The 72,089-nt window shown below is 33.6% G+C and overlaps 5 protein-coding genes and 1 long non-coding RNA gene across 10 annotated transcripts in view; 3 read left to right on the forward strand and 3 right to left on the reverse strand.

The window, feature by feature from the left end:
* LOC134277671 (E3 ubiquitin-protein ligase TRAF7-like) overlaps window positions 1-10,658 on the forward strand; it is a 15,778-nt gene extending 5,120 nt beyond the window's left edge. For both annotated transcript variants that reach the window (XM_062759997.1, XM_062759998.1), the window contains 8 exons: window positions 306-447; window positions 607-711; window positions 946-1,023; window positions 3,426-3,512; window positions 3,810-3,945; window positions 9,196-9,344; window positions 9,515-9,634; window positions 10,064-10,658. In XM_062759997.1, the coding sequence (XP_062615981.1) occupies window positions 306-447; window positions 607-711; window positions 946-1,023; window positions 3,426-3,512; window positions 3,810-3,945; window positions 9,196-9,344; window positions 9,515-9,634; window positions 10,064-10,111 (865 nt within the window). In that variant the 3' untranslated portion in view covers window positions 10,112-10,658. The remainder of the gene's footprint in view (window positions 1-305; window positions 448-606; window positions 712-945; window positions 1,024-3,425; window positions 3,513-3,809; window positions 3,946-9,195; window positions 9,345-9,514; window positions 9,635-10,063) is intronic.
* A 1,945-nt stretch (window positions 10,659-12,603) lies between these two features.
* LOC134277673 (chromodomain Y-like protein) lies at window positions 12,604-21,667 on the reverse strand. The gene is made up of 8 exons (XM_062759999.1): window positions 21,581-21,667; window positions 18,509-19,928; window positions 17,952-18,276; window positions 17,393-17,483; window positions 16,803-16,966; window positions 16,313-16,523; window positions 15,569-15,712; window positions 12,604-15,240 (listed from the first exon to the last, which is right to left on the reverse strand). Exons 1-8 carry the CDS (start codon window positions 21,602-21,604, stop codon window positions 15,079-15,081), a joined length of 2,541 nt encoding a protein of 846 aa, XP_062615983.1. The 5' UTR covers window positions 21,605-21,667; the 3' UTR covers window positions 12,604-15,078.
* LOC134277674 (enoyl-CoA delta isomerase 2-like) lies at window positions 21,564-29,418 on the forward strand. Its single transcript, XM_062760000.1, has 10 exons — window positions 21,564-21,701; window positions 22,130-22,283; window positions 22,474-22,572; window positions 23,033-23,218; window positions 23,817-23,889; window positions 24,612-24,714; window positions 25,117-25,237; window positions 25,419-25,508; window positions 25,869-26,012; window positions 28,795-29,418. Exons 1-10 carry the CDS (start codon window positions 21,652-21,654, stop codon window positions 28,951-28,953), a joined length of 1,179 nt encoding a protein of 392 aa, XP_062615984.1. The 5' UTR covers window positions 21,564-21,651; the 3' UTR covers window positions 28,954-29,418.
* A 3,446-nt stretch (window positions 29,419-32,864) lies between these two features.
* Window positions 32,865-60,055, forward strand: LOC134277676 (small conductance calcium-activated potassium channel protein-like). Of its 3 annotated transcripts, none has more exons than XM_062760003.1 (4): window positions 32,865-33,052; window positions 43,994-44,167; window positions 57,833-57,919; window positions 58,387-60,055. In XM_062760003.1, exons 3-4 carry the CDS (start codon window positions 57,899-57,901, stop codon window positions 59,830-59,832), a joined length of 1,467 nt encoding a protein of 488 aa, XP_062615987.1. In that variant the 5' UTR covers window positions 32,865-33,052; window positions 43,994-44,167; window positions 57,833-57,898; the 3' UTR covers window positions 59,833-60,055. The 3 variants fall into 3 exon arrangements, with proteins under 3 accessions (XP_062615987.1, XP_062615986.1, XP_062615988.1); XM_062760002.1 differs by lacking the exon at window positions 32,865-33,052 and adding an exon at window positions 37,578-37,946; XM_062760004.1 differs by lacking the exons at window positions 32,865-33,052; window positions 43,994-44,167 and adding an exon at window positions 54,667-54,924.
* On the reverse strand, window positions 47,152-49,430 carry LOC134277654 (uncharacterized). The gene is made up of 3 exons (XR_009994306.1): window positions 49,324-49,430; window positions 47,815-47,936; window positions 47,152-47,237 (listed from the first exon to the last, which is right to left on the reverse strand). It is a non-coding gene; the product is annotated as an uncharacterized LOC134277654 (long non-coding RNA).
* An 8,964-nt stretch (window positions 60,056-69,019) lies between the features above and the next one.
* Window positions 69,020-72,089, reverse strand: part of LOC134277655 (small conductance calcium-activated potassium channel protein 2-like) — an 8,207-nt gene continuing 5,137 nt past the window's right edge. The window contains exons 1-2 of one of the 2 annotated variants that reach the window (XM_062759978.1): window positions 70,748-70,825; window positions 69,020-70,642 (exon numbers count right to left, since the gene is read on the reverse strand). In XM_062759978.1, coding sequence (XP_062615962.1) covers window positions 69,253-70,632 — 1,380 coding nt within the window. In that variant the 5' untranslated portion in view covers window positions 70,633-70,642; window positions 70,748-70,825 and the 3' untranslated portion in view covers window positions 69,020-69,252. Of the gene's footprint in view, window positions 70,643-70,747; window positions 70,826-72,089 lie in introns of those variants that run through there. The other variant, XM_062759977.1, reaches the window with a different exon arrangement.

A 72,089-nucleotide genomic window follows, 5' to 3' on the forward strand; every position in this document is an offset into this window, starting at 1 on the left:
TATCTGAATCCACTTGGACTAAGAAATAGATATCTAATGATTCAAGATATTGTGGTTAGTTAAGTACTTAAAGGAAAGGATTGCACAGTTCCTCCCTAATTGACCCTAAATAACTTTTTGAAATAGAAAAGAAGTGTGTTTTTGGTGATTGTTTTGGACTTACTTATAAACTAGACATAAAAGTACATTGTACAATGTACAATGTACTTTTAAAAATTGAAGAAATAATGATTTTGATATATGTCCAAAGATAAAAGATTGAAATTTGCTTAAATTCATGCAGACTGTGAATGCTTTATTTTTAGAGGCCACAAAAAGGAAGTTTGGTGCCTGGCTCTGTATAAACAGAGACTGTACAGTTCTGGAGGGGATAGTTTGATTAAAGTCTGGGACCTAGATGTTGTCACCAATGGCTGTATCAAAACTATGGAGGGTCATTCTGGAGTGGTGAGTAGTAGGCAGAGAGATGTTTAGGTCAAGGATTTGAATTTCTATCAATTACATGATTTATGGAAAATGTTTGGAAAATGTTTGGTAGGAGAGTTTATTTCTTCCCCATCATACATGTATATTATGACTTTGACTTACAGTACTGTACTTTGACAGGTTCACACTATGGCCATCTATGAGAACACACTGGTATCAGGGGGAGACGACCTATCTATCAGAGTGTGGAATCTGGATTCTAACACACAGGAAAACTGTGTCTTTGTAAGTCAAACTTTCTCAACTAGATATCATATTGCTTTCCATATATGATCCTGGAACAAATGGAATGTTGACTGAAGTCTCTTCATTGTGTGCAATGGAGTTCTAAGATTTCACTTTCTGCTGGGGGAACTTGCATACATGCATGCTGTAACATAATTGCTTCTTGGGTGGTAAATATGTCTAATTGATTTTCTTATAACCTGACTTTAAGTTTATCACTATATTATATTTCAGAATGCTCATGATAATCTGATCAGTTCCATGGTAGTTGTTGGAGACAACCTTTTTACTGCTTCTTACTCACTAATAAAGGTAAGGGAAAAAAGTCAAATCTTTGATAAAAATTGAAAAATTTATCAATTTAAATTTCTATATTCTGCAGATATATTAACATGAAGCTATACATAACTTTTTAGCTCACCTGAGCCGAAGGCTCAAGTGAGCTTTTCTGATCACATTTTGTCCGTCGTCCGTCCGTCTGTAAACTTTTTACATTTTCGACTTCTTCTCAAGAACCAATGGGCCAATTTTAACCAAACTTGGTACAAAGCATCCTTGGGTGAAGGGGAGTTTAAATTGTTAAAATGAAGGGCCAAGTCCCCTTACAAGGGGAGATAATCAAGAAAAGACAAAAATAGGGTGGGGTCACTAAAAAATCTTCTTCTCAAGAACCACTGGGCCAGGAAAGCTGAAACTTATGTGGAAGCATCCTTGGGTAGTGTAGATATTAAATTATTAAAATCATGACCCCCGGGGGTAGGGCGGGGCCATAATAGGGAATCCAAGTTTTGCATAGAAATATATAGAACAAATCTTTAAAAATCTTCTTCTCAAGAACCACTGGGCCAGGGAAGCTGAAACTTATGTGGAAGCATCCTTGGGTAGTGTAGATATTAAATTGTTAAAATCATGACCCCAGGGGGTAGGGCGGGGCCACAATAGGGAATCCAAGTTTTGCATAGAAATATATAGAACAAATCTTTAAAAATCTTCTTCTTGGAAACCACTGGGCCAGGGAAGCTGAAACTTATATGGAAGCATCCTTGGGTAGTGTAGATATTAAATTATTAAAATCATGACCCCCGGGGGTAGGGTGGGGCCACAATAGGGAATCCAAGTTTTGCATAGAAATATATAGAACAAATCTTTAAAAATCTTCTTCTCAAGAACCACTGGGCCAGGGAAGCTGAAACTTATGTGGAAGCATCCTTGGGTAGTGTAGATATGAAATTGTTAAAATCATGACCCCCTGGGGTAGGGCGGGGCCACAATAGGGAATCCAAGTTTTGCATAGAAATATATAGAACAAATCTTTAAAAATCTTCTTCTTAGAAACCACTGGGCCAGGGAAGCTGAAACTTATATGGAAGCATCCTTGGGTAGTGTAGATATTAAATTGTTAAAGTCATGACCCCCGGGGGTAGGGTGGGGCCACAATAGGGATTCCAAGTTTTACATAGAAATATATAGAACAAATCTTTAAAAATCTTCTTCTCAAGAACCACTGGGCCAGGGAAGCTGAAACTTATGTGGAAGCATCCTTGGGTAGTGTAGATATTAAATTCTTAAAATAGTGACCCCCGGGGGGTAGGTTGGGGCCACAATAGGGAATCCAAGTTTTGCATAGAAATATATAGAACAAATCTTTAAAAATCTTCTTCTTGGAAACCACTGGGCCAGGAAAGCTGAAACTTATATGGGAGCATCCTTGGGTAGTGTAGATATTAAATTGTTAAAATCATGACCCCCGGGGGTGGGGCGGGGCCACAATAGGAAATCCAAGTTTTACATAGAAATATATAGAACAAATCTTTAAAAATCTTCTTTTCAAGAACCACTGGGCCAGGAAAGCTGAAACTTATGTGGGAGCATCCTTGGGTAGTGTAGATTATAAATTGTTAAAATCATGACCCCCAGGGGTAGGGTGGGGCCACAATAGGGAATCCAATTTTTGCATAGAAATATATAGAACAAATCTTTAAAAATCTTCTTCTCAAGAACCACTGGGCCAGGGAAGCTGAAACTTATGTGGGAGCATCCTTGGGTAGTGTAGATATTAAATTGAAAAAATCATGACCCCAGGGGGTAGGATGGGGCCACAATAGGGAATCCAAGTTTTACATAGAAATATATAGAACAAATCTTTAAAAATCTTCTTCTCAAGAACCACTGGGCCAGGAAAGCTGAAACTTATATGGAAGCATCCTCTGGTAGTGTAGATATTAAATTGTTAAAATCATGACCCCCGGGGGTAGGGCGGGGACACAATAGGGAATCCAAGTTTTACATAAGAATATATATAAAAAATCTTTAAAAATCTTCTTCTCAAGAACCACTGGGCCAGGAAAGCTGAAACTTATATGGAAGCATCCCTGGGTAGTGTAGATATTAAATTGTTAAAATCATGACCCCCGGGGGTAGGGCGGGGCCACAATAGGGAATTCCAAGTTTTACATAGAAAAATATAAAACAAATCTTTAAAAATCTTCTTCTTGGAAACCACTGGGCCAGGAAAGCTGAAACTTATGTGGAAGCATCCTTGGGTAGTGTAGATTCTAAAGTTTTCAAATAAAAAAAGGGAACGGGGTTGTTGGGCATGATAGGTATAGCAAGAGGGGGAATCTGGTAAAAATCTGCATCACCCAAGTTACTCAGGTGAGCGATGTGGCCCATGGGCCTCTTGTTTTTTATCCTTTTTGACGTGCATTTTGTAGGTTTGGGATATGAAGACCCTGTCTTTAATTCACACAATATCTGGATTACACCACTGGGTCAGAGCTTTAGTAGTTAGTCAAGACAAGGTAAGTTATACACTAAGTGTAACAGTTTGATTTTATTTCAGACAATTTTGAGTTAATAATTAAGACAAAGGCATTTTTTAGTTAATACATGTATTTATACTTACTACTTAACCCTCGTAAAATTGTACACTAAAAGATTATTCAGTTTAAAATACATGTCATTGTGTTGTCACAAAAAACTGTTTCAATTCAATTTTTTGATGTAAAATGTTGGCATACAGTCAAGAAAACAAGTCAAATGACATGTAGCAGAAAACTTAATTTACATTTACATAATCAAAACAGCATATTTTTTAGGAATGTTTATACAGTGGATGTCACAATACCATTGACATTTGGAACACTTCAGGGTCTTTCCAGCATAAAGGGAACATTTCTCACAACTATGGGTCAATTTACTCTCTTGCAATCACGCATGAATTTGTCATTGCAGGTACATATAAAAATTTAAATTTCAAAACAGCAAATCATCAAGTGAAGTACATTTATGTCAATAATGAGGCAAGAATTTGTAATTGGTAAATATTTACAGCCATATTAAGAGTCATTCTCTGTAAGCATCAAAATGGGCTGGAAATTGAAAATCACGGATTTTGCTGAAACTTGGTGAAATAATTACATTATAAGCCCTATTTACAAAAATATTAATAAAAGTGATCAATTGGTCTTGTTTCCATGGCAACCAGGTTACCTGTTTTTGTACATAGGTGGTAAATACCTAAAATGATATTTCTTCCCATTAATGTACATTTAATTAAATAAAGGTGATTATTATTATTTTTTCCTTTGAAATAATTTGTAATTTGTATTTTCTATACAAAAAAACTTGAAAAAAATTTTTGGACCTGCCGTTAAATGCCAAATAACATAAAAAATTGCCTTAAAAAGGGGGGGTTGAACATAACAATGTACACGAAAAATGCAGGCACTGGTGGAATATTCTGATGCTCTAAATTTCACTTTATACAATTATGAAGAACATATGAAAAAACTGGAGAGGTAATATTTACTTTAAGAAAATAAATTGATTGTAAAGTTTGTAAAAATCTCTAAATTTACACACATTTTTGTCAAGAGTTATTTCCCTTTTCGGAAATCTTTTGCTTTAATCGATGAAAATGAAAGTAAAAGTACACAGCAGAAAGCAACTTTGAGGAGTAAATACTGTGTGTTTTGGATATTTTCAGGGGTTTTAATCCAACTTGTGAAGTATTTAACATTACCCATAGTTAATTGATTGTTCAGGCTTTACTGTGTCTGAGAGATATACATGTTTGTGTATACATAGGCGTAGTCACAGGGGGGGGGCAGCGGGGGCACTAGCCCCCCCACTTTCAGATGTGGGGGGGCAAGAGTATGTCTGTGCCCCCCCACTTTTTAAAAGAAGAACAAAATCACAGCTATTTTCCCCAACATTACCTTTACTATAGGAAATATTCATTGAATGGATTTCAAAGTAACTTGCCTTTGAAAAAGTTGGCCTGTAAGTACTAATGAAATATTGACTACGAACATTGAAAGTTGCACATATTTTGTATGAGTTTATTAATAATAGGGCATGACTATTTATTATTAAAATAACTTTAAAGTACCCAAAGCATAAATAATGACATGATTCTAATTATATCATTAACAGTTTAGGCATATTTAATTATCAATCTTATTAAAATCAGATGTGAATGAAAATTATATAAACCATCTGTCAGGCCATCCTTTAAAAATTGTTTGTTTTGAATTGCCGCCTGATGGGTTTCAGACACAGGAGGGAGGGAAAATATTTTTTTTATTGAAGGTAAATTGTAAATTTTTGATAATAATCTCAGTAAACAGTCAATACATTTTCTGATTTTTAAAAAAAAGTATCTACAATCAACTAAAATAACCTAATTTTACATACATGTAGATCTGAAACAATCTTTCAGTGTTTTGTATGGTGTATGTGATACATGTAATGCCCCCCCCCAAATAAATGATTTAATAAAAAAAAAACTTCCTACTTTTGGTCAATAAAATTATATACACTTTACTGAAACCGTGTATAATGAAGCAATATGTAATGAAGACACGTACATGCAGAAATTGGGGATTTGTAAAAGTGGTCATTGTTGAAATCATAGATTTATGTGCCCAAATTACAGCTGAGGAAAAAAAATATTATACTTGATTTTGTCATATTTTAGAAGACATCTCAGTATTCCATTTATCACAGACTTTATGTTCTGGAAAATATTTTTAGAAGCTTTCCAAAAAACTGAGTAGTGTTAGATAAAAAAAAAGTTATTTAACTTGAAAAAAATATTAATGCAAATAAATCAAGCCCCCCTTTTTTAAAATATTGGAGGAGGATCTGGTAACATTTTATTGCCCCCCCCCCTCACTTAACTCCTCCTCCCCCCTCCAGAAATCTATTTCAGATAATTATATTTTTCTCAATTTGAGTCAAAATGAGGTTCTCTGTTTAATGTTGATTGAATTTCAAAAGCTTATAGGGAGTTCACTCCCAGGGGCATAGCCCCTACGGACAGTGTTTTGGACCTAATAAGAGCAGTGGTGGTTTGTAATTATATGCTCTCCATCTGCATAATTGCACATTCCCTAATACTTATTTTAACCCTTTGCCTTTATGAGGAAGAACAAAATCATAAATTTTTAAAATACATTCTGAGTTTTGAGTGTCATTCCTAATGTGTATGAAAGACACTTATCTCTGCTGGGAAAACTTCAACGAATTGTTTTAGTCCCCTACCGGTGAAATCGGAGGGGACTATAGGTTTCCTCTGCATCTGTCCGTCCGTCTGTATACCTGTCCGTTCGTCTGTCTGTCCCCGTCTGTCTGCCAGTCTGTCCCACTTGGTTTTCCGCACTTTTTTTTCTAAACGCTTGCATCTATTGAGCTGAATTTTGGTATGTGGTTGCAGGCGCGGATCCAAAAATTTTTTCCAAGGGGGGGGGGGGGTCCACCCAGTCAAATTAAAATTCCAATCCCAGAAATTTCTTGACAAGCAAAAAAAAAGCAAAAAAAAACAAACTTAACTGGACAAACGTGAAAAACCTATTTCGTGGGGGGTTGGAGGGGGTTGGGGGGGGGGGTGGTCGGTGGGCTTCTGTTGGGTCCAATCTTTCACTCTTCATACCCATTTTACACATATTCATGTTCACCAGGGGGGTCCAAGGTGACTTTTTTTCTTGCTTTAGTATATACATTTTTTAACCATGTAAATTCCAGGGGGGGGGGGGTCCTGACCCCCCCCTCTAGATCCGCGCATGGGTTGTATCTTGATGAGTTACACATCAAGTTTCAATTTTGAATTTTGCATCGCTTCATTGGTTTTTGACAGAATAATGGTATTTTGAATTTTTCACATTCGTTTAATTGAGATCATGCTGCGCTAACTTCCGATGGTCGACATAAATAAGAAGCAAGAAAAAGACGTTGGAAAAATGAGTTGAATTTTCGTCTAAATATGGATTATTTTATCCACAACCTCAAACTCAAGCAGTTTTACCTTGGACATAACTTTTGCATATTATTAAATGACATCCTGAAGAAAAACTCAGTTTCGAAAAAGGGAACCCGGTAGGGGACATGTATTGCTTATGCAATACTCTCAGAATGCTTGTTTATGTATGGTACGGACAGACAGTGTCTGACACGCGGATAAACAGGAAGTTGACATCAGATTTAACCTCAAGTGTTACCCACCATGCATATGGCATGCCTTAGCAAACACTGTGCTAAAATTTCAAGCATCTTCAATTAATAGCTGATCGAGTTCCTGAGAAAACTGCAACCAAACACTTGCTACAAAAACACACACAGGCAGACAGACAGACAAACGGTCTGACACACAAAGGTAAATCAGTATACCGCCCTCTCCTTCGTAGCGGTGGTATAATAATTCCTTACGAAAGGAACAGCAAAATATCATCTGAACAACATAAAAAACAATTTGAATCGAGGAGGGGGGGGGGGCACTCTTGACTATGTGCTTGTCCTACTTAAACTAAGAAGTGCATGTACAGGTTAAAACGTGTATATAAACTATATATGTTTCAATTAATAAAACAAGTTGCTTCCAAAAGATCGGTCATGATTTTATGTAGGTATTTATTGTTTGAATGGAAACAAATCCTGCTGCAGTAATTCAGATATATGTGATCAGTTTAAGTTTGAGTTCATCTTTTTTTTTTGTCCCGGTAAATAAATTAGACTGAAGTATAATCAAACACTGGTGGCAGTTTTATGAGTTTTGTATACTGGTACATCAATAATTATTTGGATTATTCCTGAATTATTTGGTTACCATAACAACTGTTTTTTTTTAATAAAATTATGAATGTCTATTTTCATGTTAGTGAAATGACATTCTAAGGTTTACATTGTTTTGTGGAATTTATTTCATTGAGGAAGAAATATAATATGGCAAATAAAGCAGTAGATTTTGTATATTAAACATATCAACGATAAGGATTTTCCTGAACTATTGGCTGCCATAGCAACCATTTTTAAAATAAATTATGAATTACTATTTTTATATTTAGTAAAATACAATTAAATTCAATTTATTTTATTGAAAAAGAGAAAAAAATCACGAAGGAAGCTTTTATAATATCGTTGTATACTTGTCAGTATCACAATATTTGTGAGAGCAACCATTATAAGGAAGTGTTCAAAAACTATTTGGTTACCATAGCAACGTGATTTGGGACGCCTAAATTTTTATTTATTACTTTTATTTTTTAATGTACACAAGTGAAATAACAAATATGGTAAGTGTTATCTATTGTTTGAAGAAATTATTAAATAATGCACTGAGGACACAGATTCTGCATAATGAAAACGGCAATAGCTACAGTGATTTTTCCTGACGTTTTGGTTGCTATAGTAACACATTATTTTTGTTTAATTTATGAACTTGCATTTTTATCATTTTATTTTGAAGTTATGAGGTTTAGTAGTGTGATTTGTTTTACTCTTGATTTTTTTTTAAAGCTATAATGTACAAAAAGGAGCCGAATGTTGAATCTACAAATTAATCCAAAATCTCCATAGCAACCATTTTCATTTTCGTTTTATTTTATTTTAAGAAATATTACCACTCTAGAAATTTTATATTTTCATGAGTAAGGAATGAACTTTCCAGTGATGGTAGTTGTTTTTTATGGATTGCCCGCATTTTCTTGCTACTACGCTTAGAAAATGCCAAAAATTGACATTTTTTCAAATTTGTTAAAATTTGAAAAATTCACACTTTTCACTGAAAGACAACTCTTTTATGACCAATTATTGAATAATTTCATCAGTTGTGGTAGTTACTACAACACATATTCTATCAGAGTAGGCAACAATTAAATCTGTAAATAAAACGCAGAAAATAGAATTTTATGATGAAGATTGCATACTTTCAGTAGGTTGCTCTGTATTTTTGGCCTCAAAATGGTGGTTTTGGTTACCATGGCAACCGGGACTCAAAATAAAAAATTAACCCCAAAAATGTTCTATACATGGTGTTTCTACATTGCATGCAAAAAATCAGCAAAATCTGTGATGTACCATTTCCAACTTTTTTCTAAATTCTTTGATTCTTACAGAGAATGACTCTTAAACAGTATAACAATTCTTAAAAAAATTAAAAGCACCATTTGTTGATATTTTCAGTTAGTAATTTTTTCTTTTTTATAGGTACATACAACAGAAATATACAGGTGTTTAGTTTGTCAAATAATCATCATGTCTCCTCTCTCAGGGGTCATATTGGGGTCGTGAACTCTTTGACTGTGACCCCATCAGGTCGTTTTCTATTTTCGTCTTCCAGTGACCAAACAATAATGGTAAAATTTTAGGTTTTTTAAAAATTTTTAATTTTGGAGTGTATATACATGTACATATATACTTTGTACAGTGTAATTATTCAGTAAATATGAACATTATTTTTAACACTTTCAAATGTTTGACGGGTATCCTGGTCTTGACAAAATTATTAATCTTTGATTATAAACAGATCTGGAACTTGGAGAACATGCTGCCTATCCAGACCCTCCACAGACATGAGGGAGGGGTCAATGCTGTAGCTCTGTATGGGGACACACTCCTGTCTGGTTCTGAGGATCATGAAATCAAGGTAAATTTTATGGACATTAATATTCTGAAATTACTGTAACAGTACCTTGCTAGATAATAACTTTTCTTGATCTCTAGATATAACTTGTAAAGGAATCGCAAAGTTTTTTGTTAAATTTTTCAGTTAGTACACATAAGCATGATTATAAAAGTATCTTTTTTTTTTTAAAAGTTAAAAAAACCAAATATTAAAAAAGAATTTCCAAAGAAATGATTTATAACGAAGAACCTATTAAAGGTTGTCAATAATTTTACGTTTGTTTCATTCTACTCTTTACCTGTAAAAATGAATGTCTAGATTTAGACAAATTGTAACAGTTTATCTTAATAATACCATGAGTGCATGTACTATATATACTGTATAGTTACTCTAAAAAAGTTATGAAACTGTAGTGTATAGTTTTAAGGAATAATTTATCTTTCTTTACAGTTGTTCCAGTATTTCCAAATGCAGATGGGATTTGCCTTACAAACATGAAAATCAACCACATGCAATATCAGTTTTCACAGAGTAAACCTGCTGTTCTCCACATCCAAGAAAAACTTCCATGATGTCTTTCATATTGACAGTTACATTTAATTGAATACTAGTAAAGTGCTTGCATGTTTTTTTTTTTAAACATGTTATCTCCGTTCATGCCAAGGTTTATAACTCAAAGTAACAAATGTACAATGAAATCAAAAGTTGGAAATTATTTTCTAGCTTAGACTTCCAGTGGAAGAGATGTTTTAATTGTAAATCATTCCATTTACATTTTCAGAAAATTCATTTAGTGGGTGTGTTTGCTTGTCTCATTTAAAAAAGCAACTTTCACTATTGATATACATGTACACATGTAGCATTTGCATATTTTTCTGTTTTGTGAATATACACATTTATTTCTTTTTTGCTTGTGTACATATATTCATGAAGTAAGATATCAGGGAATCATCAATTCGTTTACAAGACCATTTTGTAAATTATCAACTTTCTTTTGTACCTGTTATTAATATTTTACTGGTTAATAAAATACTGTTATGATAAGCTATAAACTGTGTTAATTACCGGGTAGTGTATTTAAATACATGTAAATGAATATTTATTAAACAGACTTTTAGTAAACAATATAACAGTTCAGTAAGTAGGTATGGTTAGGTAGGGCTCATTCTAGTAGTAACATGGAAATGGACATGCTAAAAACTTATATCTACGGTAATCTGGAAAATATACCAGTTAGTCAGATCAATTGAAGCATGCCTGGAAGTGTGTATCCCTAGATGCATCATCCAAGCAATTTTGGCACAAAAAGGGCTTCAAGTTACTTGAAAAGGAACTTCTCAAACCAGAAGTCTCTGTCGAGACTGTAGCTCTACTGGTTTGTATTTATAACAAAGGATGAGAAAAAAAGTCATTGACATCAGACCAAAACTGCAGGATGAGTAGCTTTTTAAAGGAATTTCACAGAAAATTCTATTTTTAGTAACCATGGCAACACCGTTCATCGAAAACAAAAACCAATGCTCAGTTTATGTATCGTAGTGTAGTCTACTCGTGTACCAAGTAATATTGAAATCAGACCAAAACTGTAGGAGGAGTAGCGTTTTAAAGGAATTTCACAGAAAATTCTATTTTTAGTAACCATGGCAACACCGTTCATTGAAAACAAAAACCGATGCTCAGTTTATGTATCGTAGTGTAGTCTACTCGTGTACCAAGTAATATTGAAATCAGACCAAAACTGTAGGAGGAGTAGCGTTTTAAAGAAATTTCACAAAAAAATTCTATTTTTAGTAACCATGACAACACCGTTCATCGAAATCAAAAACCGATGCACTATTTTATGTATTTTAGTGTAGTCTACTTGTGTGCCAAGTTATCTTGAAATCAGACCAAAACTGTAGGAGGAGTAGCGTTTTTAAAAAATTTCACAGAAAATTCTGTTTTTAGTAACCATGGCAACACCGTTCATCGAAATCAAAAACCGATGCACTATTTTATGTATCGTAGTGTAGTCTACTTGTGTGCCAAGTTATATTGAAATCAGACCAAAACTGTACGAGGAGTAGCGTTTTGAAAAATTGTTTACAGACAGACGGACAGCTAGACAGACAGATGGACGGACGACGGACACCTTACTATCACATAAGCTCTTCTGGTCTCTGACCATTAGAGCTAAAATGAACCCCATCACTGATCAATTAATGCATCCAGTAATTTTGAAAGGGTGTTCATGAATTGTAAATGTTTTATCGATGTTAAATTGGTCATGACAGGATTTCTCTATGCATGGGAAACAGACCTGGCCCAAAAACCGATATGGCCACTCTTCCAGAAAATGTAGGTCAGATGCAGCACCTCTAGCAATTATGTAATTGTATTCCCCGTTGCATTATTCATGGTTTGGTTAGGGCAGGGATGATAGTTATTCACCCCTCCCTTGGCAGAATACATTTACTTGTACTCATGAACATGCATATACTAAACAGTGGTGAAATTAAGTAGGAGCATGCACCCATTCAACAAGTCATATTCCACTATCAAGATAAATCATGGTTCCCTCATTGGTAAGAAATAACGAGGTATAAATGGACATAAATAAAAAGAATATTACTGTATTCCAACAAAGCAGGAGCTTTTCTGAGAATGACTACACTTTGTTCTCAAAGATCTTTAAAATATGATGTATTCATATTTTTTTTTAAAATTCTAATTGTTACATGTACATATATATGAATTAATCATGACAGCAAGAAATTGTCAAAATGTCTATGTAGAAAACTTTGCCCCTGGGACCTCCACAAGGGCCTAGCCCTGGACCCATTATTAAAGGGCCCCAGGGTCCCCCTTACCTCCTGTTTTATCTGGTGGTATCCCCTTTAAATTCAAATCCTAAATCTGTGACTGCTCAAAGTGTAAGAAATAATCTCTGTTCACACTATTTTCAGTTTCTGTCAAATTCTCAAAAGTTGGAATGAAAACAAAATCAAATGTCTTTTTTCATACTTTTTAATGTGAAATGGAGTCACATATTAATGTGTATAGAGAAATCAATAAATTATGAACAATTTCTACAATTAAATTTGTCAGGCATTAAAACTGACTGAGTTATTTAGCAAATAAATATAATTATTGAGAACTGAACTACATGTACAGTGTATCTGCTCTTGTGAGCAGGTCAAGATGATGTGACAGTTTAACTGCTAATTAACATGAGAATGAAAATAAATTATACTCTAAACTAAAATTAAAACTAAGCAAATGAACAAATTTTAAACAATCTACAAGAAATGTTCAATAATGTACATATACCAGAAATTATTTTTCCGAGACTAAAAGTAATTACAGCTGAGAAACATTAGATCTGTACATACAAATAAATACAATGCACCAAAGAGAACATGCTATAAAACTATTAGTTCTTGCATGCAAAATATATATTGAGAATCATAAAATTAACTGTTTTGTAACAATGGATTTTCCCTTCATAAGTGTACATGTATATAATTTAATATAAATAGGCAAGATGTTATCATCTAGATATCACAAATTATTATAAGTTATGAGGTAAGAGGAATAACTTAAGGATTTGAAGTACCAATTTTTAAAGGAATTTCAGTTAAAAGTACATGTACTAAGAATGAGTGTGCTGCGTAAGTATCATATTGAATTAAAATGAAATCTACTGCCAATACTTTGATATAATTAGTGCAGACAGACCCTAAACTGTTTTACAATGATAAATAAATAATTCTAAATCTGAAATGTTACCTTTGAGTTTAGACTACCGGTATTTTCATATCTTCAAAACAATACTGATTTCATTTTATACAAAACTTTTCTGGTTTATATACTTGGTATATGAAGGATTTGGCCCATCTATGATGAATTTTGGCTGAGCAAAGAAAAAATATGTTAAAGACTTGGCTGCCTAAAGGAAGGGAATAATTTTTCAACTGATATTGCATTTATTTCTTTTCTCTCTCAAAAACGTGAAGCGTAGACACTGATCTTCCATTCCATGTTATGAATTGCTGTTTAAAGTTCATGAGTGCATGTGTACTTTATTTACAATCAAGTGATGCCTAACATACTTCTGGTACATGTATCTTAAACAAAAGACACTGCATTGTATTCTAGGGCATAAAGTTGGTTTGATACGTTTTTGTTTGAACAAATTAAACCATGAACACATTCATGAAGATAAAAAGTCAATTTGATGAATTTTGCTTAAAAAATTTCCATTCAAATCAGTTAAAATGTACATAATACATCAAACTCATGAAAGGACAATTGAGTCATAGTAAATGACAGCAAAAAAGGGAAAATACTTAGAATTTAAAAAAAACATTCCATTTAAAAATCTCTTATTTGGCAAATTAACATGAAAAAAAATGATGATAGTGAAAAGTATCAACAACTTTCACCCCCCCCCCATTCTTTTCATTTTTGGGGGAGCAGGAAAAAAAGGAAGTTAAAAGGAATTTTACTACCCAAGATTGAAAAAAATCAGAATCAGAAAAGCCAGAATTTGCTGCACAAAAAAATCCCAACATATTTACATGTAAATTATTTTAAAAAAGTAAAACGATTAATTAATTTACAGTATACACTTTGAGACAACAAGTGCAAACCACTCAATATAAGTCAGATAAAAATTCTACATGCATTTTCTGACATAACCTTGTGGAAAGTATAAAACCCACTGAAATTTCATAATAAAAATTCATATTTACAATTTTTCAGGATGTCAAAAAAATTAAATGTTTATAGTTTTAAATTAAATATTATTAAGGTAATAATATATCACAGACACTCATTAAAACCAATATGTACCACACACATATATTTACAAATATATTGGTAATTTTTCTAAATGAAAGTCTACAATTCTACAATAAAAACAAATGCTTTAAACAAGATCTCTTAGAATATTTTACAAAGGTTCTGATGAAAAAAAGACTGGGAAGAAAAAAAAAACACCTCTCCAAACTTTTCCACAAGTCTAGGATAAAGTTCAATAAAATATTAACCTTGAGAATGTGAAAAATATATATTGTGGACATATACGTGTATATTTACATTTCCCTGATAAGATGATTAAATGAATGAATTTCCCTGAATTTCAATTATTTTTTCATGCGTAAGTCCCATACCTTTCATTTACTTTCAAAAGAAAAAAAGTCTTCAAATAGATAAAAATTAAAATTAAAATGTTGATTAAGCACACAAGGGATTATAAGTTTGTGTATTTGAATTATTTTACTGTTACTGGCAAAGTTTCTTTAGTAATAAAGAATGTTTTTGAAGTACATCCTGAATGCAAATGGATGCCAGTTTTTCTTGGGAGAACACAATCGTACCTAAACATTTCACTAAAGAAACTAACACAACAGCTGAGTGGTAATCTACGTTATGTGACTTCCTGGTTGCTGAGATCTCATTAATTACATCCTTGTCCTGACACACTAAGAACTGTAAATGTCTTCCTTGTTGAGAAAGGCTTGAATGGACTTCTGACACTCTGATGACTGCCAGCGTTCTAACAGAATGTTACTCTCCGACTCGCACGTCAGCTCCAGTTTGGTTCTTTGGTGGCTTCTTAGCAGCAATTTGGTGGTTTCTAAAGCCTACCAAAAATAAATTTACATATATATATATGTACAACAAGTTTAAATATCTGATTCTTTCAAACATCAATAGATGATTACTGGTAAATTAAAGAAAATATCAATAATTTGAAATTCGAATTTTTATATTGAAAATGATCACTACTACATGTATGGAAATTTATTGTTTGAATTAAGGTATCAAGTACTGAAATGCATTAATTTACACAATCATGTATATGATCCCACAAAGTCATAGGACTTCATACTATTAAAAGTAGATTATCTAATACAACAATTCAGTAACTTTCCCTCTTAAACATGCATAAATTGAACCTCCTGTAGTTACCTTTGCTGAATGTAGTGCAATGTTCTGTATCTTTGGAATGACCTCTTGCATCATGGATGTGGGCCAGAAAACTTGAGAAACCAGACCTAGCTGACAAGCCTCTATAGCTGTCACCTTCCTACCTGCCAACAGCAGCTCATTGGCCTAAAACAAATACCAGCCATTTATACTTAAAAGATAAATTTACTTGTACTTGAGGCAAAATTCCCAGTCTTGCTTATTACTGCTTTTATTAAAACAAGTCAATTTCAGGAAGAATTTGACAATGTATACAGTGAAGATGGAAATCTGAGAGGTAATTTTTGTGATGATCATGTAAGAAAGCATTTATGCATATGGTGATTTTTGCAAAAAGTAGAGATTAAGTATATTGGTTTGTAAATTGTTACTAGGTATTTAGTTTGGTACCTTCTATCAAAACTTTTTTGTAATGATAAGTTTTGCAAAATTGGAACATCTTAAAAAAAATTTCCCTCACTATCATATTTAGAATAAATCAAAATCTGCTTTAGATTTCAGCTATAAAATTGTGTCAGTCTTCATGAAGAATTTCTTTTATTCTCATTCTGCTTCCTTGTTTATTTCAGGATTGGGGAGTTTAAAAATAATGTACAATACATGCAAAAGAACTATTGAATACACACATAATTCTTTTATTATATTGAATAAATATGTCTATGCTTCTTACTTTAACTGAAAAATGTTAATTTTTTATGTACATTTTAATTTTCTATCCTAACTTACCATAGCCATGCCCACAGACTGGGGGAGGGTGTAGGAGGCACACCCCTCAGGAGTCTGGGACAGGGCGGAGTAGGGCAGATAGAAGGTGGCCTTGTCGCTGGCGTACACAATGTCACAGAGGGGAAGCATGGCCATCCCCAGCCCCACAGCCGGACCATTGACCACAGCGATCACAGGCTTAGGGAAGGTGATCAGAGCCTTGGTAAAATCTCTGGAATATACATTAAACAGTAACATAAGCTTTAAGATGAAAAATATTTCTAAAATACTAGGTTGAAGTCTGGTAATTATATGTATCTGTAATTTACATGTACACAGTTTCAATATTCTTAACCTCTGTAAACACAGTAATATTATATTTAAGCAACAATCATGCTGCTTCTTTTCTCTTCTCCCCAAACATGCCAAACAAAAAGAAATAATTACATGTATTTCAAAATTTGTAAATATAATGATGAGTTCCATGCAATACCTAAGGTATGAAACAAACCTAAGAGCATCCACCATTTGCCGAACCACAACTCTCTTCTCTCCAGACAGGAGAAACATTAGATCCACCCCATTACAGAACACATTCCCCAGTCCACTGAACAAAATCAAACTGCTGTCATCATACTTAGCAGAGTTCAGGGCCTGAAGAGTTTCCTGTATAACCTGAAAATTAGCAACATTTAAAAGCCTCGAAATAACATGATGTGGGCTTTTAAAAGTGATTTAGGTTGCAACCAAGTAAAGATACACAAAACTACAGCAAATATTGATAGTAGAGAAAATATGACAATTTTCCCTTAAGAATCATCTTAATTTCTAAACTGAAATATCTTTTATCAATTGTCGTTACACCACTTAAATGAATAATATAAATATTAGTATTTGAGAAATTTAACAAGGCATAATCTTGTATTTCACACTATGTAATTTAAATTTCAAGGTCATGTTAAAGTTGTGAATGGATAAACAAGTAAACAGACATATCAAATTTAATTCACCAGTGAATCACAATAAGCATGATTAAGTGTAAATTGATGCATTCTACAGTGATCTCTCAAAAAACAACAAAATCAATTAGATTATCCCTACCTGTGGATTGAGCACATTTTTAATCTTGGTGTGAGTGTTAAGCCAGATCTGAGTATATCTCTGACATTTTCTCACAACAATATCCTTATACCTGAAATCAATAGATACATATATCAGATATTTGACACTCCCATCAAGCCATGTAAAAACTATACATAATTCATAGAATAAAAAACAGTTATATGACCTTCTTCAATTGATTTCTTCAATAGGGGAAAAAAATTGGTATATTTATAATGCTTATACTGCAAAATCACATATTTTCATTAGGGTAAATTTTTGAGGTTTGAGAAAAAAATTACAGTGTATTGGTATGCTGGGATTTGACTTTATTTTTAGTTTTCAAGTATTAGAAGTCTTGATTAAAAATGCTTATCAAATTTTACATTTCTTGCCGTTCATGGGTCTATCAGTACCTCAAATTTTTTAGGGTTGAGAAAAAAATTATTGATATGTAAAGATTTTAAAAAACAACAAACAGTTAAACCCCTCAAAAAACAATGAAAATTAAAATGTGATTAGTGATTTCACAGTATAACATCTAGTATTTTCCCCATACCTGTATGCACATTCACTTTGGCGTACACTGATCCTTCTCTCCACTCTCTCCTGGTCATCCTCTGATGTATCATCCGAGTCTTTCTTCTTCCCTCCACCTTTCTTGGCTAGGAGGGACAGTGGCATGTTGTCTAACAAGGACTTGTATGAGACAGAGGAGGGGCTGACGGGGGTCACGGAGGGCAGGTACTGGTTCCCTGGGACGTCTCCAGACAGGGGGGTGGCTAGGTCTGCGTCCACCACCAAGTTCACTATCCCTACCCCACTTATAGTCACTGGCTTAACCGTGGTGTAGGAGGAGGAGATTTTGGGTGAAACAGGTTGAACTGCAGAAAAAGATCTCACTGTAAATGTTATTTCTCTCTGATAAAAAATACACATTTCTGAAATAATTCTTGATTTGTTGCAAAGAACTTTTCAAAACCAGCCTGTTCCAGAATCCAAGTGAATTAAACAGATCTGTCAACTCCACAAAGGAATACAATTTTTTTGTCTATTAAATTTTATCTACTTATAAATCATGCATTTAAATATAGCAAAAATTGGCTGTAATAGTACCTTTTGCCATTTCTTTGCCCCTGTTTTTGCTGTCAATGAGTCTCATTGTTTTAGATTTGGACGTAGAACCTAATGGCTGAACACGGACCTCCAGCTTCCTCTTCATATTATTCACAGTCAACTGTTTGGGCTTGACTTTAACAGCCTGGCTGTTCCCATCTTGACCAGATTTTGACTTGGGAGAAACTTTCTTCGCATCCTTTTTCTTGCTCCCAAAAGAAGAATCACTGCTGCTTTTCTTCAGTTTCTTGACTTTCATGTTACACAGAGGTTCATCATCAGTGTCGGAGGTGGAACATTCCACAATGTGGTAATCCTCCTCCACTTTACGTTTGGTGGCTTTGCTTTTCTTGGCTTTGTCTCCATTTTGTTTCTCCTTTGTAGCTTTCTCAGCCAATTTCTCAGTCTTCTGATTTTTTCCTGATTGAGACGTCTTAACTTTCTTCTTTACCTCTGACCTATCATCTGATTTACTCTCTTCTTTGGAAACTTTTTTCTGAACAGGTTTTTTCACTTCCTCTTTGTCCTTTTTCTTTTTGTCCTTTTTATCACTTTCCTTTTTCACTTTTCCTGTTGGCTTTAGTTTTACTTTCATAGCATATTTTACAGACTTTTTATACTTTTTGTCACGTATAACTTTCTCTGCAGCACTTGTTTTAGTTATTTTTTTTGATTCCTTAGTTGAATCTTTATCCAAAGACTTTTTATTTGTATCTTTTTCTTCTTTCCTTTTTGAAGATGACTGATTTTTGTCCATTTTTAAATCCTTTTCAGCACTTTTGGTATCAACTTGTTCAACATCATCTGTCTTAAGTTTATATTCAGTGTCTTTCTTTGGTGAATCATTTCCTTCATTTTTTCGTGGTGACCTTGGGCTGGCATCCCTCTTTGGAGATTTCTGACCCTCTGAACTATTTCCACTTGTTACCTTTAACCTTTCACCTTCCCTAGGACCTTGGCCACTTTCATTCTTTGTTGGTATAAATGTTTCTGCTTTCATGTCAATAAAAAGCTTTCCCTTCTCCCTTGCAAGCCTCATTCGCAATTTTTCATCCTTGACCCCTTTAACACTTTCAACAGAAACTTTATATGGACTCTTTCTGGGAGAATTTGGAGATTTCTTCTTGGATGAAACATGGCTTTTCATTTTTGAATTTTTGCTTATGGATGAAGATTTGCTTTTAGTTTTGCCATCTTTCTTTGGACTGGGACTGGGAATTCCTCTAGCAACAGCTTCTAAAGATGAATCTAGTAGCTGTGAGGATTTTTCCTTTGCAGCATCGAAGTCCAGAACAAGCTGTAAGCAATCGATCAGATTATCCACTGGTTCCCATGTGTCCCACTCAGAACCGAACCCCTTCCATCGAATCAAGTAATAGACCTGATCATTAATGCTGCTTTTGTCCAAAATCTTCTCTACCTGAAAAATTTCATCATATTTTGTGATTGTCAATTAAAGGAAAGTCTCATTTTGACGATGTTTTATATTTATCTACACTATTTATAACAGCTAGTATAAACAAAGCACATTTTCAGCATATAATGAATGCTTAAAACACCCATGGAATGATTTTTTAAAAATTTTATAGCAATTAAATACTGTACAAGAAATTGCACTGTGCCTTGACTTTAAGTCATCTCAGTCTTTCAGATACTTTTAATTACGGTAAAGGTTGGTTTCTTCTAACTTTTATCTCACTCCCTGTTTTCACAAGATGAATGATCTAATTTTAATGAGACTGAGAAATCCTTCCATTTCTGGTTGTACTCCATTCCTGACATAGAATAAGTTGTACTTTTTTTTCTTTTCATTAAAATAAGTGAAGTCTGAGCAAATGAAAGTTGTACTTGGGGGTGATTGGGACTATGCATGACTAAATATCATGAGATTAGCCATATATGGTATAATTAAAATAATCAAGGTAAAAAACTAAATTTATAAATGAACTGGGAGGGGAGTGGGGGGGTATCTCAATGGCCAATCTCTAAACATTAGACAAAGTGTAATCTTCTTGCATAGAATGGCATAAAGATATCATAGACAGGGAAATATCATATTTTTGAGAAATTGAATGTTCTTTATTGAGGGGGGGGGGGGGGGGGGGGGTATCTCAATGGCCAATCTCTAAACATTAGACAAAGTGTAATCTGCTTGCGTAGAATGGCATAAAGATATCATAGACAGGGAAATATCATATTTTTGAGAAATTTAATGTTCTTTAGAATTTTTTTTTTATTGAGGGGGGGGGGGGGGTTCAAAAATGACACACTTCAGGTGCCTGTGGTAAATATAGGGTCTATTGAAAAGATTAAACAATAGATATTGCTTTTATGTCAAACATGCAATTTAACTTTTCCAATTAGCTATGGCCTAGCATTCATAAGTTCATAACAATGTAAATCATTTAATGCTGAGAATTTCTATTAGGCTAGGCTAATTTGATGTTAACACAATTCTAATTTTTGTCTTAAATAAAAACAATCATCTACATATTATATAATTCTAGGAACTCAAATTTAAGTAATTTCCCAGATAAAACATTTAAATTAAAAATGATATTCATATACAATACATTGAACTACTTATATATAACTCCTAAACTTGCATCCTAACAAATTAAATTGACTTTTTAAAAAACATTTTTAAAAAAAATTGTAATTTAGTTTTACAATGCTAGAGTGAAAGATAATGATTTGTTTAGAGGACACTCATTTCTTTAACAGGTACTGAAGCATACCTTCCGTGATTCTACACTTTAAGCAGCTGATTTATTTATAAACCACAAAATTTCCATTTTTTCCGATGACCTGCGTACCAATCCTAAACCTTATATTAAAAATGCAGATTGTGACGGCTTCCTCCACGAGCCTTGGGCTTCAAAAATGACAGGACAAATATACTTGTTTTTCGTATATACTTTCTGTTGTGAATGTAGAATTTATACATTTCTGATTGCACAAATACTAATTGATTTTAATAGTTTATACACAGTAAATAAAATAAAAGCTATTAAAATATTTCACGGGAGAGTAGAATGGTCATAAACAGTTCGATATATCTGTAATATTTACCTCATAGTGCTTATTGTCCGCCATAGCGCGGTTTGCAAAATATCACCACACGGTGGCGCTGTGAAATTGTAATGGCTGCCTCCTTGATGCGTCGGCTTCGGGTTGTTGGAGTAAACAAATGGTTAAGCTTTTAGATAGATTATTGAAAAGTTTTGTAGATATAATATGATTTTGCAAACAACATAATCTTGGTTAAATGATCTTACGTTTTTCTATACATGTCATGGAATTACAATTTTGCAATCATGTTAGCTAGGGACACGTCTGCTATTCATTGCATTTTGAGTATGTAGCTGGTCAAAGTCCAATTATCATGAGAAAGTTGTAATGACACATCTTTACAGGAATATTTGTCAAACTGAATGAACATTTTAGAAAACTTATTACATATCAAATGATACTTGATGCTAACAGGTGAAAACTTAACACAAAGATTTTATATGTAATGTTTACTATCTCAATGATTAGATTTCATGTTTTGTAATGTAATTAATAATGATCAAAATCAAATATTATCAGAATTGATAAAATAATCAAATTTCTTTTCAGGATGAATGCTTTTCAGAACCGATCAATACACCTGTCAGTGCGAGCTTTGGGGGCATTTGATGATGATTTTGAGAAAGCGAAAAATCGACTGAATACTCTGAAGGAGGAGCCAGGAAATGATGTTAAATTGAGAATATACGCTTTGTTCAAACAAGTATTTATTTCTATTGATTAGAATTAATTCTATTATTGATTGAGTTTGTTGCAGGATCAAATCTACCATGTCTTTTTATGAGATTTTCCAGCTTGTATCAAGTATTTGTTTCATACTGATACATTTTAAGAAACAATTAAAGTTTGTATTTATCAATGAGATAATTGCAATTGATATGTTTCTGTATTAGGCAACAAATGGAAAATGCAACACACAAAAACCAGGCATGATGGACTTTGTTGGGAAAGCAAAATGGGATGCCTGGAACAGTTTAGGCGACATTACTCAGGTATTTACATACGGGATAATTTTAACATTTATTTCTTTAGAACCAGTGAAAAATTAAAATATAATGGTTAAAATGGAATATATATATATGTACAAAGAAAATTAATATATTTGGGATTGAGATTTACAGGAATGAAATTTTTACACCCCATGTTCCAATACAATATAATATTTCTGTGTACAGTGATTCACTAATATAAATATCATTACACCTCTAAGGCTAGGTAGGGCATATATTCTGTTATTATCAACATGTACATGTGTGATGTATGGATATAATAGTCATTTGTGAAACTCATGTAATAATACTTCAAGTATTATCTTGGGTGTCAATTTTCAAGCCAGGCATAAATGATGAAGCTATACAGAATGAACGCAGTCAGCAAAATTCTCATTGTCAGTTATAAATATATGTAGTAATACATGTACATAATGAATATGATAGTTTTCTTTCTTTAAAGGACGCAGCCAAGCAAAAGTATATTGAACTTGTTGATGAATTAGCTGGCAAAGAAAAACCAGAAACTCCTGCTGAAAGTACGACAGCCACCGGCAGTAAATTTACCACGCTAGACGTAACTAATGATGGAGGAGTCTATACTATCAAGCTCAACAGACCTAACAAGAAGAATGCTATCAATTTTGAGGTACATTGTTTATCAATTCCAATTTCGCATTTACATATTTGTTATTATTATAAGACTCTAAGTAAAATTATTGGTCAGATTTAATTTTATAAGTATTTTAATGCAACTTTGGTGATTATTGTGGAATCATTGGTTTTTGTGGTGGATCAAGATTCTGGATTACCTAAACCTTGCATCCACAAATTCACATAAGAAATTGATAATAAGGGTTTTAGGAGTTATCTTTCCTTTTGTAGGTATAAGTACATGTAAATGCTCTAAATTATGTCCCCTCTATTAACCTGTAAAATACTTTGAAATCACTAATTTCGTGGGGTTTAATATTTGCTGTTTTTGAGTATGGAGAGAGCTCAAATTCATGACTATACCACAAAATGTATAATTTGATATGCATAACTACTGAACATTTCCAAACCACGAAATCAAATCCACACAAACCAATATTTTTTCCTCAAATCTAGAAATTTTAACCCCACGAAAATATGTAATTTTACAGTATAGGCAATTAATCCACGAAAATTGCGATGAATTTAAGTGATTTTACAGTACATGTGTTACATTAAGATCATGATTGTTTATATCACTTTATGTCTTTCAGATGTATGATGAGTGGGTACTGGCTTTAAAGGAGGCAGCTGATGACAAGAATGTGGTGCTAGCAGTAGTTACAGGTACACTTTAGTAAAAGAATTTATTCACACAGAAATCTGGAAAAAATTATTAAATTTTGTTAAAGTACTTTTGCAGGTAAATATCTATACAATAGTGACAGCAAACTTTTATCACAGTAGCTATATAGGATAAAACAGTATGCAGCAAAATATTGAAAAACATGACCCCTAGGGGTAGGATGGGACCACAATGGGTATAAAAGTTTTACTTATGACTACCTGGTATACAGGAAATTTCTTAAGAAATTTTCTCAAGAACAGCAAACATGAATTAATAGTTGTATTGATAAAGAAGCCTTCTCAGATTTTGTAGACTCCAGTTTGTTCAAATGACACTGGGGTTAAAGTGGGGCCAGAAGGGTCATTTTGAATAAGAATATATAGAAAAAAAAAAACATCTTATGATGATATAAAACAGGGCCATACTGATTCAGATGAGCATTATGAGCCTCTTGTTGTTTTGTAACTTTGCAGACATTAAATTCTCATATTGGCACATGTTGGAGTTGATGCAGAAACACATATGTGCTTATAAGGAAATAACATGTAAAAGTAAACTGCATGGTTTTCATTCTCTGTGGCTTTGAAATATATTGTAGATGAAAACACATATATTTTCAATATAAACAAAATTGTCATTCCCTGGCATTGGCACTTTATTATAAGTGGGTTTCACTGTAATGTGCCGTTGACTGTAATACACTGTACATGTGTTCTTTCAGGTACAGGGGATTTCTACTGCAGTGGAAATGATCTTGGAAATTTTATGGATATCCCCCCTGATGGCGTGAAAGCCATGGCTGAAGAAGGTGGAATAATATTAGAGTGAGTATACGAAGGTGTTCAACTTATTGCAAACGAGGTCGGATTAGTAATTTTTCTAATAAATTCAACAGTTCTTTAAGTAAATTCATTCCCAAGTATTAAACTAAAAATCCTATCAAGACCAAACTACCCAAAACAGTGTGTCTATTAGCTTACAGCTAAATCAGTCTTTGCCATACTTATAATGGACATTCATTGAAAAGCTTTTTTACTCTTTGATTACCTATATTAGAATTTGGAATACTTTGCAAACCAAGTACGTTTAGTTTCTTGCACCTTCTTCTTTTAATGCATGTTATTTGTTACTACAAGAATCATTTATGCATTTATGATTAAAAATATGATAGAATTTATCCTGTGCATGAAAATAAAAGAAATGTAAGCTTGAATGTTAAATTTCAGGAGGTTTGTTTCTGCTTTTATTGATTTTCCTAAACCCCTGATTGGTGTCATTAATGGACCAGCTTTGGGGGTGTCAGTTACTGTGCTGGGGCTCTTTGATGCTGTGTATGCCACAGACAAGGTTTTTAATTTTGAGACATTTTTTTTTCTTTTAAGATTTTTCATCTTTTGATTTTAATTTTTTTTATTTTATAGAATTTATGATTTAAATGCTTTCTTAGAGCACCTGATACTGGACAAAATATTACAGATATTCTAAATGTTCTTCAATAATCACATTACTTTATTGTGAATTTTATTAGGCTACATTTCACACCCCATTCTCCAATCTGGGCCAGTCTCCAGAAGGATGCAGTTCTTACACATTTCCCAGATTGATGGGAGCAGCAAAAGTAAGTGTGATGCAATTTTGAACCAAAAGGAAATAATTTGGTGTGATTTTATATACACATGTACTATAAAAAGTTATTATAGCATCTATCAAAGTTAGCAATTTTAGGCATTTGTTTGGGCTATTACTATTAATAGGGTAGTAAATTTTACATGTGTATTTGAATTATTATATACCGGTACATTCAATATTAATGATAGCAATACTTCTGATAATACATGTTATGGATGCTTGCTAATTATTCCTGTTATACAATACATGTATATGTTTTGTAAAGATAAAATCAGAATAATCTGAAAGTTCAGATTTAAAGGTTGGCATAAATCTTTGCATATTGTACAGTATATTTTACTGATTCTAGGCTAGTGAACTGCTGTTGTTTAACAAGAAAATCACAGCTCAGGAGGCATTTGACAGAAACCTTGTTACTGAAGTCTTCCCAGATCACGACTTTCAGAGGTCTGTCCAAACTCGTATTCAGCAGTATGCCAAACTTCCCAAAATGGTATGTCGCATCAGTTAATAATGTTAATGAAATATCATCTATCTACTCTCTCCCAAAAATTTTTGAAATAAATGATATTGTTGTACATGTACTTTGTCACAATTCTCATCAATTACCAGTACACTGTATTGAGTTCGATGTCACTACATGGATATCTTCACTTTTGATCTTTAAAAATTCTGGTGCATCTAACTGCATATACTTGTAAACTAATCAGTATAAATACAAATTCTAACTATTTTACAGTACTGTGTATATAATTAGGTCTTTCCACCTTTCTGTGGAAAGACCTATTGATTTCCTTCTGTTTCTTCTTTTCCTTATTTTTTATTATTTTTCCGCCGTGTGATTTTTTGTTTCAAGATTTATCGAAAAGATTTCTATTCCATAAGAATGTACTTCATAAAAGATTTTCGCAGTTGACCCTGCGTAAATGAACTTGGACCCCTTTCGGAGTTATTACCCCTTTCGCAAAAAAGCTTGTTATCGCTACTCCTTCAAAACTGTATACCGTAGAGAAATGAAACCTTCACTAATCTATTTTACTAATTTAGTAGACACTTCACTGATATATTACCAAAGTATTCGTCGACCCTTTGAATGAGTTCTTGCTCCTGAAACTTTTTGAATTTTACAAATACTTTAAAATTTCCGAAACAACAAGTTGTAGAGACATGGGACCAACTGCATAAGATTCATTGACCTTTGACCTTTAAATTCATATAAAGGTCAAAGGTCAAGGTCATTCCAAAAATGAGAAATTCAGCTCTTTTTATATCTCTTTTGTCTTTCAACATATACTTAATGTCTATGCATCATTAATATGTACTTTTAAAACTGTTTCAAAGATTTCATTCTTGTCCCTTAAGGTTGTTCCTTTTAAAAGTTATTGCCCCTTGTGCGAAAAACCTTGTTATCGCTACTCCTCGGATACCATAGACCGTAGAGACACCAAACCTTTACTAATGTCTTAAGGGTCTTCAGGCCTAACTTCAATGTATAAGTAAGAAAGGATCTGCTGACCCCTTATATGAGTTATTGCCCTTTAACGTCTTTGTACTTACTATTAAACCTTATAACTTGAAAAGTATAAGTCGTAGAGGCATGGGGTCAATTGCATTGTAACCCTTGACCTTTGGCCTTGAATATTTTCTCAAGGTCAAAGGTCAAGGTCATTTCAATTTTTTTTAAATTTTCATTTTTTTTTCATCCTTTTAAGACAATTTTGGTTTCTTATTCATGAAATCTAATTTTAAGGATTTAGATATAAAACAAAATTGAAATTCAATGAAGGTGGAAAGACCTCTTATTGTTCTTTGAACAATAAGTCTCCTAGTTTTTTTTATTTTTTATTATTTTTCCGCCGTGTGATTCTGAGTTTCAAGATTTATCGAAAAGATTTTAAGTTCATAAGAATGTACTCCGTAAAAGATTTTCGCAGTTGACCCTGCGTATATGAACTATAACCCCTTTCGGAGTTATTACCCCTTTCGCAAAAAAGCTTGTTATCGCTACTCCTCCGAAACCGTAAACCGTAGAGAAATGAAACCTTCACTAATGTCTTCAACTAATTTAGTAGACACTTCATTGATTCATTGCGAAAGCATTCGTTGACCCCATCAATGAGTTATTGCCCCTGGAAAATTTTGAATTTTACAAATAATTAAAAATTTTCAAAACAAGAAGTCGTAAAGACATGGGACCAACTGCATAAGATTCATTGTCCTTTGACCTTAAAATTCATATAAAGGTCAAAGGTCAAGGTCATTCTAAAAATGAGAAAATTAGCTCTTTTTGTATCTTGTTTGTCTTTCAACATATACTTAATGTCTATGCGTCATTAATATGTACTTTTAAAACTGTTTCAAAGATTTCATTTTTGTCCCCTAAGATTAAACCTTATCAAAGTTATTGCCCCTTATGCGAAAAACCTTGTTATCTCTACTCCTCCGAAACTGTAGACCCTAGAGACACCAAACCTTCACTAATGTCTTAAGGGTCTTTAGACCTAACTTCACTGTATAAGTGTTAAAGAATCTGATGACCCCTTATATGAGTTATTGCCCTTTAACTTCTTTATACTTACTATTAAACCTTGTATCTTGAAAACTATAAATGATAGAAGCCTGGGGTCAATTGCATTGTGATCCCTGACCTTTGACGTTGAATATTTTGTCAAGGTCAAAGGTCAAGGTTATTCCAAAAATGAGAATTAAAGCTCTTTTTATATATCTTTTGTCTTTTAACATGTGCAATCAGTCTTTGCATCATTAATATGTACTCTTAAAACTATTTCAAAGATTTCATTCTTGTTCCCCAAGATTGACCCTATCAAAAGTTATTGCCCCTTATGCGAAAAACATTGTTATCGCTACTACTTCAAAACCGTAGACCGTAGAGGCATGAAACCTTCACTAATGTCTTAAGGGTCTTTAGGCACACCTTCATTGTATAAGTACTAAAGGATCTAATGACCCCTTATATGAGTTATTGCCCTTTAACTTCTTTGCACTTAAAATTTAATCTTATAACTATAGAACTAAAAGTCGTAGAGGCATGGGGTCAATTGCAATGTGACCCTTGACCTTTGATCTTGAAGATCTGATCAAGGTCAAAGGTCAAGGTCATTTAAAAAAATATTTATTTTCTTTTTTTAAGCCATTTCCCTTAAAATTAAATTAGAGAGTAAAATATAAAACTATAAGAAATTTAAAAAGGTGGAAAGACCTCTTATTGTTCTGTGAACAATAAGTCTCCTAGTATTTATATTTTTTCTCCTCAGAGTTTGCAGAAGTCAAAGTTCTTGTCTAGAGAAGCGGAGCGGGAGATTCTGCATCAGGTGAACAAAAGAGAATGTGAGGTCCTAGTAGAGCGCTGGCAGTCGGAAGAATGCTTCAAAGCCATCATGAACTTTTTCTCCAAATCAAGCTCGAAATTGTAGACTTGTCTTCACCCTAAAATACCTCTGTTGATACTGTGTGTGATAGAATAGTCAAGATTTCTGTGATAATCTTGTACAAGAGATTAAACTCTATCAAGGTGGTAGACATATCAAATATAAAGTATTATACCATTTGTATATTAAAGGTCGAGAGACTTTCAGTGAAGATGGAACAAGGTACAATTGAATACATTTAGTCTTGTGACATATGTGTGAGGATGATGATTTGTTTTTGGGTGTTTTTTTTTTTGCAAAAGTTAAAAAAAAATGAAAACACACATTGATTAACTTAAACTTATAGAAAACTTAGATATGAAACCATATCATATGAATATGTATTGCAGTAAAACTGAATTTTATCATGTTATAAACATGAAACTAGCTTTGTGTGTGTGTTTGTTGTTACCAAAGAAATGTTTATTTAAACATTTATCTGAAAATATGATGTTTAACAGGTAAAGCCAATCAAGTATCATCTTCTCTATCAAAGGTTGAAAAAAGGAAAAAGAGCAGATCTTTGCTCTTGGCTTCTTAACAAAGACATGGGTGTGAAAAGTCTATTTCAGGTTTATTTTAAATTGTCAAGGGCCAACCTCTGAAAAATGGAATGTAAATTACGTGTATTACAAAAGAAAAGGAAATTTCAAGAAAATCTTAATTGTATGCGAAAAAACTTTAACAATCAGCCTGAGAATGCTTAAATACAAAAGGTCACCAAAGAGAAATTGGTCATTGCATATTTGCATAACCTTTCCAAATGTCCTTGTATTTTCAATGCCCTGCTATGAATAAAGGTGGGGCATGAAATTATACAGTGTTTGTCTAAATGTAACCCAAGGAAAGGACTTATTCTCAATGAATATACCTGTGATATGAAAGCCCAAGCTCTAACAATTAAAAAGTTATGGTCAAGGCTCAAGCTTTTTTTTAAATGTGGGTCAAATGTCAAGGTCAAAAGTTCAAATTAAAGATACTCAGGAGAATGTATTGTCATAAGAAATTCACATGTGAAATATTAAAGCTCCAGTACCAACTGCTCAAAAGTTTAGGCTAAAGGTTAAAAGTTGTTCAAAAGAATGTCAAACTCCAAGGTTTACAAATCCAAATCGTCACATTCTAAAGCAAGTCCTTGTCACATGGAACACACCTGTGAAATATGATAGTCCTAGTACTAAGAGTTCGAAAGTACGTCCAATGTTGAAGTTTTTAAAAAAGTGAATCAGACTCAAAGGCCAAGGTCTAAGGGTAAAAAAAAAAATATCTCTCCATAGAAAAAAGACAGGCGGGAATTATGAAATCCCTAGCAACGACTTTTCAAAAGTTATGGCCAAGTTAAAGTTCGTTAAATTCTTGCAAAATTAGTCCAAACTCCAAGGTCAAATATGTTGGTACCAAAAGAAAGGTCCTGTCACAAGAATACTCAAGTGAAATATGAGAGCAATAGCTCCAACCAACAAAAAAATTATGGACAATGTTAAAGTTTTTACGGACTAACAGAAAGACAGATGGACAGACGGGTGGACAGGGCAAACCTTTATATCCCGAATCTGGAAGTTTTTGAGTTTGACCCGTTAAAAAACAACCTTGGACATAACTTTTGAACGGTTGGTAATAGGGCTTTCATATTTCACATATGTAATTCGATGTGACAAGGCCCTCCTTTCGATAGAAACAATATATGGACTTTCTAGCCCTGATCTTTGGATTTGACATACTTTTAAAAACACTTTCCCTTGATTTTAATTGAACTATTGATGCCAGGGATTTGATATTTTACATGTATATTTCTTATGACAAGGCCTTTCACTTGGAACCTTTAAGTTGACATTTTGACCTTGAAATTTGACAAACATTAAAAAAATCAAACCTTTTCATTTTAAAGGTTTGTGCTTGGACTTTCATATTTCACAAATATATTTATTAAGACAGTCCTATTTTTGGGTAACAACATTTTCATTCCTTGACCTTGAAGTCTGACTTGCATTTGAGAAATTTCAACCTTCGCAAAAAGCTGTTATACAGGGACATATTCGGTGTTTCACAAACACATCTTGTTTTTTTTTATTTAGGATGATGGACAAATACAGTACAATATGCCACTGATTATTGCACCTCAACAAATAAGATCTCTACAGCTAGGGAGCAAATGCTGGATCAGGCCTAGAACAGGTTTAAATTTTCAAAGCAGGCTCATTTTCAGTTTTTGGAGCAGCTGCAAGTCAATTCTCTAGAAACTATAAGCCCTATATTGACCATACCCCGCACCTGGCTTGCTTTGGATGCTGGATCTGACCCTCATTTTCTAGCAAAGGTACAAGGTTTAAGTTTATACTAAAGTAATTAATATTTGCCCTTTTTAGACAAAATTTGCATGAATGATACATCATAGGATGCACACCACTGGAGTTGCTTTGGATGCTGAGTTTGACAAAGGGGTACCTTTTCAGATGAGCAACCAAGTAAAAGTTTTTTGAGAAGTTGTTTTATAAAGATGCTATAAGCCCTATGCTAACTAACATTGAAGATACGTTTATTGATGCACATTACCAAAGTTGCTTTCGATGCTAGATCTGACCTACGTTTTCCAGATAAGCTGGTTGGTTCATTACCAAGAAACTTTTAGGCCTATCTGAACCAAACTTGCAAGGATGAACTTTTTAAACTTGCTTTAGATGCTAAATTTGACTTACTTAGTACATTTTCTGAATAAAAGATCAGATTAAAGTTTTCAAGCAGGTTTATAATCCAGAGACTAACTAGGTATCCGTCGATTTGTGATAAGATTCCAGAATTTGCCCTCGGGGCGATTGTGTATCAAGAAGCATCCATTTTCAACACCTTTCCTTAAACTAGCTCCATTTAATATTTTTAATGAAAACGAGTCATCTATTTGAATCTGTTTAGTTGTTGTTCTGGATTTCAGAATTCCGGTTTTCACTCAGGATGAAATAAGGGGGCAAAAAAGTTACAAAATACCTGCGTTTTCTAAAGGAGTTGGGGTAAATTATTCTTATCCTGGTTTGTCCGCTAATCTAACATGCTTTTCGTATGAACTATTTCTAAAACGAGGCAAGCTATTGACAAACAAGTTGATGAAACAAGAATATTAACTCTCGTTTGAAGACAACATTTCGCGAGTTTTGACGTTTTATTATACTGATTTTTAGACCAATTATTTATTCTCTGAATTGTCTCCAGATTTTTTCTCACTTTTTCATGACAAGGAACACGGAGCACACGGCGGGCGAGACTGGTCAGCTGCAGGGATTGCTCACACCTCTATGGCAGCTACACCTTATCCGATGTTTTGAGAGGGCCATGTTTGCTCTGCTCCTGATCTGCATTGTTTAAATGGACTTTGAGCTCGAATACTGTTCATTATCTCCATATTTCATTTTAACTAACAATTCTTATGCAATGCATGTGGTGCCTTGAATATGTGCAAAGAGATTTTGAAATTTTAATTTTACTTCAGTAACAAACGACTCAGTGAAGTTTTGCAAAGGATATGAATGGATAACCAAAGGTCAATGTAAAATTCAAATAAACAATTTTTAAACAGATTAATTTTTATTTATATATATAAACATCTACATGTAAAATACTGCCTCTTACCAACCAAACGATTAAGCATATTAGATATAAACACAACTGTTCATTTGATCGAAGCGGAATATCTGTATTTGATTACAACCATGATAATATGATGATCCAGGGATCTCCCTTACAGCTAGGCACGGTTTCTCTCTGTATTTCAAATTCTTCATAGCTGTTCATTCTTATGCAAAATGTCATTCGGGCAATCAAAATGACAGACAAACCAAAATCGTTATATTATTATAGGATGAACAAACCTCGCCATCAATTTTGTCTGAACGCGATGCGGATCGGAAGGACACACTAAAACACGCCACACTTGGACAATTGGTGGAAGTTTTGATGTATTAATGATTGCTAACCCATGTATCGACATGCACTTTATCAAAGCTGCTCCAATTGTCCTCCGAGACACCATATGGTGCTAAACAAACCGGTATCGTGGATAGACCAGGATACAGCTTCCAGTTGGCGCAGTCTTCATTTGTTGCTTTTCTTAAAGGTGAGTGTTTATTTGTTTACCTTTCAAAATTGAATTTTAACAAAAAAATGTTCTTTGTTTTCAGTGTTGTATTAAGATCAATGCTTTTGTCCATTATTCTTTAAAGGTGTTGGTTGGTCAAATTTTATAATGCTCCTGGTAGCAAGAAAAAGCTGCAATCAATAAAATATAAATTTGAAGAAAAAAACATTGAATTTATGATTATATCAATACCAAAGACTGCATTTTTCTTCTCAGTCTGTACACGCTATCTCAAGAATATATTGAAACCGTATTCACAAGCTAGACTATGGTTTGTCTGGTGTTCTATAGAAAGTCCCCCCCCATTGTACAAAATTTCCGTGATGAAAATTTACCGAATAGCTTGATGTTGGACATATATGAAATATTTGCTGAAGATAAAAACCCTTTTCCGAATATTGCAAATCTTCCCCTAGAAAATGAATGCTATATAGCAAATCTATCCCCTAGCTCTTTCCCTTCATAACAGGATTTCGATCCTCCGTAGGGGAAATTTAGCTACCTAGCAATTTCTTCCGAAGGGTTCTATGTTATGGGGGATGTTTCACTTTATATAAAATCATGATTCCAACTAAACTGAACTATTGTTGCAATGCATAATGCATCTTACAGCAAAGAAATCAATGTTTGTACACTAGTCAAAAATAAGTGTTCTATATTTAGGTGTTCTATATTTAGGTGTCATAGTACATAATTATACAGATCAGGATGTCCTTGAACGTATCAAAGAAACCTCATGACCTTTTGATAAGTTGAAGGTCATCAAATTTCTTCTATATTTTGACCTCTTGACATTCTTCCTACATTTGGTTTGAGGCGAGACTGAGAGAAGATGCCCCATTAACAGTAATTCGTGTTTTCAAACTTTTCTCAAATGAGAAATAGTAAATCTCTTTTGATCAATAATCGGAAAGCCTTGTCTACTCTCATTTATTTTCCCGGACCATTTGGCCACACTGACATCGATGATCTAAGCATGTATATTGGCTTCTTAATCCGTTTAAATATGCAATTGTATCAATAAAATATTCATGACATTCATGCTCCAGAAACCACTATTTGGCGGTAACCATTTCACATCGTCCCCCGCTGAATTGAGTCGAATAAAAGCTCTCAAGAATAATATAATTATCTGGGCTTGAACTCTCTCTATGGTTGACGACATGTATCTATATTTTCTCACTTTTACGAGACTAATAAACCATTGGCTTACGTGAAAAAATGAAAAGAAGTATGAAAGATATTTTTGGTGACGGAACCTACTTTATGATGTTAAATTTGACGATTGCCACACAAAACGTAAGTGTTTGGTTTAGAACTCTTTAAGAAATGTACATGAGTACATGTACATATAAAAACCATAAACTTGCTTAGATGAGAGTGTTTTTTAATCTATTTATAACATTATGATTAAATCACTATCTGAATTACCTATATACAGTGTACTTTAAGGTTTGAGTTTTTTTTGTTCTTTTATTTTTGGCAATGAGTATTCTGTAATTTAATAATCAATGTCAAATGATTCATATTGGACTTATTTTTGGACATATTATATATTTATTTGGGGCTACAGTGTACTTGGTAATGTTTTCAAAAATACACGCTAAGAGACACCCTCGCGACAAAACACACATTACAGAAACCTTGGCACCGACGATATAAAAAAAGATATATTTCATTTATCATCCCTATACGGCATCTGCTTACTTGAATGGTAATTAGTAGACAAAATTTTACAGTAAGCCTGAATGATGTCCTTATCTGAGATCGGTACATGATTGATGATGGAGGAAAAACGAGGATAATTTCGTGATTTCATGCTATTTGCCACGACAATTATTCTGTGTATAACGAGACCATATATATAGACTCCAATTTGGAAAATTTGTGTCAGTTTCTCTCATCAATTCACATTCAACGGGGAAAACTCCTTTTTTGCAGTTTAAATCTGGTTCTTTTTATAGAGTTATCCCGCAAGGTTCCTACCATTTTGATAAGGCTGGGAACAAGGACTAAAATACCGTATATTGGTCGATTTTTACTTGAAGATTCTCAATTAAAATAAATATTATTGAAAAATTATATATGCAAAATTTGGACTCCACTTGGTGCAGGTCTAATGAGCAGAACTTTTGAAGACTTTCTGTTTTGCACATTTCATGATCTGTAAATCAAAAAAGATATGTACTCGACATGACAGTATCATAAGTCAACAAGTTATGACAAGTGCAATATTATTATTCATCACATTTATTTATATTTCTTAAAGCTAGGAGCAGCTAGATGAAGAATACAATCAAATAATGAATCGATTCCCGGTTTAAAATTCATGCATCCGTGTTTCACCACATATATCAAAATGTGTAAACTGAACCACACTTTTCCGTATTCATTTTTCAAGGTCTGTGAATGGGATGTGAAATATTGCCGTAATCGGGCTATATTTCTTCAGGACATTTATAATTTTTCATGTCCGTCGTATGGTTACTGAGAGGGGATCATGGGCTGTCTCATTTGTATATACATGTATTTGTCAATAACTGGATGTCTTGGGTATAGATCACGTGATATATTTGGGATAGTTGACCTTGAGAGTTGAATGTAAATGGTGGACCAAATTGCAACGAGAGGCATAGTGTACTAGAATATGATGTTTTGAGTTTATTCTAAATTTTATTTTACACAGAAAATGCCCCACTTCTGTACTTTTCCCCATTATCAAGTGAGTAACCTTTTTGTTAAGCTTGAACTTTTTTCTTTTTTCTCAATGTATTAGGACAAATCGTGTTTCCCCAAGCTGTGTTTTGGAGTGTACTTTAAAACAAGTCTTTAAAGTCTATGAAACTAGAAACATTTATTAACAGTTCAAACAGGTTGATGTTAAACTTTTAATTGATATATATAATTTATATTATGGTATTATAAATTACTATGAGTATGTTCATGTACTGTTGATTTACCAAGAATGGACCGGAAGTCTTTGGTGACGTTCCATTAGTGCGACCTTAATGCATTCTTATGCTACAAGATTCTCTCCTTATTATTAACCGTTATATGACTTTTCACTATGTAGTTACTTCCTTAGTAGTTTCACTTCTCACTATATTTGAAAGCATTTTAATATAATAATTGTGAGTCATTGCTCTCTGTCCACCTGACCACCAATAGGGTGGCCGACCAATGCCTACAGTCTTTTCTTCACCTGACAGCCTTAAGAAGGTTGTATGATCGAGAAATTTACCCACAGTTTTACCTTAAAAAATGGAATATAATTTTCTTGCAAAAAACCACTTTTAGAAAAGGAAAACTTATATGTTTAAGCTACATTTAATGCAATTTCATAAATTATTATATAAATTATATTTTAATAAAGTCTATGAAATCCTGCCCGATTTCATTTTGTAAAATAAAATGAGGTTAACTCAATGTGTTGCATCAAACACGCTGGAATTCTTACAAGAAAGCTGCATAGAACATTTACGTTAATCAAACTTTCACTACTCCTTAGAGGCTTTGTTATAGTAAACTTTCTGAACATCAAGGTTTGCTCCTATTCTTTGAATGCCAGCCTTAAGAATAGGAACAACATAAAAATGAAAACATCATGAAAAATGAGAATTCGATTACCGCTAAACATTACTGCATATTTTTCATTATCTTTGCACATTTTGAAGTCATTCTGCGAATTGAACACACCAATTACTACAATATATATTTGCCTCTTCATGTTGTTTATATTATATAGACTTTCACTCTGTAAATAAATTAGTAAGTAATATTTCCCTATAATAAATAAATATGCAATGTATTCATTACTCTAATGACTTTGATCTGCCAGTTGCTTTGTAATCCCTTTACATGTTCAATATTTATTACAGCTATATTAAAGTATGTAAATTGCAACCAAAAGAACTCAAACATTTTTTTTAATTCCAAAGTTTCAATGTGCGCAGATTCCTCATCATATAGATTTACGTACAGACCGATATGGTCGATTATTGATGTGGAGCAACGAACAGAAATCAAATAATTAGTTAATTGGTTTTGTACTACTGGATTGCACTTAAGTTCGGCGTGGTGGCAAATGAAGGAATCTTGTTTCGACACTTGGTTAATATATCGTAGTCTCTTGTTACAAATTTTAGTGTGGGTGAAAACTTGTGTCATTAAGTTGAAACAGGTTATCTTATACATTAGGCCTCTTGAAATGTGATGGTACGATTGTTTTCTACATGCACTTCGGAAACTTTACCATTTTTCACGGAGGAAAATATTTTTTCCAGAATTCGTATTGACATACAAACTAAATTACACTTAAAATATTTTGTATAAATGATAGCATTAATTCATTCCTATATGTGGTTCTATGTAAAGAATTCGTAAATGTCCATTATTTCTTCCATAACCCCTTTCATTTTTTAACCATCTTTCTCTGACGTTTCGCTTCTGGCTTTCGGAACACATGGTATCTCTACAATATAACTAATCCCTTGCCACATCCCAATAGAATCCATTGTAGCTCTGCTTAATTTTACGCTATACATGTATTATGAGGGATTATGAACACTATCTATGTGACCCTGTCCTTTGGAACATTGTAAAAGGAGAAAAGTACCCGGAATTCTGTTTGGTTTGAAGGCTCCTGTCACGCGGTAGTGAATCGCTAATATTGCTATTCTTAGAACCCCACCGCAATTTACCTGACTAGTAGTATAGTACAGTTCCCGACATCTCGTCGAATCAAAACATTGTCACTGGTTGCCAGATTCTGCCGCGCGGCCATGAAGATGGACTCATAACTTCTTATACTTTGTACGGAAAAAAGTGCCCACGTTTTTGTCGCAGGAAACTCTTCTGCCATAGAGCAACACAAGTAGGTATTAGTTTTAAGCTTCATACATTTGTTTCTTTTGGAAAGATTTAAGATATGGAATTTCCGGTGGGCGAACCTGCTTGCTTGCTTCTTTGAAATTTATTAATCGTCCGTCTCTCTGTTCTTTGGTTTTTCTGTGTTTTACATGCAATATTTTTTTTAGCTCGAGGGACAGAAACTCGCGTTAGAACTGAGATATGTAAATCAAACCATATGTTATTACTTATGTGTTAGCTCTTTTATGTAAAGGGGATGTTGAATAACAATTATTGACATGTGTGTTGTCTTGTTCTCAACAAGGATTACTATTTCTTCCAGTATGACTATGGTCAAAATAACACCATATATTGTCTTTCATAACAATATATCGGATTAACTTTATTTTTGCCGTAAATTCAAGATATTGCACAAATCCATAAGCTGCATGTGGCCATGATTATTTTAAGCTTGTACATAATTACTCTTTTTATCCTCTTCCTGAACAAAATATATTCAAAGAGATATTTTCGCTGTATCTGATAGCCATTTGCATAATAAAGATGTAACTGATTAAACCATCACACTTAAGCAAGTAAACGGCTTTGATGCACATGAAATACTTTGTGAGTATGAGATCATCGACCCGGCAAGGAAAAGGATAGATGATGCAGACAATTGCAGTTGACCGCCTTATATTTATATGTAGATGAGGTTTGCTTTGGCATTCCTCATTGACATTGGTGAGCTTTCTCCCCCGCAGTGTAATATAAACGCCATGTTGTTTTTGTTGCCCAGTCTTTTACGAACTTCCACAACCCGCCCCAAAATAATGAACTGTACATGTAGGTTTGATCATAGAACATATTTCTGTTCTTTCTACTAAGTCAGAGAGAATAATATATACCTAGTATTACTAGTTTTTAGATAATTGTTGCGGAAGTTTTATCTCAGTTGGCACTGATTTATTTTCATACATTTCAAATTATTACTTTTGTTTTTGCAACGTCAAGGCACTTTATAGCGCTCACATTTTATTTTCTAGTACTATGTAACCCTTTTGTTACTTAAGGTCTAGTTTTTGGTCTGTCTTGGTTCGATTTGATGTGTATTGGGTTATAGCAATACGTCATGTGTGTTCCTGTTGTCTCGGGTGTGTTCAGTTATACATTCGTCTTGGAGTGACAATGCAATCAGTAGCTCGTAATTGTCGAATTTGTTTCCGTCACAGTGTTTTGTTATCTTTGGTATGCCTCCTGATAAAGCTTGGGATACGTATATAAGATACAGAGAAGATATAGTAACAGCTAGGCCTTGTTTTAATTAAGATCCTTCAAGGTTCTTTTCTTGAGCCCACTTGGTAGTATGTATTTTTATCTTGCTAATATTGCTATTTTTCTCGACCTAAAAGCCGATAGAACTGACAAAATTAATAAAAATTCATTCATTTTTTTTTGTTTCAACAATTTTCATACTATATTTTAACAACACACAGCTATGCTCTAAAACATTGTTCAAATGGTTTGTTTTATGGCAACGGAAATAACGAGAATTCCTTAATGACAAATTACAACGCTTTGTCTAAATACACTTGCTCCTTATTACTGGCAGCGAGTACGTCTTTCAAGTTGACTTTTTGTTGGAACATCCATTTGCCTTAGATGAAAGAACCGTTTCCAAGCACAAAGAAACTCAATTCTGACAGATTGAAATGAGCTGCTAGATTTACTTTATTTTTACATTTTAGATTTTCATCGTATGAAACTTCAAAGATCGCTATCCTGTTTCGTCGTAGTTATGCTGTAATTTTCATCAAACGACTATGTTTTTCAATTTAAATTGGTTTCCTTTTTCATGAATGCATATCAACGTTTAAAAATTATTGACTCCCAAACAGTGCGGAGGTTTCCTGTCAAAGTACATCTGTTTACAGGCTATACCTATTTCGAGTTTTCTGACAGAAGCAGTTTGGCCCCACGTAGGAGAGGCAGATTTCTAAATTATTAAGTAATATTGCTTGATATCAGATTTGTTTTGGGTATATTTTGTGGCTGGTAGGAGCGCTGTGTACAGTTAATTCTTGATAAGGAGAAATCCCTTGTCCACTGATCACGAGATTATCAAGCCAGGGAAAGGCTTCATTTGGTTCCGTAGGCAAAGAAATGTAATCACCTCAAAATCAGTGGTTCATGACAAGTATACCGAAGTTCACGATAAATTGACCGATGCATGTAAAAATATAACAGTTCATTCATATCCCATTGCTCTAGTTGTGGGAGAGTCAATTTCGTTTCCACGGAGAACATTCTCAAATTCAGTAGATGGGCACGATAAAAATTGTTTTAACCAATATTGCATTTTGGTGGAATTAAACTGATATTGACTTTTATTTAACACACCCAGTATGGCGAAATTCCCCGGAGGACTAAGTGTAAATTAAATCCATGGCTTTTTAGATATGTACTACATCAGTATATACTTATATCAAATGATCTAGCTGTTTTGGGGAATTTTTTTTTTCAATCTCTTAATTTGTGCATTGCACTGTTGACTACGAAATATCTTCAGTTACTACAAGGAGCAAACTGCCCTGGTTAGCGTTTTGGCAAATGTCGACACCTTTAATCATAGTAGGCTTGTTGGAAATGATATCAGCAAAAATGTAATTATGACAAGCTATAACCAACTGATGTGTGCCGATACAAATGGTAGAATGCCTTTATTAATGACATAGTTCTTTGCTACCTCTCGCGTACGTTATGTAAGCGAGTGTGTTCCACCCATGTTTTTACTCGAGCAATCGCGCGCTGTAGCAAACGAAAACCTCAATGTTGGTGCAAATGACGCGCATCGGCAGATGTACTTCATTACAGAAGCTAAATCAATCATCTCAAAAAATTGATGAGACATGGAAGAATTTAGTATAGCTCTTCGTCAGTTCGGAATGACACATCTATTCGTAATAACGGCTAGAGAAAATGTACTTACTATTAGACCTGTACCTACAAGACGATTTTGGAGCGACTTGCCAGGTCAAGGACACGAGACCTTGAAGCAAGTTCTTAATTAGTTCAATTTTTCCTTCCCAGCACTCTTCATTGTTTCAATACTAATTATAAAGCTCTTCGACTGTTAGACAGCCATTAATTAAGAGCAAGAACCTCTTGCTAACAAGACCCCTCAATAACCTGTCATTTGTCAAGAAACATTTTATAGTTGAGCAGTTATGACTTCAATAACTTCTACAAAGGAAAATTAAGAACATCGTTAATCAAACTCTCTCTAAAGAAGTCAAAATCGATCAAATCTAAGGAAAATCAATTTCAAATGAAATCTTTAATTGGCCAAAATGATGGAACTAGAGAATAAGACAAATGCTTTCAGAAAGAATAACGTCATTATTATCTTGAGTGTTCATTTGTCCAGAACCGCAAAAACCATATTGTTTCAGTATACTGAAGTGTAATGCAAAGAGGCCTACCCAGGGACAACTGTTTGCTGTCAAATAATGACGATGGATTCTCATGTGTAATATTCTTGGAATTGGGCAGTGGTCTGATACATATTGCCGAGCATTTTATGCACACAGTATTGGCTTTCCAGCAAAAATATTGTGAATTTGTAGATATATCATATTAATAAATTGTTGTAATTTGCTTCAGGGCCAATGTTGATAGGATTTGGTACTATTTTATGAGAACTCTTATCCCAAATGTATAAACATGCTCAATTACGGAAATATTCACTTGGTTTGACCACGTTGTTAATCTTATTGTATGTACATAAAGTCTCTAAATGGTCAGACAAAACGTTCAGAAGGTACAGGGTACATCTCTTTAACAAATGTTTATTAGTGTTATCAGTCAGCCAGTGATAAATCTGAATTGGCCATTAAGGTCAGACGACACGTTCCTCAAAAATTTATAATTTTTCCTAAGAATTTGTCATTGAAGTAAAGGTATTCAAACAAGTATCCTCACAAAAAATCAGGGTACCTTACCAGGCATTTGGACAAGATACTGCACGTTCATATTTCTTATATAACCCTTATGGGTAATCTTATGAATGGCCTATATCACAATTTTTGGTGTACTTATATTTAAAAACATTTTGAAAAAATGTAGAAATCAGAAGAAAATGACAAATATGAATAATTTTTGATATAATATAAAGAGATACAAAAGATAAATTTGAGGAACGTGTCGTCTGACCTTAAGTTTCATATGGATTTTAGATTTTGAGATGTCGAAGAACCTTTTCGTTTTCTTTTACAAAGTAGTCAAAACAAATCTCAATTTTTCAAAGGTAGAACATGCTTATGGGTTAACTATATGTACTATCTTATCATTAGAAACTCATCTGTCACTCATCACAAGCTGTACATGAAATAATATAATATGTCCAACATCTAGCATTGGTATACAATAACAACAAAAATTTCAGATTCCAACATTGAGAATTGCCAAGAAAATCAGTCTCTAAAAACATTGTAGCAATTGGTAACATATATCGTATACGGGGATTGATCCAAAAATTCGTTAAACTTCTTCATATTTTGTAATTTTCTCCACATGCATTTACTTGTAATTCATACATAGACGAAATTGAAAATAATTATTTTTGATTAGAATATAATTATATATAAATACGAATTTTACATTTAGAAATGCATATCTAGTTGCAAGGGTTTACTTACATTAGCAATATCACTAAATCAGGGGGTCGAATACCGATTTTAGTGGCCATTAATCTTGCATTGTGTCACTTAATGGTTAAAAATGGAATCTGATAAGCAAAGTGTCCGTTCCGCCAAAACTGCCAAAGAGCTTGCAGGAATTCAAACCAGAGATTGGTCAGTCAGCCGTTCGACTAATAATAGATGGAAACTATTTATTTTCTGACAATAAGCAAAAAAAAGCCATAATCTTGAAAATAAAACAAAATGGATGTGATGAGCTCAGAAACAAGATATCACCGCTTGCTTTCCTTTTCCTCAGTTTAACATATTGACTGGATTTTATAGAGAATTATAATTACAATTTACTTGAAAGTTAGTCTCGACCACTGCAAAAGAAGGGTTCATTGAACGTAGTCGGTCAATTTTTTTCCTGTGGTGGTTTCTTGTTTTATAATAAGGTTCCGAAGATTGTTCTCGGCATGTCCGAAATTAACTTCAAAGATTGTGATAGCAACTAAGGGCATTTTTATTGGACAAGTTGTGAATTGAAGCGGGTGTCTCATAAACAATTGTTTGTTAAATTCTTAAAGAAATTTATGCTCATGAAGAAGTTTTTTGAGAAAAATATCAATTTAAATTAAAATACAAGCGATGCCCGATGCCACCATGTCTCGTTGAGATTACAGTCCGTTTGAATAGTGCAAAATGTCTTTGACTTGTTCCTTAGATAGCCTTTATAGGTTCAAGATAAATTAATCATTTTTCAATATTTTACCTCCTTTTTTCTTGGCATACTTCTCGATAAATTCAACCTCCGCATATTGAAACTTCAAAACTGTTCAGAAGTGTTGTATGTTCCAAAGAAAGATTATATTAACGTGGTTTTTCTTAAAGCTGTTTATCACAAAAAGTCAAAGTATGTCATTGAACAAGGTTTAACACGTTTAACAAAAAGATATATATCTGTGCATCATTTCACAAGTTTGAAGATGTAGTAATTTGTCCATAGTCATTCCAAAAAATTCTGATTTTCAGCCTAGCATAGTGGGGATATTGAGAAAGTTGCACATAATTTTAAAAGTTTAAGATGTACTAGCTCATACTTTTTGCTATAACCATTTCAATCTTCTTTTTAAAAAAAAAAAGCTTTGAAACTCTACTATGGAGCCTTGTTTGATGTGAAAAAAAGATTTCATTATATATTTCTAATACTGCTCATCTATTATGAACCGGGTTTTGCTACATACCAACATGGTTGGTGTGTATTTTCCCAAATATGCTCACGTCCAACAATTACATCAAAACATATTATCAATAATGTTCAATGTTTATCTCGGTCATTTAGTTCTATGCATTATTAATATTACGTGTAATTAACTCTTACTTTCCACAGGTTGTTACACCCGTATGTAATGGACCACGATTGCTGGCTAAAGCCATTTGACGCCGACTCTGGAACCAGCAATGTTTTCTTCACCATTCCAACCTTTATTTCCTGTTATTTGTTTTAACCCTCACCTTGAAGTGATCCGAGCACCCTACCCCAAGGACGTATGCATGAAACTAGGTGAGTATAAAATTATAAATGAACAATCCAAGTTTTAATTTGATACAAGAGAAACTTGAGTCACGGCGTAAGGAGTTGATCCTTACTTCGCGGGTTCGAATCCGCTGCTGGACATGGAGACGGTACTTCGATGAGACCGTATAAACCGTGGTCCTGTGTGTCTTCATATCTTCTCTAGAGCATGCAGAGGGAGGTTAAACAACAAACAAACGAGTAATTTAATATGCATCCCGAAATTAAAAAGTCGTTGTGAGAGATATATTGGTGTAAATGTAACAAAATAAGGATCATATCGTGCCCAAAAGAAGACCTTGTGATTTTTTATGTTGTAATTCTACATTATATAGACCTGTACTTGACGAGGAAAGTGTGTGTTAAAATATCTCCATCATCGAAGTGTATTAAGACTCGGTGTTGGAGGATTTTAGTTAAGATCATCGTAAGATCATGATGTTTAAAGTTCATAAAGGTGGGAGGTTAATCCGTTCTAACTTAATCAAAGAGGATTTAGAAAAATTTTAAGTGCACATTTTTTTCATTCTTAAAAATAAAATTTTATAGTTCGGATGTACTATTTTGATATGAAAAATGTGTTTTAGAATTCATTGCTTTCCGTTCAGAACATCCAAAAATATTCTTTTTATGTATCATAAATTTTTGTTTATGACAGACCCGAGAACGCTTATTATCGACAAGAATTAAACTAATTTCATAAATTATTTCTGTAAGCTTTAACAGATGCCGTTTCTGAAGAGCCATCCTTTACCATTGAGAGTTCTGCGGTTGCATAATATTCATTATATTTACACATTTTTCCAGATTTCTTCGATATGCGCTAATTCATATATACCAAGTACAAGGTTATTGAATATTTGTTAACCAAGTTTTTTTTTTAAAGTTTCATTTGTTTTGGTTAAGTTTCTGTGGGGGTGATTCATCCTTAAGTTTGTAAATATCATACGACTTTCCCTTTTAATCCATTTGAGAATTGTTTGAGAGGGAAAATAACATACTAAAGAATTGTGACGCCAGTTTAATGTATTTTCAATTGTTGTAGTTTCGCATGTATTCAATGTGATTACCATTCAAGCCCGTGTGGTCAAACTTATTTACCATTTGGCTTGGCATCATTCATAAATAAAAAAAAAAATATAACAACATTCTCAAATGTCTGTTCGACAATTTACTACTTAAAACACTTGATGCTTTGTAGATAACCATTTTTTCCTTGGGAGTATTTTATCCCAATATCTTTGAAAATTACACCACTGTTTTAAATCAAAGCGTGGAATGAAATAAAAATAGATACTATATTTTTATATCTATTTTTGATTAGGAATTCGTCCAACATTTATTTTAGCATTATACTTTTCCGGAATTTTTTTTAATTGACTAACCCATTCTACGACCACCTTCTTGGAACCGAAACGAATGCTATCTTTTAGCAGTCAGAGGGAAGCACAGATTAGCACTAGATCAAAGAAACCTCTCTTGTTTATGTTTTCTTCTGTTGTTCTCTTATAAGACTATACGAGTAGTAGGAGTAACTAGCCACTCGTTCCAATCTAATCTGACAAATAGCGCAAAAACACTACACAAACTGCGTATTCTTAGATTTTAAAGTCTACAAATTCTGGGCTGTTTTTGTAGTTAAGATAACGTTGTTCTTGATTTGATAAGTGACGGGGATAGAGAATTTGGTAGTATTTTGAGAAGAGATTGAAGTGCTTTATCTTCTCTTTATTGCTTGTTATTCGAAACTGATAAATCAATCATCGAATGATGGTATATAGCCGTTTGTAAATATTTACACATAGGGATTAGCTGTTGTACAAAACGGTTGTATAAACGAATGTCCTGTTCTGTAAATTTAGGAGAAAATATGTATTTGTATTAATTGTTAATTCTGTTGTAAGCCCATGGGAAAATGTAACATGAATTAAGTCTCATATTTTTTCTTCAAGATATGAATACCTGAAAAATACTATAATTTTGAAATGTTAAAACATTGCGTCACTCAAAACTATCACCTCTCCTGAGTCCTGAAAGAATTTTTCCAGCAATGGCGCTGTATAAAGTCTAAAGAGTGAAATTTGTACTAGCATCTGTAGCTAATAACGAGTTAACAGTTGATCAAAGGCTTACCGACTGTTTTCTTGTCATATAAATCCGTATGGTGACCTATGCTCTTTTGCCAGTGGGGGAAAAATATGTTACTTTGTTAATGAATTCGTCCTTGAACTCCCCTTAATCCCAATCTGTTACCATCCGGGAACTTTCTGCATCCTATTGTACATCCGGAATAAGACTTGATGCGTTTTTCTGTCTTTCTTTTTTATGGAAGAACATGAGTGTGCTTTGTCTGTTTGAGCATTTTCAAGGTCTTCAATTTGCTTCCTTCAACTATAGGGAAAAGAGTACCAATTAATTTCCCATAGAACTCTATACAAACCTTTTGCCCTCCAAGTAATTTACTAATTCCCGTTCATACAAATCACTGGTATTATTTGAAAGTTCGTTCTAAGCACTTATTAAAAACACGAAAAAAAATATACCGTTCCGCGGCGTTTATAGGTCAAATTTGCAGTTATTTAGAACTTACAGAGATCGGCAGTAAATGACACCCTGCCAAAAATATCAATCCCCACTCCTACAATCTCCCCTGGTATTTCTAGAATTTTTGTAATATTCCCACATTCCATCATTTATTTCAAACATTAATATTTTTACTTTAAAATGAAAATATTTACATACCTCAATTCAGCCAATCAGGTAAAGCCTACCCATTTATTACTCTGCTTCATCTTGTTCAACCAGGAAATGATGTCAAAATCTGGGTCTTTGGTGCTCTTTTTCCTATACTTACATATTTACCTATCCCAGAATTAGTCAATTTTGTAATTTTCAAAGACCTTATACTTACCAATATACATGTATGAAATTTGAGGCCTGTCACTTCAGTGTCTTGGAATCTGTGGCCATCCTAATGAATGTCCCCTCCCTGCTGCAGGTGCTTTTCCAAAGAGTGAAAAACTTTCATTCCTGTGATGAAATCTGGATACAGTTGTCACTGTAATGAATAAAATATTTATAAAATAACATGATTTTGTTTTTTGATGTTAATAAAATGATATAAAGTCATAATTGTGTCAATTTTTTCATAGGGGTGGAATCTACCCAGAATAAAGAAAAAAGGTCCAAAATTTGATAAATCATAATTAATTAAGCAAAATTAAAAGGTTTTAAAAAGACTGATATAGAAATTTTCTTATGCTTATGAAAAGTAAATTGTTTGAGACTCTGATATACTAAATGATTCTTATCTAACCCCTCCTGTTGCTTAAGTATATACAAAAAAGTTTCCCCACCCCCCAGTGAAAGACATTTAGAGAAATAGCAGGTGCCCCCTATTATATTTGTTTACAATTAATTCAGACAAGAGAAAATTAATACTTTTGATAACAAATCAAAGTGCAGTGTCTGATAGTCTTATACAGTACAACCATAATCTACATTATTGAATTTCATGCTTTAAAAAGGGGAATTCAGATTAATTTGTAAAAAATTAAGAAATGCAATAATTGACTTAAAACCCCAAAATGTACACCACAATAAGAGGCTGAAAAGTTAATAAATGAAAAATTTACCTGCAATGTACAGAAATCTGTCCGACAAAATATATCGGGTGGGTAGCGAGTCTCCATCTTCTTCTTATATAGAGAAAATGCCCCCCGCCGATCAGATACCAAGCTCTCCCGGGTCCAGGAAGCTGAAATATGAAAGTCCTCTATAGTCTTTAAATGAAAATAAATCAATAAAGTTAGTCAAATTAAGCATAAATCATAAAGAAAACAGCAATATTTTTCAAGTTTTCTGAAAAATTACCAAATTACATATCTTCTACATGGCCGAATGTTTAAAAAATGGATCCGTCAAGGGTGGAATACATGTTTTACAATTTTACATGTAATTACATGTAAATATTAGAAAAGTCAAATGTGATACATGCAGTAATGCCATTCCAATAATTCAAGAAAACAAAATCAGAAGCCTAAGGTCACAATAATTAAGATTATATCATGTTGAAATTCTACATATTTGGTTAGCTAGTCTAAGGGAAGTAACTCTAAGTACAAAAACTGGAAAACAGTAGAAAATGAGTTGCAGAGAGTCACCCTGATGGAACTACAAAGAGCAAAAAGAGGGAAAACACATACCTTTGTGTAGCTACAATACAGAAACAACCAAACTACAAACTGATCCCCCCGCAGTCAAAGGGAGGCAATCCAGAGGATCACATACACTACCGACATGATACGTCAAGACAGAAAATGACCTCCTTTCACATGAATACCACGAAACGCTCTTTTAAGGGCCGAATAAATTATTCGAAAAGATACCAAACGTGCAGACGTATAAGAAACTAAACAAAAATTAACACCAGGCCACCATCCTACACTTCCAAAAGTACACATATATAGCAAATCATATAAATACACAATTACATGTACATGTAAAATACATACATAAATTTATGAATACATACATGATACATTTTCTTAACTTACCTTTCTCCTATGGCCAAGTCAACTACACATTGTTTTACCAATTTCCATCCTCTGTAACCCCCCCCCCCCCCCAAATCTCTAAAATAGACCCAAAATCACCTCTAACCCTAATTCTACAAATAAATAATTCAAATTTTTGCTAATTTCTCTCTCGAAATGTCTTCAATATTCAAATAAATTGCTAAAAATAACTTTTCATGACTTTCACTTCACTTTACTTATTAAAAAATGGGGTCTCTATAGGGAAAAGAGTACCAATTAATTTCCCATAGAACTCTATACAAACCTTTTGCCCTCCAAGTAATTTACTAATTCCCGTTCATACAAATCACTGGTATTATTTGAAAGTTCGTTCTAAGCACTTATTAAAAACACGAAAAAAAATATACCGTTCCGCGGCGTTTATAGGTCAAATTTGCAGTTATTTAGAACTTACAGAGATCGGCAGTAAATGACACCCTGCCAAAAATATCAATCCCCACTCCTACAATCTCCCCTGGTATTTCTAGAATTTTTGTAATATTCCCACATTCCATCATTTATTTCAAACATTAATATTTTTACTTTAAAATGAAAATATTTACATACCTCAATTCAGCCAATCAGGTAAAGCCTACCCATTTATTACTCTGCTTCATCTTGTTCAACCAGGAAATGATGTCAAAATCTGGGTCTTTGGTGCTCTTTTTCCTATACTCTATCGGCTCATATACATACTCCTGTGTAATTGGCTCACTATAATTAGCAAAATAGATTGGTTGTTTTAATTGCAATAAAATTAGATTTTTAAAAAAATTAAAGTAAGATTTTTACTAATGTTATCTTGACTTTTAACCTTAACTGGAATGGAACCTTGGAATAACATCGTTGACCAAATAGGTGTATAGACAATTTTTTAAAATAATGTGGGACGTGGCGACCGTTTCTACGGAATGAGACCGTATCAACCGAGGTCCCGTGTCGCAATAGGTACTTGCAAGAAAAAGAACCCTCACTGCTCAAAGGTCGTAGGTGCCAAGTATAGGTCAGAATTTGTAGCCCTCCACCAGCAACTGCTGGCGTCTCCAAATGAGTGAAAAATTCTCGAAATGGACGTTAAACAACAATCAATCAATCAATGATGACAGCATCTAGCTTTTAAAATAGTGTAGAGGGGTACATTTTTACACACATACATCCATCTTTCAAAGTTAGAAGTCTCCTACTGGAGAATGCAATATCAACTTCTCGGGCATAACATCCATAAATTCAAAAAAAAAAGTCTTTCTTTGACTATCTTCTGAATGAGTGACAATGTAGAATTTTAATGCAGAATAGGGGTAAGCCAAAATTAAGAAATAATGAAACAAATGCTTGATTCTCATTAACTTGTTAACCAGTTTACTTAAGGCAAAAAGAGTTTGATTTAGAGTAAAATGGTACAGTCTTGGAGGGAACAACCTCAGACCAGACAATGCAAAAACAATCTATTTTCCACTTTCTCTCCTTGTCACTACAAATTACTACAGAACGTAAAAAAGCCTTGAATTGGTTTGTTGGTTAGATAGAAGGCTCGTTCAAGTTTATTAGATGTGATGAGAACACGAAATACATAGACTTGTAAATGTTTCAGCCATTTGTATTGGGCGTGAAGGTTTCATGCTAAGTGTGAGAACACCTCGGAATATGGTAAATCGCTACCAGATATCAGAATTCGGCGTCTGTTCTCATGTAGCATATATAATTCGAATATTTATCGTCAAATTTAATTTTTGGTCTTAAAACCCTTGCGCCTTTGTATACCACTATCCCCATTGTGCGGAAAGAATTGGAAAGTTGTGTGCGTAAGTATGTGGTTTCATTCAAAAATTGAAGTCTAAATGATTGATAATCATGCTACTGAAAACATCTTGGAAGAATAAAATTATGTCAATATTCTGCTTTTCCAAGTGTGCTTTGTTTTCAACTCTGATGCTCTTTTTCAATTCTTCTGTGATAAAACAGAGGAATTTTTGTATCGAATGCATGCGTTTTAAGTAGCTAGTCTTCTTTTGTGAAACATTAAAGATTGCACTTAGAGTGTGGTTTTGTAAAGCAAACTCGGTAATTGACCAATTTACTACAGGGAACCTGAGAAAAGTGTTTGTGCATTTTCAGTTCTAAATGGCCAAGGAATTCTATATCATACGCAAGAAAAAAAAAAGAGATATTTTCGTGTCTCAAAAAACCCGCCTTTTGACAATTGTGTTCTAGGCATTCATTGAAAAGTTCAAACACTGTTAATTCTTTGTAATGGTGATTATGTCTGCCATTTTCCTAAACAAAAACACAGAATGGATAACTTAAAACACGTTATTTTCGCTGTTTTCATATGAACGAACTATATTATATAACAAAACATGAATGGATGATGCAGCATGCACTTTCTGTTGACTGTTCGGAAATTCTGAGACATTTTATCAAAATCAAATAAAACAAACGCACCCTTGTAAGCCCTCTCCTATTTTAATCATAGGCAGATCTTGGTACATATTCCCACACATTAAAGGCAATCATGAAAAGTATGAATTTTAGTAAGTGTTTAAGAGTACAGAATATTTCAAAAATAAAAACAAGTTCTTCATTGAATAAGATATTTTTTTTTTGAAATGCCAAGAATAATTTTATTAATTTCTCCTTTCGAGGAAAAACGGTCAATCCTTTCTTAACCGGGAACAAAGAAAAGGGGTTAATATAAGTGCATTGTAGTCAATCCTGCGGCACAACAGAGAGAATCGTTTCAGTTTGGGCTCAACCCTTAGTCTCTGATGACCCCTGTATTATGCTGCAGACCGGTTCATCATAAAATTCGATTTTTCATTTATATTGACAGCCTTGGTTATAATAAGTCTGCTCGTTTTGTTCTTTCGAGTGTGTTTACGTGTATGGTCGGGATGCATAAAGTTCGTTAACTGCTTAAACAGAGTTATGTAAGTTGCTTGTTTAATTAATATCTTTTTAATTGATATTTAATTTTATATTAGTTAGGTCGAACTTAATTTAGTCGTGTTTATTGATGTTTAAAATACATGTACAGTGCATACTTTGGGATTAAGTATATTAAAGAAATTTGATGACTCAAATTATCTCTAGATTTTTTTCCCTCCTTTTTGCAATTCTTCTCCGGTTATCAAAGATTTGACATTTCGCCCGACTCCAAAGAAGGACTTAAAATGGAAAACAGATATTAGTAACTGAATTTGTATTGACTATATATGAGAGTTTTAGATTTTTTAAAAAAATCATGGATTTTTCTGAAATGATATGTTATTATCTATAATAAAAGCCCTGTTGCTTTGAACAACATTCAATACGTGCATAATTCCTGGTTTATTCTGATATTGTGTATCAGAATAATTCTCTGCAGGAAAAATCGACAATTACAGAACAATTCGTAAAGCTTCTTTGCATCTCAATCACAGGTTTTGGCGTCATTTGACTTTGAAATGCTTCTTAATGAATTGAAATGAAACAGTTGCATGCATCAGTTTTGAGTTCGGCTGCTTTTTAAGTCAAGTAAATTCGTTACGACCAGAGACAGCTCCTCGTTAGGTCGGTTTGGGCGGGGAGAAGAAACACTCGAATAATTTTAGTATTATTCTCATTATTGGACTTGATTGAGTGGGCATTCTTTATGGCTGAACAAATCTTCCTGTTTAATCAATTAGAGATAACCTTGGCAATTTATGGTTGGATCGAGGATATTTTATGATTGTGTTTTCTTTCAAATTATTGGCATTTTCAACAGGACAGTAAGCCCAAGATTAAGCAAGGCTCCTTTGAGCTGCGAAGCTTCGCGCCCTTCAAAGTACTTAAAGTTTCCAGCGATTTCCATAGAAGGGGAACTCACTTTATGGTGTGCTATGGAAATGATTTCATACAAGTTCGAAGTCATGAAAATTAATATTCTGTCTTTTGTTATCGTCTTTCATTTGTCCAAAATCTAAAATTAGTAACTGTCCATATTGACATTTCGTATAATTATATCAAGAAGGTGGGTGGTTGAGGTACTTTAAAAGCCTACATTATCAGTGTTCGATTTTCTGGTAACCGCTTTTAAATACTTTGCATTTTTAAAAGATATCCAGAATGAGATACAATGCACAGGAAAGCATTTTGATTTGAGAACCTTTTATAGCGTTTATGACTACCAGGTTCTTTTATACCATTATAAACCTCATCTCTTAAAGATAATAATAATCGTCAAAAATACATATTTAATAGAATGACCCCATTACTCTTTAAAATCACAGGTCAAGGACCAAGGGAATAAATAAAAGGCACATATTAAAACTTTAAATATTACCATTTAAAAGTCGAAATACATGAACCTTTTGTGACTTTCGGTTCACATTTCAAAAATAATACATACTCCCTAAGTAATATTTAGCATGATTCTTGCTTATAAGTCAAATCCTTCAGTTAATCTATATTTACAGGATGCAGAAATCTGGTTTGTTTTTTAGAAAAAAAAATTGCTGAAAGTAGATTCATACTGCAATTTCAAAGTATACATCTATAATGCCTAGATTTTTATTTGTTAATCTTAAACATTTACAGAGGAAATTCAGGAGAGAAAAAATCATGAGGGAGCGAGAAGAGTAATCCATGCACGAACTACGTGTAAAATAGAAATTTTCGATTTCCTTACACAGATTAAATATGTTAAAAGTACAAGAATTAAAAAAAAAGCGGTATTAGTTCTCTCATTATTTCTTTGTCGATTTTTAAAATTGATTTCTTTAAATAAAGTCTTTGCCTCTTAAGAAACAAATATTCTTTTCATATCAAAAAAACCATATATTTAATCATTAAATGCAGTAAGTGCAGGTGCCTGAAAATTACGAAGAATCCCTGCACTATATCAGCAAGTTCTTTGTACTTAACACTGTAGTGAATTGGTACATGTGTATAGGAATTCCTCCGCTTGATGCAGTTTTTATTATACCATTATATTAAGCAGTGCACATTGCTGGTCAAGCCAGTTTGGGGCATTGCTTATCAGTACAGTGTACAGATACATTTTTTTTATATATATAGATATGGATTGTATATGAAGTCTCACAGGGTGTAACTGAGAGGGAATATATTTCTATGAAGGTAGAATCTATCATAGATCTTTATTCATGTACTTGACAAAATAATTTTATCTTTGATAGTGTATAACTATCGATAAGCTATTTTTTGTGGTTAATCCAATTTTTGCATAAATAAATTTGTGTTGAATAATTCAATATTCCGATAACTGGATATTTGTGGTAACTGATCAAACATATATAGCTAATTTTATTAACCCCAATGAGGAAAAAATAGCAAGGACGTAGATTCAATGTCAGATGAAGAGGACAAGCTAGATAGTAATTAGTGGTCGTTTGGTTGGCTGGGTGACCAAGTGCTTAATACTTCGACATCGAGTATTTATTACGGAAGCTTAAGACAGCAACAGTTTCGCTGGAGACTTTGGACATAAAATTAACTATTCAGTTCTGAGAAGAACGTTGATTAGATCGTGCTTTTAGAAAGAGTTCTGAACGAGCTGTTGTTTTAGTGACCGACAGAGCATTTCGTATCAATTAATTCTTCCTTACATCTATAGCAAATCATCGATGATCATTGAAATATTAAAGTAGATGGCGCAAGCCGTGACGTAAATTGAACCGAATTTCGATCCGCGCAAGGTATTTACCAAAGAAGCTGGACTTCGGCTGTCACCTAGAAAGTGAGAATTAATTACGTGTAATAGGAACCAGGTGTTCTGCAAATGTCAATGACGTGTAGTGTAAGATTGACAGTGGACGTAACAGTTTTTTTGTAGGTGATGTTTTCCAATGATTTAAGGTGTGTCACTGTTCTGTGAATCGAGTATACCAAAAGAATCAATCGGTGCGCTTTCTAATTTTAAGCCACAGAACGCGCCTCTTTTTCTGAAGTCAGATAATTTTTAACCAAAATCTGACAACTGATGTTTGATTAAAGAGCTATTGCGGCAGGATCAAAAGCGCTTCCAGATTCCGTGCTTATTTTCAGAGTACGTTACAGCAGTTTTTACACTGCAGCTGCATGTGAAATTAGAAAACATATATATTTAACTCTATTGTGAGACAGTTTGTTTTTGGGGGTATTCTTGAAGACTAAGGTCTAGTAAAACCGGAATAATATGTCGCTATCACGGTAAGTGGACTTCTCTGTAAATCGTGTATTACTTTGATCTTAAATTACGCAAAAGTTAATTAAAGACGGATTCAGATCGGTCAAAAATGAATAATTCAAATGTGTACGTGATTGCGTGTTCAAGAAAAGCTACTGTAGGGATAGTAAGTCGCTAAACACAGCATGAAAATATACATCGTTTTGCATTTAATAAATATCATGTTTTAAACCTTGAATTTGATTCACAGTTGACATTTTCATAACCACTATGGCAATGCATTTCTTGCTACATAGGATTATCAGCATATATTCATTTAGTACTGTGTGCAATATGATACCATGTTTCTCTGAATATTTATTGCAAAACGGAAACTCTATTCTCAGGGACCGTTTCTGATATTTTCACCGATCAAATAACCTTTATAAAGAATTTGTTTCTATGGATATACATGTACCTTTAAATTAGTCTTTTATAATATTTTGGTTATCGCTGCTCCTGCAATATATACATGTACATGTAATATACATTTATGTCAGTACAATATTAATATTACATATATAACGTATGCCATAAGGCGCTAATTAATTGCTCTGATATTGTCATAAACATGGCTCTGACACATCAATGACGTTTTGCGATTTTTCATCAATATATATCTCTCTCTATTCAATTCATCTAATTAAATGAACCAAAGGACGAACTGTTCATAACACATGTTGCGTTAGCTTGATTAATTTTATTGACGAGTAACCTTCATAACTATATTTACCATTTTCAATAATCTGTTGTCTAGTCTGATAAAAAAAAGTTAAAATAGTTTTGAAACCTAAACATAAACCACTCAATAAAGTTCACTGAAACTTAATAAGGGAAAACAAGAACATGTATACTAAAGTTATGATAGTGTAGAATTGGGGTGTCAACCATTCTTATCAAATACCCCTGTATAATTGGGTGCACATTATATGCAATGCATTAAAAAACACCCTTTTTTAAATTTCAAAATGTAAATCAATTTGTAAGGTTTCACCCACATCTACATTGTTTTATTGAATTATGGAAGGATAATGTACCCTGGATTTGATGAAAACAGATCGGCATTTTCAATACTGTACTGAACGATAACACACAGATGTTGCTCATTATAGAATGATTGGGGAAAAGTTAATTATTTTATTTGAACAGAAAAAGTTCTAAAAACTGGGCCATATTTTAGCGTAATTTACGACAGTTCACTTTGAAACGTTTTATACATTTATCTATGTTTTGAAAAAAATAGTCTAAATAAATGCTCCATTCGGACGACTCTTCTCTGCAAGGAGGTATTGAGTGCATTGCTGGCCACTTTGGTTAGAAAACGCCAATCAAATACAGCATAAGCAAAACCAATATTGCGTAATGTTTGTTTTTTGGTAATCTTATATCATATTTAAAATAAAACATCTACATGTATATATATTTTTAAATATCCGCGATGAGAAAACATAGATTTTATTAATCATGTTAGTATTTATGCTACCTGAATCAGTTTCGATTTTTTTTTATAGACATAGTACTGCAGTATCGATTTCTAATCAGAAATATAAACAAGGTTTTTGTTCATCTTCACCGACACAAAAATACAGTCTTAAGTTCGTGTCACATATGATGAATCGTACCACAGATCCGCTTTTAACAAATAGGTCAAAGCCGTTCAGTAAGAGACATCACTCCAGGACATGTGATATTCTGTGAAAAGAAAGAGTGAATAGTTTTTTTTTTTTTAACAGAAAGTGTGAATATATTCCGTGTATTTTTGCATTTGATTTATGAAATCAGAGTTTTGCAATACTCTGGATTTTCTCAAACAATTCGATGTTTTTACTTTGAAAGTGAAACAGAGAACTACTTCAAATATAACTTTTATAAAAACAATTTTAAATGGAAAACAAATAAAAACACACGGGGGGGGGGGGGGGGGGGGGTGATAATATTAAAATAAACATAATTATATATTAAAAAGGAACTAGAAACACGTGAAAATTTTACAAAGTAATAAATATTGACAAAAATGACTTTCATTCATTCAATGTTTTGTCTATAATTTTACTTTTAAGTCTCAAAACCCGGATGCAACACGAATGAATACGCCAGGTTTCATTAGTTGGTATCTGTTGTTTGAAAATCAACAAGCTTTTAACTAAGTATTTTCTGCTTAATTACTGATTTGTAGTAATATTTAATTACGAATGAATTTCATTTAAAAAGTTCAATTACTTCTTTGAAGTACATGTAATGAATAGTCTTTCAATTTTACATCGAAAATACATTTAAGATCAATAGAAAAATGCCAGGAAGAATAAAAAAGTTTAACATATGAAAAGTCACGCGCAGATTTCCATGTTTGTTTCATCATGATTCGGGATATAATGCATTTTAGAGACATTACCAAATGCTGCAATGTTTCCATTTATTGTCTTCAATTTAATTCGGACTGAAGCAAATGAGATGAAATGGAATATCATTTCATAGGATCAGCTGTAACCCTCGGCCAAAGTCTCATATGAGACTGCACCGGAGACCGATAGGAAAGGTTATCAATATACTAACGTTCTAGACAGCAAATCACCACCAAAGATACCAGCAAAAAATAACCTCTATAAAATTGATTATAGCTGAATAACCACCTCATCGAATACCTAGTGGGCAGTTATGAAATGCTAGCAACTATATTAAGTTGGCATTAGATTAGTCAACGACATTTTAAACAAACCTCAATCGATAATTCATTAATCTGTGTAGCATTGGGTCCCGCTACATCAAAAAAGTTTATAGTTTGGCAGGGTTATTTATTTTTTTATTTTCTGTCTGTATTGCAGATTTTATGGACATTTCTTACTTGCAGACGATTATGGAATTAAAATGACGTTGTTTGTTTTTTCGTTGCAGACGATGCTTGGCGATACATGATAAGAATGATGTTTCACGCTGGCCCATCCTGTCTTGTCGAGACTTATGAACACCACTGCATTCAAGGTAACACCGCCTTAAGCCTTTCACTACCACCTTAATGCTTTCACTAATACCAAGCTGATTACCATGGTAACTTTCGTGATCATTTCGAAGACACGGTTTCATAAATTCATAATCAGACAAACATTCTTGTCGCACACTTCTATTAAGGGAAAATATCTATACAGATTGGCCAGAGGAAAAAAATTCTAACGCCCGTGTTAAAACCCAGATAACACATAGCTTAACCCGAAAAGACAATAAATGTGTTTTTCTAACGAGATGCATATATAGAGAAACAGTAAATTCATTAATGTAATTGATTTACTAGGGCTTTTAAGCAATCGTGCGAAGTGATTCTCTTTTGCAAAATACAAGACATTTCGCTAAAATGTTTTGATGACGTCAGCATTTTCATATAAACCCTAAAACCAGTTGTCGTATTCACAACATTTGGAGGTGAATTCTGGGAGATATTTTTGTTTTTGCAGGCACTGGAGGGTACTCGCCAGGTCATGGAGGGTCCCGGGATTCCTCTAATTAAAACGGATTCCAATTACACTCGTTACGTTAGTACTGAAAACTTGATATCAGAATCCCCGAGTATGGAATCCAATGCAAAGCAAGCAGACGGCAAGTCAAATCTTGGTTTCCGGTTGTACAGTAGGAAACAACTGATCGAACGCCGAACCCGAGTCGTAGATGCTTCGTTTGTTCTAAGCATCATTGGAATTCTTGCAAATGTGATAGACACCGAACTCCGATATGGTGGAATATACACTACAACGGAATCTGTGATTCTTCGTATAATCACTTCCATCACCAGCGTGTTATTGGTAGCCTCGGTCATTGTATACAACTTGATTGGGGTTAAGTTACAACTAATTACTGCAGGGTTGGAAAACTGGCGATTAGTCATAAATTATTCCATAATTATTAAAGTTTTGACGGAAGTCGTCATATGTTCAATCCATCCTTTGCCTTATGGTGAAATCCGGGTTCCTGTGGTAGTCGTAACGGAAGGTGCGGATGGTGGTGCCGTGTTCCAGGATAGACGCATTCCTATAAATTCCATTTTAACTGTTCTCATGTTTCTGCGTCTTTATATACTTTGTAGGTACTTGGTGGTACACAGTGATTTATTTCGCGATACCACTGTACAAAGTTTAGGTACGCTTAGTAAAGTAAAAATCAATGCTCAGTTTGTTTTTAAGGCCCTTATGACCACGCATCCGGGCTCTTGTTTAATGGCCATCTTACTATGTACTCTTCTGATCAGTAGTTGGTCAATTAGAGTGTGTGAGTATCACACAGTGGACAGAGACCATGGGAACTATTTGCAAGCTCTATGGCTGACCGCAGTAACGTTCCTCACTCTTGGCTATGGAGATGTAGTTCCAAACAGTATATGCGGCAGGATAATAGCTATAGTCACGGGACTTATGGGTGTTGGCATCATGGCGTTATGTGTCGCAGTTTTGGCGCGAAAATTGGAACAAAGTCGATCAGAGAAATATGTGCACACATTTGTGCAACAAATAAAACTGGACAAACTGCACCGCCATGCCGCAGCTGATGTTGTGAAACGTGCGATGATGGTTTGGAAACTGCGACGGACAGGGTTGTCTTTCCATAGTCCGCGGATCTTGAAACACCGCCGAAAACTTCTGGACGCCATTCGGCGAATGAAGAAATCTCAATTTGATAAGTCTCAAATGCGAGATAGTGTGATAGGAGTGGTTGAAATTTCGAAAAATATAACTGAAATAACAGACAATACCTCAGACATTAAGACAGAGCAAGAAAACATTCAACACAGACTTGATACACTGGAAAAACTCATCACTAACATGCATAGTCAACTGTATGAGTTGCGTGAGTATCTTCGACAGAAAGATGCTGGAGTTCGTAGCGATCTGTCATTAAAACCTGCTTAAATATCACTTGAATCTCCAAAAATATAACACTTGTTTTTGTTTATGTGCATTTAAAAAATAATGACATCGTTAACATTTTCAGTAATGTCAAGAATGTGTTGTTCTTGTAAGTTTATAACGTTATATGCAAAGATATAATTATGCAAATTGTTACGTCCGTTGACGCTTGTTGAACACTTGAATTTTACTTATGTTTTGTTATACACTTCTGTTACCTGCTCATGATTTTCCGGATTTTCCAATGCCATGATAGGGTTCTGTATATTTCGTCATTGTCACGAGCTCCAGGAATGACTTTATGTTAATGATTGTTATCTGTGATCGTTCATTGGATATTTTCATCCCCATCCATGGAAGAGGAAAGTTGATATCCTTGTTATTATATGTGCACTGTCATTTACTCTCACTTGACATTTCCAATCGGATGTCTTTCGGCTTTTTCCGTTAAGTGTCGTTTTTTACTGTAGATCACTAAATTTTCGCGACACCTTATTTTCGCGAGATAGTCATTGACTCTTGATTAGCGAGACATAATTTTCACGAATTGTGGTTATTGTTCTATATAAACTGTACTTCATACAGTCATACACATGTATAGAACTCAAGAAATTAATTTTTTTTTGGCATCTGAACATTTATGAAGAATCATTTTACCACACTCACGTAAAAGCAAATTTTTTTTATTACTTAAACAATGTTCAATTTTTCAATTTCAACAAAAAACTTTTATTTTCTTAATTAATGCCTAATGTATTAATGTTCACAGATAAACTTAAGAATTCCTTTTCTACATCAAACTTCAAAAATTAGTTCCATACACATTCCATAGTTATGTGAACGTGAATGCAGTAGGATATTACATGTATGAACAGCTTTAAGAGTGTAACACAGAGAATTACAATGTAATAAACAGTGTCTTGACCTCCTAGAAATATTAATTATTTCGTATCAAGGCTAATATAAATCGGCTAATTAACACTTTTTTCCCTTTTCATCCCAAACAGTTTGCGCAAAAATGATGAAGTTTTCTTAAAACACTGTATTTTGAAATAATGTTATGTTTATAATAATTTAATAATGATTGTAACAAAATTTTGTAATAATGTAACTTTAAACTTTCCTCTGTTCATGCTTTCAGAAGTAAATTGAAGAATACTATTGTTAAGGTTAATGTATGAAAATCTACATGTATATTGCTTAAGTAATTATTCTTTATTATAACATCATCGAAAAGAAAAATTGTTCAAACTTTACAGATCAAAATTGGTGTCAAAGTAAATATGCACTACAATTCACATTACGGAATTAAGGGTGTTGTTACCCTTTCCCGGCTGGATTCCATAATTATGATGTTATGTTTTACATGTCACCCTATTGTTGAGCTGTATGGTATCAGAGTTATATCAGGCACATCGACAGTAAATCTGCTTGAATACAAATTCTAGTCTTGTCTTTTTTTTTTGGTCTTGAATAACTATCCTTTTCTTTATATATATGCATGTATTTGTCGTGAACAATCATTACAGAAAAGAAACCAAATTTCCAGAACTGTTTTATTTTTTTAAAACAATTAAGTTAAGTCTTCTAAAATTTTAAATAATAAATTTTTAAAAAATCCATTTATCAATCAAGAATATGTGTGTTGCATGTAGTTACACTTTGGGACTACTGCACTTTATGTTGTGCGTCTCGTTGCCTGTCGCAGCTGCATTGCAAACATCCACTTACATACATATTTTTTTCCCTTTTCCGTTTCTTTTCAAATCCAAAATTATTTGCAACGAATAAATAATTTTTACCGTCTTTTCAGCTTCATCACTTCATTGTTAAAGTAAATCATTTTGGGGAAAAAATAATATTTGTAATGTACGTGTAGTTTCACATTATAATGGTTTTATATCCAAATGAGAGTTATCTTCCTTATCATTGGGTCAGTGAACCTTAAGGTAAGATTTTTAGGAGAAATCTTGCATAGTTCGGTTGTGACGGGGACGCAATAGATTTTAGTGGAATTTCTTATTTCTAATAATTTTAGCGGAAGAAAATTTTGTGCAACTTGTAAAATTCAATCGACATACTTGTGAAAATTCTTTTCTCATTAATATTAAAACAGAAATTGTAAAATCATGGAAAAATTAAAAATAACAAACCGATAACAAATTAATGACCAGATTCATACTCTATGAATGCTTACATAGTAAATACATGTATAAGAAAAAAAACGCCTAATTAATTATTTAATAATTAAATACTAGTACTTGAAATTACATATTCGTTTGTAATATACATGTGCAAGGTAATGGAGGTAATGCATTTATAGAAATGAATCGAAGGAAATCATAAACTATATTTTTGGTGCAATGTTTAGGTGTGACACCTTAAGATACAGTTATATTTTGTGAAGGCCCATTTTATGTAGATAACAAGTACAAAAGATAAACTGAAATATTTCTAATTTTTGTTATCTAGAGGGACTTACAAATCGTTAAACCAATCATAAACACAAAGTCCTATCAAGTTTGTAAAATAAAAAAAAGTTCTTTAAAAATATTCTAGTTACTCCTCTAGGTACCCTGTACCTTGTCGAAATTGAATGCATCATGGTGTTCATGAACAAAAACCCCAGAACTTGACATTTAAAATCAAAATCATCATGCAAAAATGAATTCAATGCCATAAATGAAGTACGGAAGAATTCGTTCTATAGATTACTCTCATGAAAAGAGAACAAGAAAATCACCCCGCTATGATTTATAACTTTGTACTTGAGAATAACTTGGTAAGGTGATTTCAGGGCCTGTATAAAAGATATTGGTGAAAATACCTGTTCATCTAATGTGTGATTTTATTGTTAATTTATAACACTGCCGTGTTCGATTGCATCCCAATCAATCCGGGTTTTGCAGGCCGTGCTGGCGTAATATCGACTCGTATTTGAGGTTTCTGTTTTTATACAGATAACGTCTTTTATGCAGGGTAAGTGTTATTGTAGCATTGCAATCAAAAGGTCAAACTCGAGAGTGGGGGAAATGAAGGACATTTATCGATACTGAAAAACAGATCAACCTGAATTGACTGAAAATAAATTGTTACTGCTCTTCAATATCTCCCCGATCTGAAAAAAACTACAACAAACGTACCAGAATAAGGATTACAGACTAATTAGAACGTTTTGGTGAAAACTGGAATTTCCAAAGTTAATTCAGTCTTTGTAATGCTTAACGCATGTTTTGACATTCCAAAATTTAATGTATTTATCAATGTTGCTAATAACACGTGTTCGTGTTTATTTATATCTGTAATCTATTGGCTGTAATGCTGGTCACCTTGTCAGGTGACATTTAAATATTCATTGCACGGGTTTTAACTGACCGCTTTTAGCACAGAATATTCTAAAGCCATTCGAAGGCTCTTTTTAGTGCATATAACTGAATCCCCACCCACCCGCCCTTGCTTTACTTGTTTTAAAAAGATTTTATATTTAAAAATCTTGTTTTATTTTGTAGAAAGGAAGACAATTAAAGAAGATTGATATGTATTTGTAACAATCTGTGTATTATAAGTAAACTGCACTATCAGAGCGCTTCACATCCTAATATACGTGTTTGTGTTTATTTTATAAATTATTTATGTTCGTTTGAGTGGTACGAATAAGAACATAAATGATTTATGTTTGTAATCAAAATTAAAGTTTGGAAAGGAATTGTGGTCGATCACTGTTTGAAGTTTTGTTTTCTAACAAGTCTTTAACTAAATCTCTATTTGTCTATCATGCGGTAAATGATGTTACTTTTTTCCGAGATAACCTTGTCCACTCTTGAAAGAGCCAATGACCATGTATCATTTTCATAACGTTCCGAATTCAGTTAGAACATTTTTCATTTTTATCTTCTTTGTTGGAAAAGTAAATTCTGATCCTATGGTTAAAACAAATTGCTTACCAAATGCCATGTAATTTTTAGCCAGCCTTATTGCTTAAAGAGCAATTACGTGCTATTGTCAGCCCGTTCGAGGCAGGATGATCACCCCATAGTCCCCAAATTAAAGTTACGTGTAAAATATAGTGCTTGTTTTTGATATAATACTTATATTAAAAAAGCAACAAAAATGAAACGAAGTTTCATCTACAAATAAATAGCAGTAGCAATGACTTTGAAAACTTTAGTCCTAAATCAAACGAAATAGGTTATTTGCGTAAGGTTTTTTTGATGGTCAATGACATCGTTGCCTAGTTCTCTACATAGACTAAGAAAAGGAGAGGGAATTCTTTTCATCCGGCGGTGCCAGGCTAACTCTGACTAACCAGGCCAAGGATAAACATTTTTTAAAAATTTTTGTAATAAACCTACAAACACCAAAACTAGAGGTATTGTGAGCAATGAGCTCACTAAATGATACCCCCCGCCTCCCATAATGTCCATGTGTTGCTACATATTGTTTTATGGTAATGTGACGTCATAGGTAAACATATAATGGCAATGTCCATGTTTTGCTATGGGAAACCTAAAATACGTGTTGAATATAAAAGTAAAATAGGAGGTGCACAATGGCAATATGTAATAAAGATTCTGTGAAAGTTTCATTAAATTTCACTCAGTAGTATAAGAGGAGTTGCGGATAAGAGATAAAGCGTAACAGATCTAGACGACGGACGGACGGACGTACAGACGGAAATCCCATTACTATATGCCCTCCCACTTTTCAAGCGGTGGGTATAAATATATCAAATTAACATTCTTTTTTAAAGAAACATAAAAGTATGAACCGAAATGAAGAGTAACATATGGAAAGCAAGGGTCTAAAGACAATAATGAAATTGATTATGGAAATTTTGTTTGTTTATCCTTTCTTCGAAGGAAAAAGTGAACTAAGCATTGTAGTGTTTTTTAAGATGTCGTAGAAGGACTTGCAGAATATGAATATTCCTAGGATCAAAACACTAGTTGACTGTTGTTTTTGTTCCAGTATTGATTCTCCTATGTACGCGTACAAACATGAGTACTACGACTGTTTATGAGATGGTTCTGTTTATGAGATGAATACATTTGTGATAAGTTATGTAGTATACGTATTATACATAATTCAAATGACTTTTTACAACGAATGAAGCCGGCTTTTATGGACAATCTCTCTCTCTCTTCTAGTATATGTATTTTTTTTTTTTTATCATAAAATGTCTTTGGTTGCTTGGTCATGGCTGCAAGATTATATATTTGTTATATTCTGAGTGAGTGAGATAGTTTCTTATCATAATAAATTAGATGCTTATGCATTTGTTTAAGGAGCCAATTTGAATTTTCACACTTGAATGAGAATTGGATATGAATACAAAAACTTTGGATGCAGAGGCGAATATATCTATATAATTAAGAAACAATTAGCGATGAATTCAGTTTTTGTTTATGAAATAACAGTCAAAGTTTGAAAAGCTTCTTGATATATTTATAACAGAGAACATTTGGATCAATTTCATTTTCCTGCACTATTTATATCATAGACCTAAAGTGGATTCAATGCAGGTCTATGTTTATATTATGAATTAACAGTAAGGTTTCAAAATATACCAGAAGTCTCTGTCGAGACTGAAGCTCTACTGGTTTGAACTTATAGCAAAGGAAGAGAAAATTACTTAAGCAGCTGGGATTTGAAACTTTACAACAGCAATAAATAGAATAATGATCGTTGATAAAGTCTCTTTATGTTCTTAGTGTAGTCTACTTGTGTGCCAAGTTATATTGAAATCAGACCAAAACTGTAGGAGGAGTAGCATTTTAAAACAATTTTACAGACATTTCTATTTTTAGTAACCAAGGCAACACCGTTCATCGAAATCAAAAACCGATAAACAGATTTATGTATCTTAGTGAATTCTACTTGTGTGCCAAGTTATACTGAAATCAGACCAAAACTGTAGGAGGAGTAGCATTTTGAAAGAATTTCACAGAAATTTCTAGGTTTTTTTATGGTAACCACGGCAACACCGTTAATCGAAATCAAAAACCGATATACAGAATTATGTATCTTAGTGTAGTCTACGTTATACTGAAATCAGACCAAAACTGTAGGAGGAGTAGCATTTTGAAACATTTTTACAGAAATTTCTATTTTTAGTAACCACGGCAACACCGTTCATCGAAATCAAAAACCGATAAACAGAATTATGTATCTTAGTGTATTCTACTTGTGTGCCAAGTTATACTGAAATCAGACCAAAACTGTAGGAGGAGTAGCATTTTGAGAGAATTTCACAGAAATTTCTATTTTTAGTAACCAAGGCAACACCGTTCATCGAAATCAAAACCGATACACAGAATTATGTTCTTAGTGTACTTGTGTGCCAAGTTATACTGAAATCAGACCAAAACTGTAGGAGGAGTAGCATTTTGAAAGAATTTTACAGAAATTTCTATTATTAGTAACCACGGCAACACCGTTCATCGAAATCAAAAACCGATACACAGAATTATGTATCTTAGTGTATTCTACTTGTGTGCCATGTTATACTGAAATCAGACCAAAACTGTAATAGGAGTAGCATTTTGAAAGAATTTCACAGAAATTTCTATTTCTAGTAACCACGGCAACATTATATCATCGAAATCAAAAACCGATATACAGAATTATGTATCTTAGTGTAGTCTACTTGTGTGCCAAGTTATATTGAAATTAGACCAAAACTGTAGGAGTAGCATTTTGAAAACTTGTTTACAGACAGACGGACAGACAGACAGACGGACGGACGCCGGACGCATTACTATCGCATAAGCTCTTCTGGTCTCTGACCAGTAGAGCTAATAAGAAAAATCATAAAAAATACTATAGTATATATTTGGATTAATTTTATTTACATGTTAATGTTTATATTATTTTACTTAGGTTTTATCATATAAAAAAAAATAATACATACATCTAAATATCTAAATTAACTTTAATTTACTTTTATTAATTTATATAAAATCATTGAATTTTATTTCAAAAAACTCATCGAATTCAAAATTTTTACTGTATAATGTCCGTGCTTTATTGCCTGCAGTGCTTTATATGATAATGGTGGACAAGCGCTCTGAACATAGAATATGCTTGAAAAACAGCTCAAACCATTTCAGAGTGATCACTCTTTCCATGCGTGGATTTTAACATATACGAGTATATGTACATGTACCAAACACTCCAGGGCTGGGGGCAATGAAACTTAGATGAGCGCACTTTTGACCTCAGTCTCACTTTTTTAATAGCGGAAAAGTGAGACTGAGATCAAAAGTGAGCTCGTCTAAGTTTTATAGCCACTAGGCCAGGTTTGTTTCCAAACACTTCTGGTTTGTTTCCAAAACAATTTGAAGTCGCCCGCGTGGCGCAATGGTTAGAGCGTCTGCTCTGGAGTCGGTAAGTCAGGAGTCAATCCTTACGTCGCGGGTTCGAATCCCACTGTAGAACGTAGAGACCGATCCTTGATTTAATGAGACCTTATAAACCGAGGTCCAGTGTCGCTGTATTTGCTGGCATGTTCAAAATTCATTTTTAATAGCTCTAGTAAGCCCATTTTCCACTAAATATGCTCAACTTTGAAATAAAGATTATCCCAGTAAAATAAAAGTTTTGAAGATGATATTACTATAGGTACAAAATTTGCAGCTCTCCTTTGGCAAGTGGTGGCGTCTCCATATCAGTGAAAAATTCTCGAAAGGGACGTTTAACAATAAACAAGCAATCAACCAAACTGCATGTCGTCTGTTTACAAGCAAGAAATATTTTAGTAAAGCCAAATCCACTCTAAACAAAATCAAGGAGAAGTATATACAAAAGAAATAGTTACTGTTGAATTTGGCACATTTTAGATTTTAATCAACAGAAAATTTATGTCACCCAAGCGAGCAGACAAAACGGTTTTGGCAATGATGTCTCAACTTGTCTGTCCTACAACTGTCTGTGGGGAAAGTCAAATTGGGTGTCACATGCTTGTCCTTTTGTCTGTCTATCAATTCAAATTTTGCAGTGGACTCTTTCATTCTATCTCACAACTAAAGATGCTCCTTGGCTGGAATATCATGGGTTTAAACCTTGGCAGCGACGGATCCACAGGACCTAAATATAGTAGGAACTGTACGTTCCTCCTTCGCCAAGAGCTCGGATCTTTGAAGTGAAAGTTGCTGGTCTTTCGAATGACTCCTTAAAAATGGAAGCCCAATGTCACGACAGGGCACGATAAATATCCCTCACTGCTTAATGTCTCCGAGTGCCGGTTTAAGGACTCCATTTGAAGCATGGCAAACACTTTGTCAGGAAGCTTACGTATATATTTGTTAAGTTCCGCAAGTTCCATCTTTTCCAGCACAGGGAATCTTCAGAAGATTTTTAAATGACTTCACACGATTCTTGTTATTTCTTCAATGTTTCCCTTGGAAGAGGGAGTGTCCTTTCATTTGAACAAAATTGAAACTCCTTTCTCCAAATAAACTCTTAGCCAGAATTGCTTAAAATTAATATTAATTACATATATAAAAATATTGTACTTTGAGTTCGTTTTCACTTTGTTTTGTTTCCATTAAGTATAATCACTTTGTTTTGTTTCCGTTAAGTATATATAAAAAAAGCGATAAGCCTTTACATGTTATTTTATTACATCAATTCACAATTACTTTTTTTAAAATAATACATGAAAATACTAGTATTCAATTTTCAAAGTTTCATCACGTTACACTTTTTTCCTTGCCCATTTACTTAAAAGCTGATTAATATTTTTTCTTATTAATCACGTTCAACTTTTATTTCCTTGTCCATTTACTTAAAAGCTGATTGAAATTTTTTCTTATTAATACTGGTTTTTATCCCTTGCATGTCGCTCTAGAAATTCCATTAATACAAAAAATTGGACACTGACAAAAACAATATACAGTATTCCTCTTTAATCAGTTATCACCACAGGGCCCAGTTTCATTTACTGCTTGATTTTACGTGATCGTTATATAAACAAAAGGGAAAATGTTCATGTGGTCACAAAATATTTGCTGTTTACTACTGAAATCAAGTTTTGATTGAAAAGATAATTTATAATTATCACAATGAAACGATTGTAAATTTTTTTTGTTAAAAATTACCAGTAACTTAGATCCGCTAACCTTGACTAGAACCATATCCCTTTTTTTTTTCTTTTTTTGCTATATTCGAAAACGATATTTATCATACAGATGTCATCTAAATCTAGCTTACGGGGATCACTTTGTACGTGTACCTTATGTTACAGCTGAGGTGTAAGTATATTCTCTGATGCAGGCGTGTCGCAGTTTTGCACAATTTATAAATTTACAAGTGCAGATTGTGATTATGTGAAAACAAGCATACTAAATGTGGTCATGAAATGGCTTATAATTTCCCCTGATCTGCATATTAATGTTGAAAGACTTTTTGAAGGACATAAAATGATTATTTTGACTTTTGTGACATCAAATCACATAAACTATTCAACTTCGTTTCAATAGAATCCAATCTATGATCAATGATCTGCATACGCTCTCGATTCTCTTTGTCTTCTGCAAATTTTCTATCCAGTTCATTCACGATTTTATCCACACTATGTGCTACATCTAGAATTCCCACAGCATCATCGCCTATGTGGTCCATGTCTTCTTTCGCACTCTTAATTTCTTGAAGAGCCTTCTTCAGTTTATCCTCGTATTTCCGTATTTCTCCTTTAAATTCGTCGCCATATCGCCTCAAAATTTGGAGTCTCAGAACCGCCTTAATGGCGTTTGCCGCGGCGGTTTTCTTTCGGTATACGATCTGCAATCGTGAAACGAAGTTGAAGACGTATTTCTCAGATCTTGTTTGTTGGAGGTATCTTGCAATAATGGCGACCAAAAGGGCAGTTGTTATCACGCCCATGGCACCCGTTACTATGGAAATGTATCTCCCACAGTAACTTTGGGGAGTCCTGTCGCCATAACCTACAGTGAGAAAGGTAATGGCGATCAACCACATAGACTCGATGTATGAATTTTTATTATAGTTCTTTCTTTCATAATACAGCTCACATGCTCTCATTGCCCATGTGTTGACAACAAAGGTTGATATCATGACCAAAAGTAAAAGTTGTCCGGGTCTGTTTCTCATTGCAGCTCGGAAAACGAATAGGGTGTTGATTTTAACTTTACTGAGTGCTCCGATACTGTATATGGATGTATCGGTTAGTAACACACTATGGACAACAGCAAATTTAGCGACCAAGTAAAGACGGGCCACCATAACAATGGACAACACAGCGTCCAAACTAACTGTATGACTCACTCCATCAGGAGAAAGGTAGGGTAATCGGACGTCACCTGGAAAAGGATGGATGCTGCAGATAAGTAGCTCTAGAGCTAAACCAAACCAATTCCATGTCGACATTGCCATGTGCCACTCCTTTAGACCCGCATCCAACATCTTTATTTTTGCGGCAGTGTAATAGTTTAGGCAAATACAAATGAGTAAAATAACTGTAGTTGCAGATATGATGGTTTTAAGTGTAATTGACGCGATACTAACTTTCTCCATGCCGTAAGTAATGAACAATTCTGTCTCTACCACCATCAGAATAATTCCAATCATGGCGAGGGTAAACTCAGTATCTACGATATGACGCCGCCGTAGAATCAGTTCTCTTCGGTAGTCGATCTTTTGTCCAAGTGTGAGTTTCGCCTCGTTTTTGGAATTTCCACAAGGAACCGAAGGTGTTTTAATATCTTGATCCCCCATATACTTCATTTTGATGTTTTCGTTAGCACAGAGGGGAAGTTTAGGATTATCAAACTCGTACCCGCTCATAATACAGCCCCTATATTGAATTGGAAAAAAATCTTTTTACATGTAGATATGTCTTTCTGAGATTTGGAATTTGACTTAAACAAACATAAAGAAATAAATTAAAGGTATATCTTACCTGCATACATGATACGTTAAGTGTTTTCCGGGTAATATTATATAATTATAAAATGTCTACTACATTGCTAAAGGGGAATACGTAAAATGGGATCGATTGGTTAAACAGGGGTGATTCGAACATCGACCCCACACCGCCTGTTACCAGGGCGTATATTGTTCGGTCTTACTTCAGTCAGATATCTTTTCAAAGAATCGATGCGGGTCTATAAAGAAGATATGACAGCTTCATCAACATTTCACAACTGTGCGACTCATCTTTATCAAAGAACAATGACATAATGTCAAATTTATTCTCGTTTTTTAAGCTTTGGATTTGCAAGGCAAGGTCAAATGTCATCGATTCTTTTTTCTTAACTTTATATGATTTTCTGTTATATATATAACTCTAAAATGCTTCTTCCGATAATAACAAAAAGAGAAAGTTTTCAACTTTTTTTTTGGTTATTTATTAGGTCACCTGAGTAAACTCAGGTGACCTATTGCTATCCGTTGTTGTCCGTCGTCGTGCGCCGTGCGTTAACATTTGAACATTTTCAGCTTCTTCTCTGAAACCGCTCAACCAATTTCAACCAATTTTGGCACAAAGCATCTATGGGTAAAGGGGAACAAAATTTTTAGGTCACCTGAGTAAAATCAGGTGACCTATTGCTATCTGTTTTCGTCCGTCGTCGTGCGTCGTCCGTCGTGCGTTAACATTTGAACATTTTCAGCTTCTTCTCTGCAACCACTAAACCAATTTCAACCAAATTTGGCACAAAGCATCTATGGGTAAAGGGAAACAAAAATTGTGAATTTCATGATCCCTGCCTCCCTGGGGCCTGAGGGGTGGGGCCAAAACCACTAAAATTAATGCAATCTTTAAAAATCTTCTTCTTTACTCCTGGACATCAAGCAGTCAAACTGTTTGCATGATTGTAATCAGCAATGAGTCCTCTACCAAAATTGTGAAATTCATGGCCCTGGGGTCAGGAGTTCTAGTGCTAGGGCGGGGCTAAATAAGTAGGTAGTGAAAATGCTATATTTCTTTGAAAATCTTCTTCTCTGCTCCTGGGTATTAAATAAACCAACTAAGTACATAGTTATGATGAGCAAGAGTGCTTCTACCAAAATTGTGAATCTTATGGTCCCAGGGTCAGGGGTTCCGGTGTTAGGGCGGGGCTCTATTGATTATATAGTGAAAATACATGAATTCTTTAAAAATCTTCTTCTCTGCTCCTGGGTATTAAATAAACTAACTAAGTACATAGTTATGATGAGCAAGAGTGCCTCTACCAAAATTTTGAAGTTTATGGCCCCAGGGTCAGGAGTTCTTGTTTTAGGGAGGGGCTCTAATGATTATA

This window comes from Saccostrea cucullata, unplaced genomic scaffold (genome assembly GCF_032062105.1).
Source record: "Saccostrea cucullata isolate Sc308-1 unplaced genomic scaffold, CSIRO_AGI_Scuc_v1 ctg1289, whole genome shotgun sequence".
NCBI lineage: Eukaryota > Metazoa > Mollusca > Bivalvia > Ostreida > Ostreidae > Saccostrea > Saccostrea cuccullata.

What these genes read in the sequence shown, in the direction of transcription:
- LOC134277673 (XM_062759999.1), bottom strand. Translation starts at nt 21,604, where the DNA reads ATGGCGGACAATAAGCACTATGAG. An exon ending in CGGACAATAAGCACTATGAG is followed by an intron (nt 19,929 to 21,580) that starts GTAAATATTACA and finishes GAAATTTTTCAG; the next exon opens with GTAGAGAAGATTTTGGACAA. An exon ending in TTGCACTACATTCAGCAAAG is followed by an intron (nt 15,241 to 15,568) that starts GTAACTACAGGA and finishes TATTTTTGGTAG; the next exon opens with GCTTTAGAAACCACCAAATT.
- LOC134277674 (XM_062760000.1), top strand. Translation starts at nt 21,652, where the DNA reads ATGGCTGCCTCCTTGATGCGTCGGCTTCGGGTTGTTGGAGTAAACAAA. An exon ending in AGAATGCTATCAATTTTGAG is followed by an intron (nt 23,219 to 23,816) that starts GTACATTGTTTA and finishes TATGTCTTTCAG; the next exon opens with ATGTATGATGAGTGGGTACT. An exon ending in GAAGGTGGAATAATATTAGA is followed by an intron (nt 24,715 to 25,116) that starts GTGAGTATACGA and finishes GTTAAATTTCAG; the next exon opens with GAGGTTTGTTTCTGCTTTTA.
- LOC134277676 (XM_062760003.1), top strand. Translation starts at nt 57,899, where the DNA reads ATGAACACCACTGCATTCAAG. An exon ending in TGAACACCACTGCATTCAAG is followed by an intron (nt 57,920 to 58,386) that starts GTAACACCGCCT and finishes TTGTTTTTGCAG; the next exon opens with GCACTGGAGGGTACTCGCCA.